The sequence below is a fragment of the Gossypium arboreum genome, chromosome 13 (genome assembly GCF_025698485.1).
Source record: "Gossypium arboreum isolate Shixiya-1 chromosome 13, ASM2569848v2, whole genome shotgun sequence".
Lineage (NCBI taxonomy): Eukaryota > Viridiplantae > Streptophyta > Magnoliopsida > Malvales > Malvaceae > Gossypium > Gossypium arboreum.
The window spans coordinates 6,470,001-6,523,750 of record NC_069082.1 but is presented as its reverse complement, the minus strand read 5'-3'; the positions used below and the strand labels follow the sequence as shown (position 1 = coordinate 6,523,750).

The 53,750-nt window shown below is 31.5% G+C and overlaps 6 protein-coding genes across 6 annotated transcripts; 3 read left to right on the top strand and 3 right to left on the bottom strand.

Moving 5' to 3' along the window:
• Positions 1-6,262: 6,262 nt before the first annotated feature.
• LOC128286785 (uncharacterized) lies at positions 6,263-7,626 on the bottom strand. The gene is made up of 4 exons (XM_053024488.1): positions 7,591-7,626; positions 6,574-6,875; positions 6,376-6,475; positions 6,263-6,283 (listed from the first exon to the last, which is right to left on the bottom strand). The coding sequence occupies exons 1-4, from the start codon at positions 7,624-7,626 to the stop codon at positions 6,263-6,265; spliced, it is 459 nt and encodes a 152-aa protein (XP_052880448.1).
• Positions 7,627-11,870: 4,244 nt separating this feature from the next.
• Positions 11,871-15,124, bottom strand: LOC108461987 (uncharacterized). Its single transcript, XM_017761992.2, has 3 exons — positions 14,721-15,124; positions 12,293-14,013; positions 11,871-12,187 (listed from the first exon to the last, which is right to left on the bottom strand). Exons 1-3 carry the CDS (start codon positions 14,899-14,901, stop codon positions 12,110-12,112), a joined length of 1,980 nt encoding a protein of 659 aa, XP_017617481.1. The 5' UTR covers positions 14,902-15,124; the 3' UTR covers positions 11,871-12,109.
• A 2,261-nt stretch (positions 15,125-17,385) lies between these two features.
• On the top strand, positions 17,386-21,578 carry LOC108464005 (4-hydroxy-3-methylbut-2-enyl diphosphate reductase, chloroplastic-like). The gene is made up of 10 exons (XM_017764053.2): positions 17,386-17,778; positions 17,915-18,111; positions 19,234-19,413; positions 19,518-19,649; positions 19,740-19,814; positions 19,890-19,995; positions 20,088-20,182; positions 20,313-20,498; positions 20,587-20,673; positions 21,233-21,578. The coding sequence occupies exons 1-10, from the start codon at positions 17,523-17,525 to the stop codon at positions 21,296-21,298; spliced, it is 1,380 nt and encodes a 459-aa protein (XP_017619542.1). The 5' UTR covers positions 17,386-17,522; the 3' UTR covers positions 21,299-21,578.
• Positions 21,579-23,547: 1,969 nt separating this feature from the next.
• LOC108464007 (probable 1-acyl-sn-glycerol-3-phosphate acyltransferase 5) lies at positions 23,548-26,921 on the top strand. Its single transcript, XM_017764055.2, has 4 exons — positions 23,548-23,673; positions 24,380-25,080; positions 25,348-25,478; positions 26,105-26,921. Exons 2-4 carry the CDS (start codon positions 24,518-24,520, stop codon positions 26,527-26,529), a joined length of 1,119 nt encoding a protein of 372 aa, XP_017619544.1. The 5' UTR covers positions 23,548-23,673; positions 24,380-24,517; the 3' UTR covers positions 26,530-26,921.
• A 1,086-nt stretch (positions 26,922-28,007) lies between these two features.
• Positions 28,008-29,929, bottom strand: LOC108464006 (UPF0496 protein At4g34320-like). The gene has a single exon (XM_017764054.2). It carries the CDS (start codon positions 29,397-29,399, stop codon positions 28,236-28,238), a length of 1,164 nt encoding a protein of 387 aa, XP_017619543.1. The 5' UTR covers positions 29,400-29,929; the 3' UTR covers positions 28,008-28,235.
• A 22,791-nt stretch (positions 29,930-52,720) lies between these two features.
• Positions 52,721-53,296, top strand: LOC108462338 (putative lipid-transfer protein DIR1). Its single transcript, XM_017762301.2, has one exon. The coding sequence runs from the start codon at positions 52,791-52,793 to the stop codon at positions 53,109-53,111; it is 321 nt and encodes a 106-aa protein (XP_017617790.1). The 5' UTR covers positions 52,721-52,790; the 3' UTR covers positions 53,112-53,296.
• Positions 53,297-53,750: the final 454 nt, after the last annotated feature.

The following is a 53,750-nucleotide window of genomic DNA, read 5'->3' as shown; positions in this document are numbered from 1 at the left end:
GATCTTCAGTAGGTACCAACATTTTGTTCCTTTATGTTCCTAAAGCTCCTGCCATTTTCTTTTAATGGCTGAAAAAAAAAAGGAAAAATAGTGCATAGAAACGGCGAAGCTCCAAAAGAAAGGCTTCTAAAGTATAACAAACCCTTCACTATATGTGTATAGCAATCAATCATTAATGGATAAGCTATGAACAGGCATTGAGATCTATACATCATACATACATACTTACATGCATTACATACATTTGAATTTTAAATGCGATTATAATCTGTCAAACTATTTATCAATTCTAAGACTATTACAGAGATGTCCAAATTCAGGCCTTGCATCCATCCAAGTTGTGAATTTCATCTTAATTGGAGATGCACTGTATAGGTAAGATCGGAAGGTGATGAGGAAGAAATAACGCCTGCAAAATAAACAAATACAAAAGTTCAAGGATCATGAAATACAAACCCTGGTATGTTTTGATCTGTAGTAGCAACAACCTAACCCCAATCAGGCACACTAGATTATCAAACCATGAAAGGAGGAAAAAAAAGAGAGAAAATTGAGTTTCATTAGCAATGAAAACCGACTAAATGCAGGAGCATGGCTTTGAAGTTCAAGTTGAACCCATCAATCAATACACAAACACTAATTGACATGCTACTTGATTGAGGCAGTAAAATTGTAGTTTGCTTTAGATGCAACTATGTAATAACTAACCTCATAGCCTTAACGCCCATATCCATGATGTATGCTCGGTTCTCATCATCGTCACTTGGGATCTTCTCCAGTTTCTTACTATAATGGAGGATATCATCTCGTAAATGCCCTGCACCAGCACACCTTCACAAAGCCGATAATTGGAATGTTAAATGGCAAAGGGCAAGGATAAAAAACTGGTTGTCTAAAATATGAAACAAAATAAAAGCCTTGAAATGAAAAAAATTAAAGAAGCAAAAGGTGGGCACGTTTAACTGAGTCCAGAAAGAAAAGAAAATGAAGAAATAAACTCAGTACAATTATCCATCATTTTGTTCTCTGGACCACCTGAATCACGAATCTGATTATACATATTTCTAGTATAGTAAAAGAGTGGGAAGATAAACTTCATTCTGATTCTTTAATATCTAAATAAAGGGGGAAAAGAGAAAAAAAAGAAATGAGACATACCTTTCAATAATAGTATCAACATTTGCTTTGCTTTTGGGACCATGCATGAGAACTCTTGTAAGGCTTAGAATGTCACGGTAATCACCCATCCTTCGTGCTTCTTCTTCAGAAGTCCAGGATGGCAAGTTTTCTTCAGGTGTAGAATGTAGATGTACATCACCCAATGATTGTGCATTGGATGTTCCAAAGTTCACCTCTGCATCAAGTCTGCAGCAAATGATTGCCATTGCGTATGCAACTCCTCCAAATCTAGTGTGTGATACATAAAGGTAACACCCTGAGGAGCTGTAGAAAACATAATTGCAGCTTCAAAACAATGATTTAATTTCAAGGAACCATTTAAATCTACAATCACAGTTCCTTTTTGGGTCAAAACTTAAGTATATATTTACCTCAAAGTCCCCCTGAGCAATCACAAGAGAAAATACTTCTTCAAATTCTTAGTATCAGAATGACTAAAGTGGTCCTCATATCACTAAATTCAGTTTTGGAAAAAGAACAATCCTTAATAGATGCTGTTGCCTTTTCCAAAACTACAAATGATGAGGGCTTTTCCAATTGTGGCAGTTCAGTTTTAATTGCCGTTCTCCCCCAACAGGAAAAGAACATAAAGAATATCTATTCATATTGACAAATTTTAATCTGTGCTGCAAATTTTCGAAAATAACCATAAAGCCAGCCACAACACATTATTCACCTAAGAAGCCATTAATACATAATATCCTGAGCTAAAACTATGTTACTTGTGCAAGCAGGTGTGAATAAATGCAGGTGGAATCAGATGCATCAAAAACTTTGTAGGAATAACTTCAATAGACTGATGAACAAAGCACTAGCTAGGCATACAGATACTCACTCATCTTGACAGTTCTGGATTTCATCCACATCAGAAGCTAATGTAATAGCCTGAATTTCAAAATAGTGGTTCGAGACCATCAAATCCGATAAATAAACTCATAGATTATATTATTTAATATTTACGAGCCAAATGTAGTTTTTAAAAGATTTTTGGAATAGTAAATTGTGTTTTATAAAGATTTATTTGGTCAAGAAATTGAGAAAAAGTATCTCATGTTATAAACCGAGCCATAAATATTTTTATAAATATTTAAGGAATGTCAAGAAGGTAGTATGAAAATTTCGTTAGAAAATTTTGACGTTTGGGTGGTCAATTAAATAAAAAGGATTAAATTGGAAAATGTGTAAAAGTTGCTAAAAGGATTAAATAGCTCAATTGTCAAATGACGAAGGACCTAAAGTGAAAATAAGCCCAAAGGAGATATTTTGGGCGGCAATAGCTGAGAAAAATCAGGAAATGGGTGAAATAAGGGCAAAATTGGAAAATTGCCAAAATTAGCTAAATAAAAATGGGACTAAATTGGAATATCTAGAATTCTCTTCATTTCTCTTCATATTCATCAGCTGAAAAATAGCCATGGAAGGGGGTTCAAGCTGGTTTTCATGCTCTAGCTTCATGTAAGTTTAATTCTTGCTTTCTCCTTGAAATTTCTATGTTTTTGGAATTTTACAATTGGGTCCAACTTACTATTTCATTAGTTTTTGATTCCATGGATAATTTTTAAAGTTTTTATGGATGAGTGCTGAAATAATATGATGAATAATCATAGAATTGAAGCTTTACTTTTGGTATATGATGATTTTATCAAGTAAAATTGATGAAAATTCATTTTAGGACCTAATTAAGAAAGAGTTTGGAATTAATGTCTAATGCTAAAGTTCTGATTTTTAGGGGTTATGAAGAAGTTTAAAATGATATAATAAATTATTAATTGAGAAAAATTAGCTCAATTGAGGGGTTAATTGATCAAGGACTGAATTGTATAAACTGTGAAATTTGGGGTAAAATGGAAATCAACATTTTTCACTAAAACTGTTTTGGACAGCAGCAGTAGTGTAACTTTGAAAAATCACCACAAATTGTATAAATCTAATTAGAGGATGAATAAAATATGAAATTAAAGCTTATTGAGTCTAGTTTCTTATAAAAAAACGATATAAGTAATGGAGTTGTGAATCATGAGATATAATAAATTTTATGAGACAAGGTCAGAATGATTTCGGGTTCCCCTGTTTTGACTTTGGAAAATCATAAAAAATTGGATAAAAATAATTAGAGGCTTAAATTTATATGTTTAGAATCCTTAATGAGCCTATTTTCCATAGAAACAAACAAAAACATCATTTGAATCTTGTACGAGGATATAATTAATTTTTAGTGAAGAAGAGTCGGAACTGTTAGACAGCAGAATAGGGGTAACTTTAAAGAATAAACTGTACTTATTGGCTAAACCAAAAATTATGAAAATTTTATGGTAATAAGATATATGAGTCTAGTTTCAGGGAAAATTAGCGGATCATAATTTGGAGTTATATAGCTCCAGATATAAATAATTTAGTGACTATGACATAGATGGACAGTTTGAATATTCATAAAAGTAAATAATAAAGATTATAGATAATGTTACTTACAAGTGTGTTATATACATTAAGGATGTGGAATGGAGAGGAGGAGGAGGAAAATATATATGAATATCCAGCTAGCATGGCTAATTTGCATGTTTTAGGCTTAAGGACTAAATTGAATAAAAGTAAAACTTCAGGGGGTAATTTTGTAAAAATGTCAAAAATGACCAAATTGAAGGGAATGAATTTTTTTATTATCTAAATTAATAAATTGAATGAAATTTTCAATTTAAGATCGGGTGAAAATTGGGAAAATGGTAAATTACCAAAATGCCCCTTAATCTTGATATTTCTGCAATTTCGTCAAGTAAGTTCATGTAACTTGAATTATATTCTGAAATGCTTGAAATGCATGTTTTTGATATGAATATGATTTGAATGTTCATTATATGAAAATTGATGAAACATTGATAAATTTGATAAAAAGGGGAAGAAATCCCGGTTGAATGGAAGGAAAATTCGATGGATCTCTGAAAAGGAATTGAAGGTAAAAAGGATCTAGCCCGGACGGGTGATCCTATCTGATATAGCCCTCCGAAGAATATGTGGAAAATGGATTTAGCCCGACGGGTAATCCGAATTAGGGTCTCAATTTAGCTTTGGTGGTAATTGGATCCAAGCTCATTAGAGTAATTGTCGTTGTAGGGATTTAACTCGACCGGTAATCCCAACAATACTCTATGAGTTTATATTACAGAGGATTTAGCCTGGACTGGTAATCCCACTGTAAGGATGAGGTTCGCGGGAGTGTGCTCTCTGATATGGAATGTGTAAGACCATGGTTGAAAGATACCATGGCAACCTGATATGAAATGTGTAAGACCATGGTTGAAATATACCATGACAACGTGATATGAAATGAATAAGACCATGGTTGAAAGATACCATGGAAACCTGACATGAAATGAGTAAAACCATGGTTGAAAGATACCATGGCAACATGACGGGAAAATGAATAAGACCATGGTTGAAAGATACCATGGCAACATGACAGAAAACGAGTAAAACCATAGTTGAAAGATATTATGACATCATGTCGAAGATAAATAAGATCGAGAAAGAGAAATGCCAAGATATCTATTGAACAATCGATATTCAGGTAATATGTATCAGATGGAATGGTTATATGAAATGGTTGTGTGAAATGTTTACAGGAATTGGTCATATGGAAATATATGTACAAAATAGTTGTATGAAATAATTAAGAAGATAGATAAATGAAATAAGTATAGGTACATGGAATTTAATTTATGTTAAGTTTAATACGAACTATTATCGAAATAAATATATACAAGATATAAGGAAATGATGGTGCATGAAATATTGATATAACGAAATGAATGATATATGCTTATGAAGAAACAGTAAGAGAATAATATATTTTGTGACATGTACATATATAATTATCTTTGATATGTTGATACAAGGAAATTATGTAAGTTAAGACTATTATTAAATTCAAGTGTGATATGTTGAGAAAATAGGTATATCAATGTTGAATTTATATGAAATATGTGCAAGTATACTAACAATGTTGTTGTTTAACGCATTGATTGAATGGTAACATGTTTAATTATAAGGAGCATTGAAATGGTAAGTACTTAGATGAAAATATAATTTAAGATTTTGCGAAATCGTTTTTTTATGATCTCGATTTTATTCCAGTTGGTTTCTAATATATGTTTTGGGCTTCGAGGGCCCAATAGAGAGACGTTATGATTATTTCAAAATATGAATAATAAATGACTCAAAATTATCTGAAAATGTTCAGTAAACTACGGTAATGCCTCGTACCCTATTCCGATAATGAATACGGGTAGGGGGTGTTACAGCTAAAGCCTCCCTCTCTCTAGTTAATGGAATCCTCCTATATTCCATATTATACCCCTCATCTTTTAGGGCAGCATATAGTTCAGCAGTTGTCTTCACATCATCAGTAAAAATGTTTTCCCAGTATCCCACTAAAAGTGTGCATGGGTTGGGTGGGTAGGGCCTGAACAAAATTTTAGGCCGATTTTCTATGCTGGCCCAAAATATGGGCCTAAAATTTGTCCAAGCCCACTGAAATAAAATTGTTAAGCTTAGAGCTCGGCTCTACCGCCCATATTAAATTTTTTAGCTTATTTCATTAAATAAAAAATTTAAAATATAATAAATCAAATACATTTAAAATAAATATTAAAACAAGTATTAAAATAAGAAACAAAAAAATGATATTAAAACAATTCTTAAAACAATACACAAATTGAAAATATAATAAAAAGTGATTATATTAAAATTGAAAATAAAATGTAAATATGATTAAAAATAAAAAATATATATATTTAGTATATAATTCTGGCCGTGTCGGGCCGGGCCAGGGCAAAAAAAGTTTTGCCCGAGCCCAGCCTATTTTCTAAACGGGCCTCAATTTTTTGCCCAAACCCATATTTCGGGCCTATATTTTTATCCGAACCCTCCCATTTTTTGGGTGGGCCTTCGGGCCGGGCCGGGTAGCCTGGCCCATGCACACCTCTATATCCCACAACACTGGACTAATTTGATGATGGACTAAATCTTCACGATGAAAAACCCTTCGACCAACGGACTGTCTAACCTCTGACAATATATCTTCCTTTAGTCATGCCTCCATGTGTTCCACCTACATAATTTTTCACAATGCAAGAAGTTGGTTGAAGTAATGGTGCTAAATAACTTGCCACAAAAAGTAAAATAGGTGTTAAGATAACATACCACAGGTCCAGTAATTCCGACATGCTTTAGGGTATCAACAGGCTTATTTAACTCCCTCAGTACAAAAAAGGTGCCATTAATGTACACAACTGCTTCTTCTCTAAGATCAGTTACCACCACAAAAATAATACGTTTCAGTAATTCTCAATTATTTACTCCATTTCAAAGAAATCAAATACGGGAAAATCGAATCTGAACCTGTAAATATAAAAAATGAGCTCTCTATAGAAGGTGTCCAGGAACTCCTCTCTCAAGGTCCAAATAGCGTAACCTATATTCACGTAATAATCCTGCTTCTCCTCTTCCACTTTGCCGGGCTTCGATCCTCGCTTCACCGAAGTTGAAAATTGCACGTACAAACTCAAGTTTTGGCTCAAACCCAAAACCATATTGCCGGCATCTTTAACACCGACCCTAGCATTGGTCCTTGACCAAACTTTCTCATCATCGTTCTTCGAAATCGCGCGGCTCTTTAGGAATTTAAGGTGGGGGTAGGGTACCTGGAAAATTTGCTAAGAGATTGAAAAAAAAAAAGATAGATAGATAACAAAAATCAGAATGATCGAAGAGATAAAAATGGGTAGGGTACCTGGAAATGGCACTGATTTGCAAGGGGAAGGGGAAGGGGAGAAGGCGTTTTCCCGTGTTTTGGAAAATGTCTTACCGAAAAAAATTGTAAGACATTTTCCCAAAAGAAGACATGATTTTCCGTGTTTTGGAAAAGCATTTACAGTGGGAGTTTATTTTCCACCAAACAAACAGTAGAAAATGAGGAAAATATTTTCCAGAAAAGTTTTTACCCCCAAACAAACAGAGCCTAAGTGTAATTGAAGCATCCAAATTATGTTTTCCAATTTTTAGGTGGAGGGTGAGAATTGAAGTAATTACACAGGTAATTACACTCATATCCAATTTAAAAAAAAAATTGTTTTCGTAACACCCCATCACCCGACCCGATCGTCAAGTCCTAGTTACAAGGTGTTACATTCATTGTCAGAGCAACTACAATAAAACTAAATTCTATTTATACTAGTAAATGATTAATTTCAACCAATACATGCATACAATACGATATACAATCGTTTTCGTGTCTTAAACAAGTTTATGAAAGCTCTAAAGCTAACTCGAGGTCGAATTAGGACCAAATTGTAAAAATTTCAAAACACCAGGTTGACGTCGCAATGTCAAGGGGTTCCTCGTCGCACCGCAACATACTAAGTAGGCCTCATCGCAGTGATTAATACTCGGCATTGCGTCATGGCATGGCAACTTGGTCTTGTCGCGACAACAAACATTCAACATCGTGATGTGACATACTGTTTCTAAATGTTACCATTTTGACAAGCTCCACCTAGAAACAAGTCCAATTCAAATACATACCATTTCAACTCAATTTTACCATTATCAACTCTACATTTCTAACATATCTTACTATTCATGTATTAGGATTCAAAAACACATGCCAAAACTTTACACTTTTTGACAATTCTTAACATCTACCACATTTACTTATTCATTCATTTATATAGATTACTAATAGAGCAACATTTTGAGCAATTTCATTAGGTACCAATCTCTAGTACAAGAATTCAAGCCAATTGACAATCTCAAGTTACCATTCAAAACATCAAACACTCACAAATTCACATTTTATACCAAAACCGACTCCACCTACGTACATTCCGTATAATGAACAAAAAGAGACTTTACGAACATTGATGAGTTGGAGATCTCTGGCTGGATGCTGGAGTCACTGCTCGGGACCTCAAGATGTACCTAAACCTATGCACGAAAAACAAATCGTACGTTGAGCAATAAAGCTCGGTGATATTTCTATGATTCAAATCAATATAATATAGATCATAATCAACTACATAAAATTTATATGATTTCTAATGTCAACTAATACAAGCTCATCATATACCACAATTATACCAAATGTTTCATATGAATCACCTATACATTAATTGAATTAGTCAAGCTAAATGATTATATTATAACAATATTTCAATGCCAACGAAATTCACACAACTATTCAATTTGCAACATTTAATCATACCAGATTTCCTTACCAAATCGAATAAAATCATTTTTAATCTTACCATATCGGCCCTGAAGCTCGTTAACTAGTTCGCATGGTCTTTCACGTGCAATTGATAATCAAATATCGTATATAAGTACCTATAGTACAACTTCATAACATTTAATTCTTTTCAAATATCATTCAATCAATTCAAAATTTATATCCCTTATTAACATAACTCAAACTCAAATGGATATATGGATCCCAACCAACACACCAATTTGGCACCCAATGCCTCATTGGAACATCCGAAGTAAATAGATTGCACCCAATGCTCATCAAAATAATCGATGTAAAAGTTATGTCCTGCACTCATAAAAACGTCCAAATAAAAATGCACTCAACGTTCATCGATATATAGCCGAATTAACCTGTACTCAATCTATCTTATGGCATGCCAACTATTTCACTTTGCTTAAATAATTCATATGGTAACCAATTTTCCGAATTCATTATATAGCTTAATTACAATATTTCAATATTTCAATTCATTCCACGTCTCAATTTATTGTCAATTCATCATTTCATCAATTCATACAACATATCTCAACTCAATTTTATACTGAACATCATAAATCATTAAGTTGATCTGAATCATAAAAATACAAACCGAAAACTCGAGTTACTCGTCATCGGCTCTCGCCTTTCTTTTCCCTCTCGACAATCCTGCATTGTCTTTAGCTAAAAATAATAATAATTTAATAATAAACAGTATCAAATTCCATATCGAATCACATTCAATTCAAAGGCATACATATTTTGCAATTTATTCAATTTAGTCCTTAAACTTAGGACAAGCATAACTTTCAATCTGGACCTTGGGATTAAAATTCGATTTCACATATATTCATTAGGGACCTTCTACTTTCTATTCCTACCAAAATTTCATGACAATTTTTCATTTTATTTAATTTGGTCCTTAATATACAAAATCGATAATTAAGCTTTACAAATTAGTCATTTTCTTAAACTAAACTTAATTTCTATCAAGTTCACACCTAAATCTTCAAGAAATCAACAATGACAACTTTCTAGAACTTTAATAGTTTCACAACTTAATACATGAGTTAGCTAAATCAAACTTTCATGACCTTAAATTTATAAATAAATAAAAATGAAAAATGACTAGAAACTTACTTGAATCTTTGGTCGAAAGTTAAGAAATATTGAAGCTTTCTTTGTTTCCTTAGCTATGGAGGATGACAAGGAAGAAGATGAAAAGCTTTCGTCTTTCCTTCCACTTTCTTTAGTTTATATGTTAGGATTATAACTTAATTAATTATGTTTTTTATCTTAATAAATAAAAATATAATATTAGATCCACTATCTCTTATTCATAAAGGGTTTAAATACCATTTTAGACCTTTGTATAATTGCAATTTAAGCCTCCAAACCATTTCCTAATTAAAAATCTATTGCCATTGGACTTTTACAATTTAGTCTTGGGGCATTAATTAACTATAATTTTAGCTAAATTACTTATCCAAATTTCAATTCATTTATACGCCAACTCCATAAATATTCTTATTTAATATTTATAGAATCGATTTACAAAAATAAAGTCCCAAAACTGCATTTTTAACACCACTGAAACAGTCGTTACAATTTTTATACAAGTTATAAAAATTATATTATAAGCATGAACATATATCGGTGTTTGGATTGGTTACGACAAAAAATTATATTATAAATTTTAAAAAATTATATTATAAAAGTATTTTGTGTATTTTATAAAGTTATAAATAAATCATATTATTTAAATCCTAAAACTTTCTAAAGTTATGCCCCAAATATTTATTATGAAAAATAATTCACGTATCATAAAAGCGTTATAATATATTTATTTATAAAAGTTATGGTTAATAAGTATGGACATAATTTGTTTATGTGTCCATGCTATATATTATAAAAATAATATATTTATCCATAAAATGTTATTATTTTATTTACAATTTATTTATAAAAATAACTTTCTAAAGTTACGACAAAAATATATATTATTTATAAAAGTGTTACAAAAGTTTTGTACAATTCATAAAAGTTATATGTTATAAATTTTATAATTTTTTACTTAATTTACGTATTATAAAAATGATATAATCTAGCATAATTCTTCCTCCAAATTAAATTTATACAAGTCTTTTTATTAAAACTATAGATTATTTGGACTATGAGCTCAAATATTATAAGGTTGATGCTAATTATACAAATAGAAAAAATTTCTTGAACTATATCGTGGGGTATGATACCATTGGATAGAATAGTACCAAACACAAGCACCATAGACAATTCGTGCATGAACTCTTTAATTTGAGACATTCAAGGCTTTAAAGTGTGATTGAGAAGACATTTATTGTTCTAAAAAAATATTTCTCATATTAACAACATCACCTTAATATTAAAAAAAATAGTTGGATTATATTATCATGTTGCATATTTTATAATTTCAATTATAGGATTGAGATGATTCATATTTCAAGAGTATATGGAAGAAGAAAATGTTAGTAATATTAATTATTCAAATTCAAATTCAGATGATGACAAATGGATCAATGACTAACGATGATGATATGTTAAACATTAAAGAGAGAATAACCCAATAAATATGCACTAAAACAATTAGATAAAATTACATATTATGCTTATTTTTCTTGATATTTTTATTAATAATCGTATTATCAACTACTTTTTAAACTAAAATAATACATATAATAATTTTATTTTAATTTTATTAAATATTTAAAATTATTTTTATCATACTAATAATCTTTATGGTAATTGATATTTTTATCTCCATTGTGCAGCTTTCTTATCCAATATAGATTTTCTATTATTTTATTATTCTTATTTCATATTGCAAATATGTCTATTATTATATTACAAATCATAAATGATTATTTTATAAATAAATACTTAAGTCAATTAAGTCTTAGCTCGATTGGCATCGATATTGTTGTTAATATAGGAGTACTTGAGTTGAGTGCGCTGATTATTGCCAGTCTAACAGGTTCATCCGATTCGATTAAATAAATTATTAAAAAATTCATAAAAAATAATTTAAAATACATGATTCAATTGGTTCATACCAATTTTCAAGTCAATCAATTTAACATCACTCTCCAAACCAATACCTTAATCGATTCTTAGTTCGATTGATTGGTCGGGTTCAAACAATGATGACCGTAATATAAAAGTATAGGATAATGTATATTAAGTTCCTCTATCATAATTTGATCTATTACTAAAATTTGATCTTGCCCTTATAATAGGACCTGTTAAGCAATTTCACCTAAAAATAAAACAAAATATTGTAGTCTATAACCATCTATATTTTAAGCCAATTTGGCAAGGAAATATGGTGTAGAAACCTGTAATCTCAGACCAACCAATTTTGTTATCCTTCAAATTGCACTCACTAAAAAACTGTAGAAGATTATATATATATAAAAGAAAAATCATATTAAGAAAGAAAAGAAAAAAAAAAGGAGATTAGATTAGATTGGTAAGAATTAGAGTTGATGAAGCAATGGGAGAGTGGAGACCATCCAATAACAATAAGCTCTACCCTATGTCAACATCCTTCCCAAGAACAATGGTTCATTGCGCAGCAGTGCAAATTGTAACAACTAACTACACAAGCTCTTTCCATCATCATGGAGAAGTCATGACTTGGTTTCGGATTCGGCTCGAACGCCTAACCGGGGTCACTATCCCTTCTTCTCTTCCTCTCTTCAATTCAAAACAAACAAACACAAGCACACAGTGTTAGTAAACAAGTTCTCTGTCTGGTTTGTCGATGACAAGTATATATATAATGAGTATGTTGTTACTTACATGCTTGCTAGGTATCTTATCGTACGTGGTAAAACTACCATAGGACAACGAACCCATGGAGTTATCGGATGAAGCTGTAGATTCTCTCCTGTAAGTAGTCTTCCTCCTTTCTTGGCTCTGATGATTTTCATTTGGCTCTGATGATGAGCTGCTCATGTCTGAAGGGCATGGTTCATGGATTGTATCCTTTAAACCTGCTGCCACTGAGGGCTTTCCTCTCTTTGTGTAGACTAAAGCTGAAGCTGCTAATAGACACAACACAAGCAAAGCAAAACCCGTCATATTCTTCACGGGAAACTGGTCCTCAGGTCCGTTGATTGTGGAATCATCTACCGAAATTTGAGAGCTGTAAGTGGAATCTTCCTCAGGGAACATTGTTTCAGCAATGTTGCTCGATTCATCACCCTCAGGGTCCCAAGTTTTGGATATATCATGTTGAATTTCAGTAGCTTTAAGGTCCACATTGCACCCTGCATCTAACTGATCATCAAGTTCAATCATCTCAGCTCTGATCTCTTGCTCCGTTGCATCAGTTTCAGCTTCTGGAACCAGCTCCGAGCTTTTAAAATCTTCTTGTTCTTCATCTTCTCCTGCATCAGTTTCTTCTTCTATCTCTTCTTCATCTTCATCTACTGCCTCATTGGCTTCAACCTCTCCATGATACTTATCATTTGCTATTACACTGTGATCAAACATGAGACCGTGGTGCTCCTCATCAACCACATGATCCTCATCCTCTAGCAAATGACTCAAGTTAGCATATTCAAAGAGATTGAATTTGTCCCCTTCTCTCGAACTGGAAACATAAGATACAAAGCTATCCGACCATTGCCAAAGATTTTCACTGAAAACATCAAATTTAGCTTTTGCAAAAGCGGTGACTTGAGGCGGCACATGGAAGTTTAATAGGCTTAATTCTTCCAATCCACTAGAAGTAAAAGCTGGAGAATTAGCTGCTAGAACTGAAAAGTAAGAAAAGGCCAAAACCATAAGCAAAACAATGAATTTTGATTTGATGCAAAAATGTTGCCTGGACCTTCTTTTGGTCTCAAAACTCTCTTCAACCGTGGCAGCAGCATCCTCAGATTCTCTCTGGGAACCTTCGGACTCTGTTTCTCCAGTGTCGTAATAGCTTTCGGTTGCTAAGCACTCCTCGAGTTGCTTGTCATCTCTTTCCCGATAAAGCTCGATTCGAGGATTTGGCCTGTAGTGAAGAAACTGAGGCCTTGGAGAAAGGTAATTGGTTTGGGGGTCATGAGGAAGCATCAATGGATCTGCATCAAGTGGTGCTAAAATCGAAACTTTAGGACAAATCTCTAAGCTGGGAATCACTTGAACCGAATTGGCATTGCCTTCCAAAGGCTCCTTACATTCATTATCTTCCATGATCATGCTTTTAACATCAGAAAATGAAACCTTCTTCGGCTTCAAAGCAACCTCCGGGGTTGATTCATTATCTTGCATGATTAGACTTTTGACATCAGAGAATGAAACAGAAGATCGAGCCAGCTCGTTTCTCTCTACCAAGATTTTCTTTCTAGGTGACGCATTGATCTTCGAAGCAGCCGAGATTGTTGGTGCCATGAAATTCTTTGTACCCTTTGAAACAGCTGGTGATCTGAGTCTTGTTGGTTTCGGATTCTGGTCTATATAATTCTCCTTGTTGGGATCACGCAAAGAAGCTACACTTTCTCTGCCAGTTGAATACCTTCGAACAAAATCTAGAAAACGAAAATGATAAAAAGTACATATACAAATATCAGAACCATAATTCTTACTGTTTGGTTGCTAGGAAAATCTCTCACCATTGCAAATAAATAAAAGCAACATTCAGTACTTGAAAAGTTGCAAGTTTGGAACTTTTATCAACTTGGTCTCTAGACCTTTTTTAGTCTGTCTTTGAAATTGAATTTTTACAAACAATTTAATTTTTTTAACACATTTAATGTCATGTTATCACCTGAATTTTTAAAAATATATATAATTTTTAAAGATTATTTTATATATCTTAAAACCTTCAGATCATGACATAATATAATCTTAAAATGTGATATTATCACCTCTTAACGAGGTTAAAAAAATTAAATTAATTTACGAAATTCAAGTTAGGAAACTAAATTCCACTAACCAATAATGATTTAAACTTACAATGACTCAACCTGGAAAATTGAAAATTCTAAAACAATTCAAACTCAAGGGTGAATGTTCATTTTCTACCCAAAAAAGCAGATCAATATTTTCTAACAAAACTAACATAAAACGAAACAAAAACACGAACCCAAATTTCCTTTTCGATATTCCCTTTAGAACCCAGATTAATGTCTCAAATTTTCTTTACATTTGTTTCATACCCTTAATTCCTATTGCCAGAAACAGATAATAAAAACTCTAAAAAAAAAAAGAATAGTAGAGTGAAAGAAAATGGAACCTGAAGGGCTTTTAGCCGGAGTGTTGAGGTTAAATGCTTTGGGATTTGTGATAACAGCCGGCTTTGTAAAAGGGTTTCCATTGAAACTTCTCCTTGTGGGGTCGCAGAGTTCGGATTTTCTCGTATTAGCGTTCGTTCTACATGGGATCGACGATGAAGAAGTTTTGGAAACTGATGTCATTATTGAAAATTTTTGTTTACTTTGTTTCGTTTACTGTTAGCTTGATTGAATGTGATGGGGGTTTAGGGTTTTAGAATGGAAAACAACAAAATCTTGGATGGTAATGATAAAAGATTGTGACTGGGGAAATGTGAAAGAAAATTTGATGAGGGGGGATGGGTGGGTAATGTAAAAATGGAACACAACGGCTAGTTTGTTTCAAAAGCAGAGAAGCAGAGATTCTGATTCCGGGCTTTTGAGTTTTGACCGTTGGAATTTGAAAAGGTCTTGGAACGAAAGTGAACCGTTTGATTCATTGTTTCTGCTGCCGTTTGATACCACTGATTCTACATTCCATCTTTGTCATTAGGGTAAATTATACATTTAATCACTCAACTATAAAAATTTTATTTTAAGCACTTAAAATAAAAAATTTATAATTTAAACAATCATTTTTTTTCCTGACTAAGTCTTAACTCAATTGATATCAATATTGTTACCAGTACAAGAGATATGAATTTGAGTGTATTGAAGTACATTATTCTCTTATTTAATAATTGAAGAAGAATATAAATAATTTTAAATATTATATCGAAAAATAAACATTAGGAAGTAAATAAAAAATAATAATCACGTTTTTCCCATTTTAAGTTAACTTGTCACTAACCTTTTTGAACGGTTTGAACGGCACGAACTTGTTTTATTTAGTTAATATTTTATCTATTTAATTTAAGGTGTCCCATAAATGCAGTTGTACCAGTACCACATAATTTTCAATTTTTAAGTTTTATATTGATATTTTTATTAATAAAAGTCATATAAACTTTTCTTTTCATATTTTTCTTTCTTGAATTGTTCAAAATTCTCCGTATTTAGTTCTTGCTTTGGTCGATTAAATTTTAACTCAATTGATATGAGTATTGTTGTCAATGTAGGAGGATATGGGTTCGAGTGTGCTAAAGTGCATTATCCTCCTATTAATGGGTTGGAGAGGGCTTATAGGTAATTCTAGGCATTGTGTCAAAAATAGTAGATATTATCATAATTTATAATGAGACTATTAAAAAAAAATTCATGTTTGTGTTTAGTTTTCTTTTCCTAAGTTTTTTAATTTACTAATGGTGATACTGACAAGCTAAGAAAACAAGAACCACCTATGAATCAGGCATCGGTTATAGGCTCTCCCATTTTTTTTTTCTATTTCAACGATTTGTTTTCATTTTCTTTTTTATTTCACCTATTTTGTTTTTAAAAATTACCACCGCTATCGCTTCATATATGGCAACACCCATTAAAAAATTATTTTTTTCCAATTGATTTCAACTGGCATAATTTTTTTAAAAAAATTGACCAATATTGTCTAACACACATACGACACCTGTTAAAAAAATACTCACATTTTTATGAGTATTTTAAAAAATATATATGAGTGTCGCCTGACACAATGATGACATCAAAATTATTTTTTTTGAAATCATGGTAATTAAGAAGACAAGAGGTGATACTACTGGTATGTAAACACCTACGAATACTATTAAAAACAAACCGTTTTTGTAAATAAAATTTCCACTTTTTAACTCATTTTTATAAATAATTAATATTTTTATATTATTTAAAAAAAAACTAATATAAATCCATAGGATTGTGTAAAAGGCTAAAACATGCTTTTGGCACAAAATTTGAGTGGATGCATAAATCACATGTAGATGTGACTTCTCTGAAATTTCTACATGGAAGGTGGATCCATTCACTCATTCTAACACGTTAAACATGCCTGCCTAACTTTACATATCACAATCTTTAAATTTTGGATCAATTATTAAACATAAAATCCATTTAGTTATTAAAAAATTTAAAAGTATTAATTAATAATAATTTAAAATTGAAAGAGTCTTAAACATATTTAAGTGTTTATTATCATATATTTTTATTTATATATTCTTGAAAATAAATCAATTTCCATTCCTTAAAAAATCCAAAAAGAGTCTAGTTTTTATATTATTGTTTTATTTTGGGTTTTTGAAAAAAATATTAAATTGATTTTTTTATTTTATGCTAAACATACATTGTTATAATATTGGATCGATTTAATTACTAATTAAATTTTAGTTTGATTGGCATGAACATTGTTATTAATATAAGAAAATATGGGTTTAAGTGCTTGAAGTGTATTATGATTTGAATCTATATATTTTATATTTTATATAAATCAATAAAAATAATAATAAAATTTAAACATTTAACTTTACTATCTTAATTAAAATCTCGTTTAATTTTATATAATTTTTAACAAATATATTTATTTCATAAACTTTTCACCATATTCATTTTATGCATTCTTCTTCTTAAAAATATGTTATTTATATGGTGTTAATAATATGTGCCTTATTAGTGATCCAAGTGGACATCGGTAGAGTACTAAAACGAACCATCCTCACAAATAACGACACAAATAATAACAAACAAATAAAAATCGTGAAATTAAATAAAAACCAGTAACCACGACATACACGTGGAGCTACTAAACTTTGTCCGGAAATTAATAAAACGCGCACTGCACACTCCCAGTATAAACCTTACAGGAAATTTTCCTACTATATTCGCTAACGTGCGCTGCTGTTCCCTCCTTATTCTCTCCCAAAATGGCGATTTCTCTGCAACTGTGTCGTTTCTCCATCCGCATCGGTTCCGATAACTTTGGCGGAAGATCCGTAGCTCTCCCTTGTCGGAAACCTATCTCCGTCAGATGCTCCACCGATTCCACTTCTGTTGTGGTGGATCCCGATAACTTCGACGCCAAGTCTTTCCGACGTAACTTGACGAGGAGCAAGAATTATAATCGGAAAGGATTTGGACGCAAAGAGGAAACTCTCGAGCTCATGAATCGAGAGTATACTAGTAAGAAAAATTCCGCTTCTTCTTCTTCCTTTTCTTTTTTTTTTAAAAAAAATCTAATTCATTTTTTTAGTACGATGTACAGTAGGATTTAATTTGAATTGTGTCAAAAAAATTATTGTTTGGAAATTTCTTTCAGGTGATATCTTAAAGAAATTGAAGGAAAATGGAAACGAGTATACATGGGGAAATGTTACTGTAAAATTGGCAGAAGCGTACGGATTTTGCTGGGGAGTTGAGAGAGCTGTTCAAATTGCTTATGAAGCGAGAAAGCAGTTTCCAGATGAGAAAATTTGGATTACCAATGAAATTATCCACAATCCTACTGTTAATAAGGTACTCTATGCTTACTCTTTTCCATACTTTTTTTCTTAATATACTCTTTTCCATACTTAGTACAGGCTGCAGACCACCGGATATATGTAATTTTTATAAAATTTGAATTTGACTCCGAATCTGCTTTAAATCCGAATTTACTTATTATTTGCATTAAATATGGATATTGTTATCCGAATTTAAATTATCTGTTAATATCTACATCCGCTTCAAATTTGCCCTCAAGAGTAATTAGAATAAGCAAATCCAAATATTATCTAAATGTGTAATACCTTAATCTACGACAAACAAATCGGGTTTCAGTAAATATTTGAATCCGCATTATTGCCGTTGTTGAGGAATGCTTTTTGTTTCAAGTAAGCTCTTATATATATTTTTAATTAAATATACCTTTATTCTTTAAATTTTATTGAGTTTAAGTAAAACTAGAAATACTTTTATCTGTTAAATTAACTGATCTTTGAAATTAAAATACTAATGTGGATGATATAGTAAAATTTTATGATTTGGACAAACATATGAGAGAACTTTTATCTGTTTTTGCTTTAATTTGACAGAATCTCTAATAGGTGATTAAAACTATTTTAAATTTATTAAATTAGTAAGAATACTAAAATTGAATATTTACATGTTCATATATCAAGTATTATTTGTAGCATGGCTTGGTGGATTTCTCAGAAGTATTTTTATCATAAATAAAAATCAAACAACAAGGACTTATGTAATTAAAAAGGACATAATATCTTACATGAATAAGTGCATTAGTTAAGGTTATTTCTAATATATTAACATTCTTTTTACTATTTTATACTTTCTATAATGATTATAATAAATTCATGGGCTGAGCACCATCGGCACTAGCTGGCCTTGGTGCTTGAGCACCATGTGGATTTGGCTTTACTCCATTATTATTTTTTACATTTTATCTCATGCATGTTTAATTACCGCTTACAAATTGACTTTCACATGTAATGAATGAGTCTTACACATTTGAATTGTGATGATCTTTTTATTAGATATTAGTGGATGAAAAAGTAATGGAGTGTATGAAACCCTGTCAGACACTACTGGGACTGGACCTTGTTAGTTTCTTTACGTAGTTCTTTTCTTTTTCAAATGCAGCGGTTAGAGGAGATGGAAGTTAAAACCATCCCTGTTGAGGGAGGGAAGAAACAGTTTGATGTTGTGAATAAGGATGACGTAGTAGTTTTGCCTGCTTTTGGTGCTGCAGTTGATGAGATGTTGGTTTTGAATGACAAAAATGTCCAAATTGTTGACACTACTTGTCCTTGGGTAACCAAGGTATCATCTTCCACAACTTGTTTTTTCCAATTCGTTAGATCTTTGTAGCTTTTTGACATTCAGAACAACGGGTTTTCGATACTGAAACCTTCTTTCATATGTAGGTATGGAACTCTGTAGAGAAGCATCAGAAAGGTGATTACACTTCCATCATTCACGGTAAATACTCTCACGAGGAGACAATCGCGACCGCATCTTTTGCTGCTACATACATTATTGTGAAGGATATGACTGAGGTATGTCCTAGAGTGGCTAGTATTCTTTTTTCCTTCTGATATCTTGTAATCAATAAGTTGTTGATTTGTATGATGTATGATTTGTGATAGGCAATGTATGTTTGTGATTACATTCTTGGAGGTGAACTTAATGGAGCTAGCTCCACCAAAGAGGCGTTTATGGAGGTATAGTCTTCATCTCGTTTCTTCTTTTCTTCATATGTCAAATATATGTTCGCATGATTGTTGGTTCTTTTGCAGAAATTTAAACTTGCTACCTCAGAGGGCTTCGATCCAGATCATGACCTGGTAAAACTTGGCATTGCAAATCAAACTACAATGCTGAAGGGAGAGACTGAGGAAATTGGTTAGTGGCACTTTATGCACTTGCTATACATCATCATTCTTCTTTGCCAAGTAATTACTGCTTCATACACACGTTACATTTCGGTTTAACAGGGAAATTAGTTGAGAGGACAATGATGCAGAAATATGGAGTCGAAAACATCAATTATCACTTCTTAAGCTTTAACACAATTTGTGATGCAACGCAAGTAAGTTGAATATTTGCGACCGATGCAATGATGTGCAGTCCTTGTTGTTTTCATCCCCTTAACTGATTGGATATTGAAATCATTGTTGTGTTGGTCATTGAATTTAAGCCATTTTATCATCATTTTTCAGGAGCGACAAGATGCTATGTATAAGTTAGTGGAGGAAGATTTGGATCTTATGTTAGTAGTCGGCGGGTGGAACTCGAGCAACACTTCACACCTTCAAGAAATTCCCGAGGATAGCGGGATCCCCTCATATTGGATTGACAGTGAACGGAGAATTGGTCCGGGAAACAGGATAGCTCACAAATTGAAAGTAAGCATGAACTGCCTAGAGAAAAAAAAAGGGGTATTCTAGTTGCAGTTCTTAATATTCTAATTTATGCAAAATTGTGTTGTACCAGCATGGGGAGCTTGTTGAAACGGAAAACTGGCTACCGGAGGGCCACATTACAATTGGTGTCACTTCTGGTGCCTCCACCCCAGATAAGGTAATTCTAGTGTTATATGTGTATATACACACACGTACACACAAGGGCTAAGGTAAGAAAAAGTTTTAGGGCCTAAATTGAATAATAAATTTTGGGGGGCAAAGTGTAATTTCATGATTATGTTAATTTATAATTTTCGAAAAAAGACTTAAAAGTAATTTTGACATTTAAGGGCGCCAAGGCCAATGTCTACTTTCTAGATTCACTATGCACAACTATATACACATTCACCATGTGTGTGGAAAAAGAAATATTAAAAATTTATGTAACAAGTAATTGAAGTTTTAGTTGAAACGGTAAAGTTGAAAATCTAAATATCATAATCTTTTAAGTTAAAGTTTTACTATATGTATATTTATGTTTATATGATTTATATAAAACTATAAAAGATAACACACTCTGTAATAATATAATTTATTTTGTATATAAAAAAGATATTTTAATTATTTTTAACTAAGTTGATGTTTAGTTGACTTGTAATATGAATGTAAGTATAATATATATATATATATATATAAACACAAATAATACTATTGTTTTGTGAAATTGGATTAATCAGGCTGTGGAAGATGCCCTCGTCAAGGTGTTTGACATAAAACGGGAGGAGGCCTTGCAAGTAGCATAAAAGTATGTATGTATATATGTATGTAGGTTTACACAGGTGGGTCAGCCATTGGTGCTCGTTCGGTACTGATAGTATAATGTTGTCAGTGTATAGTTGAAGTGAAGGACTTTAATCTTTAGGATCTGCGCGTACTTGAAATCAGATAATGTTGAGTAATTATGTATCATGAAATGGTTTTTCTTTTTGCCTTTTCTTTCTTTTGGCATGAGATTCACCACTAAATGTGACTCTCGGACCCAGTTACCGTATTCGAATATAAGACATTTATTATGATACTAAAGCAACTCTGACTAATTTGATGTAGTATCACAAAGTTCAACGTGTAAATATCATGTAATTCAAATTAATCGTCATTCACAATCATTCAAGTATATTATTTAACAAGTCTATGATTTGTTCAAGGTCAAAAATGGAGTTAGAACTTAAATTTCATATTTTATTAGTGTCTCGAGACAAGACATTCATGTGTCAAAACCTATTGATTTTTATTGTTGTTCCAATGTTGGAATGTCTCGAAACTAATGTACCTTGACTAAATCAGAAATTGAGCTCGATAGGATTTTATTCAAAAGGTAAAACTTTTCTAATATTGTTTTCACTATTTTCAAAACTCAAATTCGAAACCTCTTTTTTGTCGAAATCAAGGTGTTTATTGTTTATAGTAACTAATCATCCCTTCGTTGTGAGTGTTCTAAAAGAGGTAAACGACTAACCATGAAACGTGCTCTATTCTAATGGGCGAGGATCGAATGTCTAACCTCATGGTTAAGGGATATGATAAACAACAACTAACCTCATGATTAAGGGATAAGATAAACAACCATTCACACCACATGATTCAAATTCGTAACCTTACTTTAATTCAATTTCGAAACCTTGGTCAATAAACATTAAGCGCTTTATCATATGATACAACAAATATTGAAGAAATGTTTGATATTTATAGATGGTTTTATAATTTTTTAGTACTCATCAAATTTCAACCAACCGTAAAAAGAATTACAATTGATAATATTCGAATGTTATATTTGATCAATTTTACTTTTTATTTTTAAATAAATTAGTTAAACTAAGTTTGGGATTCATCAGCCATCCTCTATAGAGAATTAGAGATCGAAAATGGTTCAGTTTTTGAATTTTGTGAAAGCCATGTTTAACTGCCAAGCTGTCTACATAAGAAACCTTATAGTTCTTATTCAGGTACAAGAAAAAACACAAGGACTTTACATAAAAAAAATAGAAAATTCAGGGGCTCATTTTGAATTTAGCCAAAAAAATCAACAACCAAGCGTTGCTTGCTTGATATTTCGAGTTATGCGGTCAATTTAGTTAAAAATTAAGAAATCTTGAAATAAAAATGAAGAATGAAGATATTCAATTCTTTTCATTTTATTCATTCTTTCATTTTAAATATAAATATTAAAAATAAAAATCTAGAAAAATGTTTTTACTCTTTTATTTATTTCTTTTTAACACATATTGTTTACCGAATTACTCTTCTATTACGAAATAATTACACCTCTATTCGTATATATATTTAAAAATAAATAACATTTTCTAAAATACAATTGAATAATAAATTGGTATAATTATCGTTTTAGTTCATATCAATGTTGAAAATGAACAACTTAGTCTCTCTAAAAAATTCAAAATAAATTTTAAAATTCAAAATATTTATAAAATTTCAAAATTTATATTTAAAAAAGAATTTTTTAAAAATTCTAAAAATATATAAAAAGTAAAAATTTTAAAATTTTCTAAAATAATAATTTTAGGATCTAAATAAATTAATTAATGATTCAAGTTTGTCATACTAAAGTATCTTATTTTTCTTTAAATTTTTTCAAATATATATGGTTTTAAATTTACGTGATGTAACATGAAAATAGTTATATTGTAACAAGATTTTAATTTGACATGTTTAATTTTTTAATTTAACTCCGATAATTTTACCTGATTTGATTAGTATATAGTTTTATTTTACTAGATTCAATTCAAAAAATTTCAAATCTAATTAAGATGTTAAAATAAAACTCGTGAACATTAATTCGGAAATTTTTCAGGTATAACTGCTATCAGAGATAAGTCAGGTATCAAGTTAGATGCATATATTTATCATCATTTATTATGTATTTAATATTTTATTTAAAATTATTAATTTTAAATTGAAATTTTGGCTCTATTTTTAAAAAGCCATAAATAGTGGCAGGATCTGTAATTTAGACTCAATTCTGTGTCCATTTCATTAAACCCTCCACCTCCTAAGCTCAACTCTTCATAAATAGACCAAAATCCCAAATTCTCCGATTTTTCCGGCAGATTCTTTTTTTTTCTTTTTATTTACCGTTAAAAACCTGAACCCTAACTATTTAAAGGTAAACACTCACTTTCCCCATTTTTTTATAAAAATTTTCAGATAATTTTAATCTTCTTTTAAGTGTATATATATGTATAAGTGTGTGTGTGTATATGGTTGATGCTGATAAAATGCCGCCATGGAATTTGCTTTATTTTCCTTTTAAGATTCCCGTTCTTAAAATTTTCCGAGCAACCAAACAGGATCTTTAAGGATATTTGCTTTATTTGCGTGGATTTTGACCAACATCTTATCCAGCATTCAGATCCGTTTCTTTATTTGCAAGATTTGTAACTAATTATTCTACTTATTATTTATTCAGTGATTAGGTAGACGACGAGCTTTTGTCTTTTTTGTATCTGTTTATTTATTTATTTATTTGAACATGCTTTGGAGAGTTTATTTAACTGAATCTTAGTTAGCATTATCTGAATGTAGAATTTTTTTTTAATTTTATAAAAAAGGAATGCTTCGATGGTATCTTCATGACTTTAAGAGTGAAGTAATAATGGCTTGCTATTTTTGTTAAGAAATTAGAGGTTTATGCTTAGGAAGCAAGCATGCTTTTCGAGGAAGATCATTTGATACTAAGTTGCCCTTTGGTCTTCATCCTTTTAAATGCTGGTTGAACTTAAGTATTTGATTAATCTTTGCTCTACGTATGTTGTAGCTCGCTTTTCAGTGCTTTTGAATTATTGCACTAAACTTAACTTTGTTTTCTGCAGTGTCTTGATTTTCAGTGTTTTCTGCATGTTCGCTTGGGGCTAGACATCCTGTCGGTTAGTTTCTAAGTAGATAAGTTCATATTATAGAGTCTGTGCAGTTTATTTTGTTTGAAAGGTACGGATTAGGAGTTGTAAGGTATGGAAGTTCCAAGTGCGAAACATGAAACAAGGCATCGTAGGTTGACCCCGCTTAGGGTGTTAAGGGGTGTGATATGTTTGCTAGTGTTGCTTTTAACAGCTTTTATGATGATAGTGTATTGTGGCTTTTTTAGTACTGTTGTATTGAGGCTTTTCAGCGTACATTACAGCCGAAAAGTTACAGCTTTCTTCTTTAGTTCTTGGTTAGCATTATGGCCTTTTCTATTTGAGAAAATAAACAAAACCAAGGTCATTTTTTCTGGAGATGATGTTCCTGCAAGGGAACGAGTTTTACTTATTTGCAACCACAGAACTGAGGTTGACTGGATGTACCTGTGGGATCTTGCATTGCGGAAAGATTCCCTGGGATACGTAAAGTACATCCTTAAGAGCAGCTTAATGAAATTACCTGTATTTGGTTGGTCATTCCAAATTTTGGAGTTCATCCCTGTGGAAAGGAAGTGGGAGGTTGATGAGGCAAAAATGCGCCAGATGCTTTCAAAATTCAAAGATCCTCGAGATCCCCTTTGGCTTGTTCTCTTTCCAGAAGGAACAGATTTCACGTATGTTCCTTTTATTTTATTTTATTTTATTTTGGAATCATCGCAATTTATGCGAACATCACGACACTGGAAATTTATCACTAGTTTGCCTTGAGTTCTTTGCTGATGCACTTGCAGTGCACTATTGTCTTTTTATTTTATTTTATTTTGGAATCATCGCAATTTATGCGAACATCACGACACTGGAAATTTATCACTAGTTTGCCTTGAGTTCTTTGCTATTGCACTTGCAGTGCGCTAAGCCTTTAATTATTCTTTTCCTTGCAGTGAGCAGAAGTGCTTAAGAAATAAAAAATATGCAGCTGAAAATGGCTTGCCTATCCTAAAGAATTTGCTGCTTCCAAAATCAAAGGGTTTTAATGCCTGCTTGGAAGATTTGAGGAGCACTTTGGATGCAGGTTTTTTTTCTTCTATATGCTCTTCTGTTGTTTTAAGCAATTGGTTGTCTGTGGAGGCTCTTCTAGCGCATTGATAGGTAGTTGTAGAGCAATAGGTTTTCTCATCATGAGATGGAGTCAATAGCATAAGAGACCGGTTTCTCATGTAACTACAACTTTACAAAGATGATCGGTTTCTTTTTCCCCCTTTCCTTCCTAGCACACTACCTAAACTAAGGTCACTAGCTGCTAGAACTTAGCCAAATGTGGCACAGGTTGGAGAAGAGTGATAACCTTTCACAATGTAGAAAGATTTGAACTTTCCCTATTTACGATAACCCTTGGTTTCTTGTCTGGTCTAGAGCTGATCAAGAATTTTAATTCAGACCTATCCTGTTTCCTTTTTTTAGATTCAAGAAATGGAAGGATAGGTAGAGAGTTCTTAACTTTTGCGTAATGAAAAATAATTTTTTTCCCAAGGTTTCAAATAGGCTCCAGTAAGACTGAAATTTAGGCATAGGATAAACTCGATTATTCTACTTTCTAATCTGTTTGATTGCTAGGAGAATGCTTACTTTTAGTTTTCATCTGATAAACCCAGTTTAGGCACTTCGACAAATTTCCATGACCTATTGGTTTGTTTTCAGTTTACGATGTGACCATTGGATATAAGCATCGCTGTCCATCATTCTTGGATAACGTCTTTGGGGTTGACCCTTCTGAAGTTCATATTCACATCAGGCGTGTTACCCTGGATGACATCCCGTTGTCCGAAAGGGAAGTAACTTCTTGGTTAATGGATACATTCCAACGTAAGGATCAATTGCTTTCTAATTTCAATTCCGAAGGTTATTTCCCTCTGTATGGAGCAGAATTGAACCTCTCTACAGTCAAGTGCCTCATAAACGTCATGCTGGTGCTTGTCTTGACTGGTGCATTCACATTTTTAACCTTTTTCTCTTCCATTTGGTTTAAGATTTTTGTATCGTTATCTTGTTCCTATCTGGTTTCGGCTACTTATTTAAACATCCGTCCAGAACCTATCTTCAACTTTGTCAAAACTAGTCTTTAAACCTAATTTCTTCCAAGTTATTATTATGCAACTTCGATAGGTATTCATTCACAAGCAGCATCAAGAAGTGCTTGCCGGAAAAACTTCATTTGACATGACTTCCAGCATCATCCAAATGGGAAGGTTCATGTCGGGAGCTTAAATAGCTTGTGGCCTAACGGAGAATCTTCGGGGCGTCAAAATTGCCTGTATGTGCTATTTTCAGATATCAACTTTGTTGTAAAAGTAGAATTTTAGGTTCCAATTCTCAGAAACTGTATGAAATCTCTAAATAAGGTTTGCCATTTCGCACATTTTATAGAAGCATCAATCAACGCCCATTTGTTTCTATTTATCTTCAGAGAATTTTCTCTGGTTTAATGATATCCAAAGTGAATCTCGTTTTGTGTAAATCTTGTGTGGATTTTTTTTTTAAAAATTTTAGTGTTATTTAAGTCCGGTTATCATTTTAATCGTGCTTTGATAGTGATTGATTTTATTTATAATTATTCGAATGTGTTATTTGTACTGATTCTATTTTTAACTTGAAAACTTGGATTTCTACCAATAATTGATTAAAAAAAATATGGTGGTCCAAATCTTGTGGCAACTGGAAATGTAATTAAAGATTATAACATGGAATTGCATCCCAAGTGGTCCAAATTTCGTGGCTACTGGAAATGTCATTTATCCCTCATTTGATGATACGATAGCGCTAGTGGATCATATGTTTAACGAGTCCGACTGTCACATTGTTGTATTCTCTATGTTGTACATGGGGATATGTTGCATAAAGCAACGGAGTTGAAAAGGAAACTCAAAAAGTTCGAACCATCATAAAATATGGTGTGGTGGTGGCTTATTTTATTTTTTTGAATGATATTGTTAGGGGTTATTACCGAATGTGAATACTTTGATTTTTTTTAACAAGAAAACTGTCAATTCCGATTCAAGATGGTAATTGAATTGGGATAAATTCGAACATGACGAGAATTCTTTAACATCTAAAATTATTCAATCGAACGGTTTAGGGTTTAATTTTTAATCTTTAATGTTGAGTTTGATTTTTATATCATTTAGCATTGATTCAATTGTCAATTTTAAGGCTCTATTTGGTAGAGTAAAAAAGAAACTTGAAATGATAGAAGATTGAAGGGTAGAAAATTAGAAGGATGAAAATCATAAATTTTCTTTCTATTCATTACTTGGTAGAGTTGAAAATTAGAAGGAAAGAAAATAAATCATTTGAAAAATGTATAATTCTGAACTAATATATACATTTTCTCTCGTCTCATCTTTTCAATTTGAAATAATTGATTTTTATGCATTCAGACGGGAAATAACATCTCTTTTATTTTTTTCTTCTCATTATTTTTTTTCATTTTTCATTTTTTCACTCGCTTTTATCCCTCTACTTTACCCAACCACCACAGCGTTAGTACTCCTTCCAATTGACCACGAGAAAATGAAATCAAATAGTGAATAAAAAATTGAGCAAATTTAGAAAATAATAAAAATAGTATTCAATAATTACATAAGAATCAAAGAAACATTTCCCAAATGGAAAATATCAACAATCTGTGAGACCTGAAAAAACATACATAACCAGGATGTGGCAAATCAATCAAATATTTCATCAAATTTTTCAACATTTTTGTCAATATTGTCAGCATCAAACATGAAAAGAGGTCAAATTTCCCAGGATTTAAAATGATCTCAATAGAACATCAATTGTTAGGATGTTTTATGATCCTTTGAAGAACAACAGTCCTTGCCCTCCTTATGTCACGGCTACAATTATCAGCTTGTTGCCCTAAATCCTCCACATTCTTCATGAACACCCCTAGCTTCTTCTTGATCTCATCGATCCCGATCCTCACGGCTTCTTCTTGTTCTATCGCGAAACCCGCGTTCTGCAACAGAGCTTCGATCTCGATCTCCAACCGCTCCACAAGTACCCGAATGTTATCCAAGTCTTTAATGGCAACATAAGTGCCTGCTTGCATTGAGGTGATCACTTCCTTTTGCCCTTTCAACACGTTTTCGTAGTTCCTCCACAGGGAATCGATCCATTTCCCCATCGAACCCAATGGGATGGACGTTGCAGCGGCGAGTGCAGCAGCCACCGGAGGAGCAGCCATGGCGGCTGCTACAACCGAACAAATCAACACTGTGGCGAACGTGGCAACGAATATCATGCTCGATACCTTACGCCACGTGTGGATACACTTGAGCTTCTTGTCAAGCTTGTTCTTCCTCAGATGCAGCTTCTCAAGCATTGCTATTTGTTGCCTATAAACAGATTGAAATATTTGAAAGAATTCAACAGTGAAAGGGTCCCCAGCTGCCTTGAAATTCCTCAGTTCTTCCAATGTCTTCAGATATTTGCTGCCGTTAACCTCGCTTTCGTCCTCGAATTGTTGCAGCGCCATTAGGATCAACAACTGGCTATCCCGAGCTCGTTTTAGGCACTTCTCCAACGCGGAGCAAAAATCGAGTGTTTGCAGGCTGTTCTCAAAGTACTCTTCAACTAGCTCAAACAATTCTTGGCTCTTCCATATATCTTTCTTGCATTCCAGGATAACTTTAACCACCTCTTGGTTCATCTCTAAGAGACAACCTGTTACCTCTTTGAGCGAATCGAACGAAAGGGCTCGAACCTCGACACCCATGGCTAGCGTGTTGATGACTCGATTGGTTCGAGCTTGGACATTGGTGTCGAATGTTTGCAGCTCTTTGTCTTGCTTACAAGCTGCTTCATAGGAGCTTAATTCAGTTGTGTACTGCAAATTGCTGCTAAGACTGATAGATGATGTCGATGCGGATGAGGATGATAATGATGATGATGATGACGATGGTTCTGATGTTTTCTTGCTACCATGATTTCCCATAGCTCTGTTTAGATCAGATCTAAGCAAAGAAAACAAAAGATTATGAAAACCCAAACCCAAATTCAACACCTTTCACAAAACCCAGAGCTTTAAATCTGTTCGAACACACTTTATATCAAACAGGTTATGAACATATGCACTGAAATAACCAAAATCATTGAGATTTTGAACACTGTCAATGCTTAAAAAAAAAAAACCCAGATAGAAAAAAAGAAGAAGATGATTGATGGAATCTTATCCAAACAATGGCATTAACAGGGAAAGAAAAAAAATGAGGGAGAAAAGGTTTTATCTTCAAAACAAAGAAAGGCAAAGGCATACAACAAGACGCAATTATTAAGGTGAAGTTGAAAGCTTGAAAAACAAACTTAGAACAGTAGAAGAATCAAGCAAGAAAAAAAAAGAGAAATTGGGAGGTGGGAATGTTGTTTTGGTTTAGAATTTAAAGGGATTAGAGCATAGCTTGCACGCATGAGGAAATGAGAATTGGGGGTGGCATGGAAAACGCGGGAAGCAATGTATGTTCTTCTATTTTCTCTTTCTATCTCTAAAAACTCCATTTTTATTTTTACAGTTTTAATGCGCAAATCAACTGCTAACTTCAGAAAATCATCCAATTTCGATAGTTTAATATAATTTCATATTGAATTTTTAAGTTTTTTTTTTGCGATAAAAATTGTAAAGTGATATTAAATTATTAGAAATAGGTAATATCATATTTCCTACAATCCTTTTCACTAAATTAATATAATTGTTACTGTAATAAATTTCGTAATAATAAATAGATATAATTAAACGTCAGTTCAATAATTTAGATGCACAAAACCAACAAAAGATTATAAGTTTGTTAATTTATATTCAATGGAGTAGAAATTAGCAATATTTTATATTCATAAAATATGATGAGTAAATTTTGATAAATTAAAATAATAATAAAAGACTTGGCTTTTCAATTTTTTAAAATTAAACCAACAAAATAAACAAAAACTTTGATCTAGAGAAAATGAGGGAATGTTGGGGGATAGTATGCTTAAGCTCCAAGATTATTGGTGGTGACGTTTAATATGAACAATTTTTTTTATTAAAGTATTAAAAAAGTCCCTCAAAAATAATTCGAAAATTAATTAGTTCTTGATTAAAAACTGTAGTCAATTGGATACTTTATTTAAAAATAATAATCAATTGAGCCTTTCGAATTGTCATTTCTATTAAGGCTCTTAACGGATGGTTAAGTATTGATGTGACGAGTAATGTAGCGGATGCCATGAAAATTTTGATGACATGACAATTGATGTGAAAAAATGTTAAAGTGAAGGGTTTAATTGATTTTTAGGAATCATATAAAAATTCTTAAGAAATTGTACAAAATGTTAAAATATTTTAGAAATAACTAAAATGAAAAATGAAAATATTAAATATATTATAAAAATTTTAGCTAAAAGTTATTAAAATATTATTAAAAATGAAAATTATGGAAAATCTATCAAAGTTATCAAATAACATAAAATTTTTAAAAATATAAAACTATTAAATATTATAAAATATTATTAATATGTTATGAGAAAATGAAATATTAATAAAATATTATAAAGAAATTAGAAATGATAGAAAATTATATCAAAAATTAAAATGATAAAAGAATATATAAAAATTAATAAAAAGTTATAAAAATTTATTATACGTATAAAAGTTGTAGACTTTAATGAGATGTTGAATAAAGGACCCGAGAAATAATTGATTTAGTATTTGGTGGTTTAAGGTGAGTGATGAGTAATGGTTTTGAGTGAGGAGAGATGATCAATACACGTTAATAAGAATGATTTAAGTACGATGCAGGGTAACATGTGTTGGAAAACAAAGAATCAGCAGTAATTTTTATTAAGAAGTTTTAAATATTATTAAAAGTTACTAAAATATTATAATTTTTTTTTGAAAATTTGTAAAAAATATATAACTTATTAAGGCTTAATTTGGATGGGCGGTGTGTTTATCTTCGGTGAGGTTAAAAACAGCGGTGGCGATGAGATTAGATACTGTAGTGGTGGGGTGAAAATAAAAATGAATATTAAGGACATCGATTAGAATTGATATATAATAGAAGTTTTTAAATTATTTTATTTTTATAAAATTATTAAAATGTGTGAATTTATAAATTCATTTAATACAATATTAAAATGTATCTTCCAATATTTTATTATAAATATTTTAATGAATTATATAATCAATTGAAATTATTTATTAGATAAAATGATAATTATTTTTAATTTTATTGTTAAATATTCTTTTATAATAAGGATAAACTACAAAATAGTCACTTTTGTTTGTAAAAAGAGAGAAAGAACTTTACAAATAAAACAATTTTCATTCAAAATCATAATTTAACCAGGATGAAGTATGTATTAACAAATATATTTAAAATCTAGTTGGCACTTAAAATCTAGTTTTAGTTCTCAAAGATGAAAAATAAAATACTAAGACTTTAATTATTTCAAGTAAATAACTAAAATTAATGTCTACTAATAATTTAACTAAAAAATAATTAAAATTTGAGAAAGAAATCAAATATTTATTATTTTATTTAATATTTCGAAGCTAATTATATATTTAGCTATAATTGTTCAATTTAGTATTACTTTATTTATATAGTTAGATATTTTATTTTAGGTTTATATTTAAAATTATTTACTTTTATATTATAAATTTTATTATGATTTCTTTGTTTTATTTTAAGTTGTTTTATGGAATTTATTAGAAAGGACAAAAAGGACAAAATGCTACAAACACAATTTTAAAATTTTAACTAGGTAAAAATAGACCAGTGAGATTTTTAGGGTGTGGTGTGATTACACCTCTTTCACTGCAATGCAGGCTTGTCATCCAAATGTAATATTGGGTTGCGATTGAGTAATTTTTCATATAAATCTCACTGCATAGAGACTGAACGTGGATCAAAAGGAAGCCTAAATGTTATAAAAACTTAAAAATATTGCTTCTTTCATAAATACTTATTATTTTTATAATTTTTAAAGATTTTATATAATCCCTAATAATCAATATATCAAATTTAATGTTTGTAAAACCATTGAAAAAAAATACAATTTCACCTTTTATATGGATTTAAACCGGACGTGATTCATTTAAAGTTAAACACCCTCATTTTCATCATTTTAAATTTACAATTTATTTTTAATAAAAGTAATATTTTATTATTTTCTAATTTTCATATAAATATTCATTTTATTTTTTAAATTTGAACCAAATATATTTTTTTAGTAATTTTCATTTTCCAAAATAAGGAAAACAACAATACGTTTGGTTTTCTAAAACCAAAAGGAGTTTTAGCTTCTTCTCTTTTCTATTGACATATCATGTTTGTCGGGGAAGGGTCATTATATATTATATCCTACGTATCACTACTAGTTAAAAGGTTTGTGCTATGCATTAAAAATACATTGATACTTACAGTGAATTTTATGTTACAAGAAGTGTTTTTTTTAATTAATTTTATTATAAATTTTGATCATATAATGTCTAAAATTATATATAACCCTCATTAACTCATAAATAAGAAAATAATATGTTTTACACTCTCCTGCATTAATAACAATACTCATACCAATCGAATTAAGATTTAATCTACAAATTTATTATTATTATTAAGAACCAAACAATTACCTTATTTGTTGGGTTTCTTTTCGTAGTTGATACCACCAAATGAACAAATTTTGCCAATCAAAGCAGCTTTTTAAGACTTTGCTTCATTAGCCTCAAAACTTGAATCAAACTTGCTCTTTTTCACGCTTTTATACCCTTTTTTTTAGTATAATATATTTTTTCATATTTATCTTTATCTCCAGTTTGCAACGCAAACTTTCTTTCCAAGAAAATCATTACGTTTTTTCTTTCTTTTCTTTTTTCTTTTTTTAAAATTGCCACCTATATCATTTTTTTAGTTATTAGTGTTCAAGGCTTAGAAAACATATTTAATCATGGGCTAAGTTTGGGCTAGGTCAATATAAAATTTTAGGCCTATTTTCTAAACTCGGACTTAATCTAGTTTAAAAATGAGTTAATGCTAGTTCAACTCTAATATGAGGAATAAATGGTAAATATGTATATATCTACATATAAATAATTTAGATTAAACGCGTTAAACAAACAGACAATTAATTAAAATTTACAAGAAATATTTTTAGCATATTAAATTTAAGACCAAATTATTTATGCGATAAGTACCGTGATTTTTATAATGTAACTTATATGTTTCAGATATTTTTAATACAATATTTTATATTCGAATCGAGATTTAATATTTTTAAACTAATAATCGCGTTAATGTAATATGTCAAATAATTATTTCGACAGGACTAATGCCTATTAATGAATACTTGGTATAAAAATTTATTGAACACAATAATTTGCAAATTTTGGTTAATTTCATCTCTAAATATGAAATAAAATAAAGAAATGGCAATGTTGTGAATTTTAAGAAGAAAAGGGGGCATTTTTAGAAGAGAGAGACTCGTCGTAGAACCTGGAACAGCCGAGCGAGACAGCGAGTAGGAAAATATCGTTACAGAAGCGCGTGATGTTTTCGGCTGAATTTTTTTTTGTTGCAAGCCAGTTTTGGAGTGCCACGTCATTGAAATGACACGTGGCAGAAACATAGTGGTTTCGGCCATTTGGGAGAGTTCAAAATTGTTTCCACGCCACGTCAAAGACGAGAGATATAAAGTTGTCGTCACGTGCTCTATAACGCCCTTTGCTTTGCTTTGCTTTTCTTCTCAAGACACGTGACTCATATAAAACGTATTTTTGGGACCTATATATACATAAGTTTCGTGTTTATATAAATACGTAATTATAAACAAAATCTGAAGTTTGCGATTTATTTATTTATTCTACTCAATAATTTTATAAAATATATATTAATGGGATATATACATAATTTTCGTGTTTATATAAATACATAATTATAAATAAAACATCAAGTCTGCGATTTATTTATTTATTTTACTCAATAATTTTATAATAAAAATATATAATAATGAGATCATTAATAGGGTGAAGTCAAAAAAAATTTAGGGAGTCTAAATTAAATTGTAATTTTTACGATAATAAAATGTAAATTTTAAAAGATTAAATCAAAATTTTATCATTTTAAGAGGTAAATTATAATTTTATCTTTATTAATTTAAAATTTTAAAATTTTAAAATACAAAAATAAAAAATTAGGTCTTTAATCTTACTAAATTTGATTGTTGCTTTTCTCCTATGAACCAATTCAAAAATTGGTGGGGAGACAGGGATTTTTGGCAAAACTTAGTAGACAAAAAACAATTTTATTGTAGTAGATTTATTCATGGGTCAAGTTATTTGTCCAGAAGGTATGCTTGAAATTTGAAAGAATTTGGACAAAAATACTAGGCTTGAAAAATGTATTTAGGCAAAAAAATAGGCCCGTTTAAAATATGGGTTGGGCTCAAACTTGAACATTCAAGGCCTGAGCCTAGCTCCACTCGGCCTGTTTTAAGTTTATAATACTTTATATTATGTTATTTTTATATATTATGTAATTTAAAACACATTAAAAAAAGAAACATATACTAAATATATAATACTACTCTAATATAAACATTAATATAATGTTAAGATGACTGTCGAAACCATTTTTATTTTGAAAAACAGAGGTCGACTTTAAAACGAAAATGGAGTCGCCACCAATCCTTTTTTTTTAGGTGTGATTAGGTCACCTTGTGATTGATCATTTTAATAAAGTATTTCGGTTTATTAAAACAACATTTTTGGTCTACGAAAAACTAGAAAAACAGATTCGGGAGTCAGTTACGTGCGAGGAGGGATTAGCACCCTCGCAACGCCTAAAATTGGTACCGTATTGATCAATTAACGTCCTAATGTTGAAAATTTAAAAAAGATTTTAAAATACAACTCCTTTAAAATGTTTAGATAATTTGAATTGGACGTCGAGAGTCTCCCGTTCTGAAGGAATAAAATATCGTGTCCAGTACGATTGGATACAATATTTCAAGCCCTCAATACAAGATCGTTTCGTGATTTCCAAAACTTATGCATTTGAAATTTCAAGAAGATATTTGGTTATTTGACCAAACGATAAATCGCAACCCAGCACGATTGAGCACGATTTATCGAATTTCTCAAATACGAAATATGTCTTATTTTAATTTTTTAAAAAAACATGGATAAAATTTTCGAGGGATATTCCGTATTTAGGTCGAACAAAGGATCGAAACCCAGCACGATTGGACACGATCCCTCAAACTTCCAAACACAAAATATTGCCTCGTTTAAAATTTTAAAAGCATGGATGAAATTTCAGAAAGATATTCCGTATTTTAGTGGAACGAAAAATCGAAACCCAGCACGATTGAGCATGATCCCTCGGACTCCCAAATACGCAATATTTCCTTATATTGGAAGGATTTTAAAATGTAGATGGTTATAAAAGTAGTGGGGATACATTTATTCAATTTATTCGAAATACAAAAATGAAATGATCAATTCACAGCAAACGAGTTAATGAATGAAAATAGATATTACTAATGCATAAAACATAAGGTCCATCATATAAATGAATGTCAAAATAAATATTATAAGATGAAGCTTTAAAATTAATGTCGTATAGAACAACTTAAATCTAAAATAAATTCAAAAAAAAATATATTAGTTACGTACATAAAAATAATGGTCTAAGGCCATGCAAAATTTTAAAACAAATAATGTGTATGGAAAAAAAATCAATAAAAAATAATATATATATAATGATAATGGACGAGGTGTTTTAAAAACAAAATATACATGTAGTACAGTAGGATCTTTAAGGAAATAAATTATATATAACCTAATTTAAAAGAAAATATGAAACTGTCATGAAATTGAGAATGTGAGTGGAGTCAAACTAATTTAACATAAACTATATATGTTAGTATATAAGGATAATTTAATTCTAAAACCCCATTATATGGCAATAGTTTTTAAAACAATGACTATATAATTTAAATGAATAAAAGAACAAATATGAGGGAAAATTACTAATAAAAGCCCCGTTTTTTTAAATTTACCGAAATGGGTCAGGTCAGAAATTATTAACCGGAATGGGCCAGTTTTTACAAAACGCGTCCACGTCAGCACGTTGTCAGGGGAAAAAGCAGGAAAACGCTTCCTCAAGGAAGCTTTACCTCGTGAATGAAAACGCTTCCTTGAGGGCGTTTTTCATCACGTAAAAGCGCTTCCTTGAGGAAGCGTTTTCCCCGTGTTTGAACAATAGCAACGACTACTTTTTTGACCGTTGGTAACCCCCCAACGGTCCAAAAAAAAAAACTATAAAACCCCCCCACCCCTTTAATTTTTTTCACACTTAAATCCTTTCAATCTTCAATCTTTCAATATTCTCCCAAATTCCTCTCAAATTTCTCTTAAATTTCTCTCAAAACTCTCGTTAATTTTTTTCAAAAAAGCTCTAATTTTATTTTTTTTAGATTTATTTTTTAAAATAAAAAAAATTTGATCGTGTTAGCAATGGCCGGAGAATTAATTCGTTTCGATGATAAACATATATCCATTGAACAAATGCAAATGGTAAGTGTTAAATTTAATATTTAAATATTATTTAAGATTTCTGTCATTTATGCAAATTTAAATAATTTTTATTTTATTATTTCTTATAAAAGTCTGTAGATCGAATATTGCAATGCTATATTCGTAACATGACTGGTCCTCCATCACCGTTGATAGAGGATTACCTACGGGAAGCGGGTTTTTGGCACGTGGCGATGATAGGCTGGGGGTGAAAGTTGGACCCGAAACTTATTAGTGCGTTGATAGAAAGGTGGAGACCCGAGACGCACACATTTCATCTTCTATGTGGAGAGTGCACTATCACTTTGGAAGACGTGCATTTGCAATTAGGATTGCCGGTGGACGGGGACGCAGTCACTGGGTCCGTTCATTCTGCTGATTGGGGAGCGGTATGCTACGAGCTTTTGGGTGCTATTTCAGACAATATTAATGGAGGTCGGATCGAGATGGGCTGGTTACGAGACACATTTCCGAAGCTGGATGATGATTCTACCGAACTAGAAAAAATTCGATATGCTCTAGCATACATTCTTCAAATAATTGGAGGTTATCTGATGCCGGACTTGTCACGAAACCTTGTACATCTGAGATGGCTGCTGAAACTTGTTGATTTTAGAGCAGCTGGTGAATTTAGTTGGGGGTCTGCCGTGTTGGCAACACTGTACCGGGAGATGTGCGGGGCTACACAACCGAATAAAGCGAAAATCGGAGGTTGCCTATCACTACTGCAATCATGGGCACGGTTTCGCTTTCCATTTTTACGTCATCGAGTGGACCACCCATATACATTCCCACTCATAACGAGGTAAATTTTATATTAGATTTTACAATTATTACGTAGATTTAAAATATAATCATATGCTAAAAAATTATTTAATTAGGTGGAAACATTCGGCAAGTTATGCTCGATTACCTACCTGTCTTGAAGATATACGACTTCTATTAGATCAACGATCGGAAGCACAAGTAAGTATTGAATATATATATATACATACATAATAAAGTAGTGGATTCGTATTTAGTATTTAGTATTTTTTATTTAACTAATATTTCCATCATTTTTATATAGTTTCAATGGACACCATACGAGGATCTGGCAATTCGGGCAGTAATTCCGGATGAATACTTGCAAAATCCGAACGCTTGACACGTGAAGGTCCCATTGGTCAACTTTGCTATTATGGAGATGCACCAATCAGACAGAGTATTACGGCAATTTGGATTCCGACAACCGATTCCTGTGGCACCTGAGGTGTTGGATGATCATCACAAAATCGACTTACGGCAATTGCATACAGATTGGCCGAGATTCTGGTTACACTATATTCAAATGTGGGAAGATCGGTATGATTATATACCTACCCAGGAACCGATCATCGTTCTAGAGTTGGCGTGCATGCCGGAATACATGCCATGGTTTAGGATCCATGACAAGCCATATTTACTGTCAGAAGAGGAGAGGCAGCAGCAATTGCGTGTCCAAAGGGAACGACGTGGCCCTTTAAATACTAGAAGAAGGGACGACGACGCAGGCCCATCAACAGCGCCCACATAATCAGCCCGCCCAGCAACAGGACCTACACAGTCACCGAGCCCAACAGTTCAACCGCCGACACCCACAACACAGCCTCTTCAGATGATGCCAGGTACGTATCCTAGCCCTTTTATGTATCCTAGCCCTTATATGTTTCCTTTTTCTAGTCCTATGGCAGGTTGGAATGCATGGCCCGATTCATCTCTATTTCCGATTACTCCGAGTGAACAGCTGATCTATAGGCAGCCGTCGCACGAGGGATCGCAGGAGGGGCCGTCGGGGAGCTCTTCTTTTTACCAATCCCCATCACCTTATGGGTTTCAAACACCTTCGCCATTAATGATGCAAACACCTCTACAGTCACTATTCTATCAAGGCGGGTCATCCTCCCAACACCCACAACCAGAATCCTCGTCAGAGCAAGCACAACCCCCGCCAGAAGCTGGACAAAGGAGGAATCCAACGCGTAACCGTCGACGACCTCCATGTGGCACTGAATCCGACCGGCACGAACATTGATTTTTATTTTAATATATTTGTACAAACATTTTGAATCTTTTTATATTATTTCATGTAATTAGATAAAAGGTTGTTTTAAATATAGTAATTGTAATTTACTTTTATATTTTTAATAAAATGAAAATTATTTTAAATAAGGCAACATTTTGAATATTTTATATTATTTCATGTAATTAGATAAAAGGTTATTTTAAATAAAGTAATTATAATTTACTTTTATATTTTTAATAAAATGGAAATTATTTTAAATAAGGCAACATTTTGAATATTTTTATATTATTTCATGTGATAATATAAAAGGTTGTTTTAAATAAAGTAATTATAATTTACTTTTATATTTTTAATAAAATAAAAATTATTTTAAATAAAGCAATATTTTGAATATTTTTATATTATTTAATGTAATAAAATATAAATAATACAACATATTGACAATTACAACAACTATCAACTATTGCGATTTGGACATGATCTACTTGTATGGCCTGGGTTCCTACACCATCCACATAACTTCTGTTGATTGGTTGTTTCTCGGATATCCATATTGTTGCGTATTCTAGTCGAACAAGGTCGACCCTTTGGTTTACTCCACAACTCTCTATCCAGTAACAGCTTAAACGGAGCAAGCGATACAGAGGGCAACTTACGCTCATCTGCGACCAGTGGGAATATGTGTCTCCACACGTTGTACATGTATTCCAATTTGTACACGTCGTCGACATAGCTCATGGGATCCAGACGAAGATTTTGACAAGCTACAATTACATGAGCGCATGGATAACGAAGTGCGTCAAACCTCCCACAATCGCAAGTCCTATTTCTTAAGTGTACACGATATTGCCCGCCAGTAATACCCTGGTGCGGTTTGTCAAACTCTGTCACACGAAACCATAAGTTGTCTCGATTGTGACACACTGTGTGCATAGTATTCACCCGTGCCTTCGCCTTGTTAATTTCTTGCAATACCTTTGCGCACCATACATGGCCTCCCTGCATTTGGCCTGGATAACTCGCTGCTCGTTTCGAAAATAGTGCCGCTAAACGAAAATATGTCTCTCGCACAACTGATGTTATCGGTAAATGACGTGTTCCTTTCAGAACAGAATTTATACATTCGGCCAGGTTTAAGGTCATGTGACCATATCGTAAGCCGCCGTCGTATGCTTGTGTCCACTATTCGAAAGGTATATTACATAGGTAGTCATGGCCCTCTTTGTTAACTGAATGGAAAACTGCCAACATCTCATGAAAACGGTCCTTACTTATCTCATAGCCTGCCAATATAAGTTGATAGCGAAAATTACATACCACTTTTCCATTTAAAATAAATTCAATATTCCAAACGAAATTATATTAATAGAGATAAAGTTAAATACCCATGTTGGCCACTTGTCGTCGTTCACCTTTAGATGGATATTGCTTGTAGTAGTTGGAAGCAATGTGCCTTAGGCAGTACCGATGGTGTGTGCGATGCCATAGGCTTCCCTGTTGCTCAATTGCAGCTAGTATTCCGCTGCCTCGATCCGATATAATGCATATATCAGGTTGGGGGCAAACATGCATCTTTAACCTAGAAAGAAAGAAATCCCAGTCATCAGCTGACTCCCCCGGTGTTATTGCAAACGCAATTGGAAGGATTCTTCCACTACCATCCTGTGCCACTGCTAGCAATAGCCGATGGGTATATCTACCGTACATAAAGGTACTGTCAATTTGTACCAATGGCTTACAATATGCAAATGCGTCTTGGTATTGCTTAAAGCTCCAGAAGAGACGCTTAAATACTTGGCATCCACGTAGCAATCGGTCGTTGTAGTATGCAGGTTCTGTTTGAAGTTCTATTATGCAACCTGAGATGTATCTCTCTAGCACTTGACACTACTGCCATATTTCATTATATGAAGCGTCCCACCCACTATGCATCTTCTCCAAAGCCTTCTGCTTAGATATCCAAGCCTTGCGGTAAGAGGGCGTGTACCCCATTTGGTTACGAATATTGGCAATTAAGACTGGCACTGAAGTCCTAGGATTTGCCTTCACCGTGGGTAGTATTAAGCTAGCTAACATAGCTGAATCCATCTTGGGATGATCTTGTGAAATACCTGTCAACGAAGTACGTTAAATAATGTAACATTACATAATAACAGTATTATTCAAAAACCTTAAATACTGTACCTGCAGCACATGTATGTGAACCTTTATACTTTTTTATCTCCTATAACCCTGTCCTTTGCCTTAACGAGGCGTAGATTTTCTATGAACAACTTTCGTCTTGCACTGCACACTTCGCCTCAAGCTTATCGGATTTAGATTTAACCACGTGGTATTTAACACCGTTATTGATGCTATGTTGTTTCAATGCACCAAGAAAACTATCCTTATTGGAAAACTCCTTACCAACTTCAAATTCACTCGAATCCAATAGCGAACTTGTATGATCATGTGTTCTGTATGGTAGATCTGGAAACTCTAATGTATCATTTGCAGATAGATCAACATTATGCATGTGAGCTGGAGGCGAGTATACCTTGAATCGTGGATCTTCTTCTTCATCTGAACCCCCTTCAACATCTTCAGGTTCAGTTAGAATAGGCTCCGGTTCAGAAAATAATCCAACTTCTGTACTATCGCGGCCGGGCTCTCGAGGTGGATCCACATCGGACTCATCATCTAACCCACCATCATTTGTGACGTATGAGGTCCCCTCACCAGTGGACGTCATGAGGAGTACATCATCCCTTCTTCTGGGCGTTTCATAACGTCCCCAATTGGATGTAGATTGCCAAGCACTATAAGTTGATGTCGTTCCCAGTATGTATTTCCAGCATCAAACATCGACCCACCTAGGTGCATGTACCATCCACTAACAGAGTGTCGTGCAGGGGTTGTGTATTCCATACCGCTACTAAAAACTGGCGGTTCCGTGTTATGTAACCCACTAACGGAGTGTCGGGCAGGGGTTGTGTATTCCTCTCGAACAGCAGCAGCAAATGTATCATTTGGCGATGCAAATTGTACATATAACTCAATATATGGTGCTCCACTAGCAAGATGAGTCTGCACCATTGCCTCCAAGCTACGAGCACCTTTGATGTCGAGCAGTCATATGTTCTTGGATCAATAGAAGCACAAAATCGATACCTAATAGACAACACTTTCATTGGCGTCGTTCTGAATATTTTACGCCTAATCCTTTTACGAAGTTCTATCAAATCTATGTTCTGGTTAAAAACCAGTTGTATTGTATTCTCCGAAAAAAAAAACACCGTTCTTGGTGTGATGAACCTCACCATCATAGTAAATAACAACACTAATGCGTTCACTCATCTTTAATTTTTATCCTTCTTAGCCTCTCTATTTTTTTTTTTGCTGTAAGTTATGCAACCTGAGAACAAAATTTGGCTCATTTATAGCCCAAGTTATTTCAGAAACCACTGTAGCAAAAAAGCGTCCACATGGGAGCTTCTTTCAGTACTTTTGCTGAAAATGCATCCTACTTGAAGCATTTTTTACACTATTTATGCAGACACGTCTTCTCAAAATTATTTTTTCAGAGACCACTGTAGCAAAAGAGCATCCACGTGGGAGCTTCTTCCAGTAATTTTGCTGAAAATACATCCTACTTGAAGCGTTTTTACCACTATTTGAGCAGACACGTCTTCTCAAAATTATTTTTTTAGAGACTACTGTAGCAAAAGAGCGTCCACGTGGAAGTTTCTTTCAGTACTTTTGCTAACAATGCATCCTGCTTGAAGCGTTTTTTACACTATTTGCACAGACACGTCTTCTCAAAATTATTTTTTCAGATACTACTGTAGCAAAAGAGCGTCCACGTGGGAGCTTCTTTCAGTACTTTTGCTGACAATGCATCCTGCTTGAAGCGTTTTTGACACTATTTGCGCAGACATGTCTTCTCAAATTTATTTTTCAGAGACTACTGCAGCAAAAGAGCGTCCACGTAGAAGCTTTTTTAGATTAACAAATAATTTAATTAAGTTACTCTAAACTCCAAACCCTTATTTATTTGATTTTTTTTCTTAAATACCCTAAAACCCTAAACCCTAAAATCCTAATCTAATTTTTTTAAAATTTATAATTAATTTACTCAAGTAACCCTAAACCCTAATTTATTTAATTTTTTCCTTAAAACCATAAACACTAAACCATAATCTAATTTTTAAAATTAGTAATTAATTTAATTAACAAACACTAAACCTTAATTTATTTAATTTTTTTCCTTAAAACCCTAAAATTTAAAAACCTAAAATTCTCAAAACCCTAACCCTAATTGCAGAAAACCCTAATAAAAACACAGGCAAAGCGTTTCCTTGAGGAAGCGTTTTCCCCTGACAACGTGCTGACGTGGACGCGTTTTGTAAAAACTGGCCCATTCCGGTTAACAATTTCTGACCTGGCCCATTTCGGTAAATTTTAAAAAAAACGGGGCTTTTATTGGTAATTTGCCCCAAATATGAATTAAACTCCAAATTAAAATGAGGTAAAAAAAATTAAAGTAATTCACCATATATATTTAAATAATTTTTAAAGAAAATGAATGTTAAGTAAATAAAAATGAGAAATTTAACCATGAAATATAAAACAAACTAAATTGAAATAAAATTAAACTAAAGAGGGTAGAATAGAACATGAAAACAAAATTAAGGGAAAACAAAATTAAGGGCTAAATTGATATGCGTGCAAATATGCAGGGATTTGAAAACAAAAATTCCCTAGGTATGAAACAGTGTCGTTCCAGGTGCTATATAAAACCAATTTTTTTGGCCAAAATCCATTTGTTCTGCCATTTTTTCAAGAAAGACTAACAGCCCCTTCCCCCCTAAATCTCTGCTAGGGTTTCAACCCTATCTTGGTGCGTCGCAAATGGAGGGTCATCGGCATTTCTATGCCTCCGTCTCCGACGCCGATCACGGCGTGAACCAGGGTGAGTCTCCTTTTCTCTTCTTTTAAAAAAAAAACATTTTATAAAATCAATAGAGAGGAAAAAACAAACATTAACCGAAAATCCAAAGAAAAGAAACAAAAAAACACCTCTTAAGACTGTAAACGGACTTTTGTTGATGTTCTATTGCTTGTGTATTCTGCCGTGAAGGAAAAAAAACGTCCATTTTACAATTGCTTTGTTTCGGTTTTATAGCCGACTCTTTTACAATCTGTTCTACATGTTTGTAGGTTCTTAGGTGGGTACGCCTCTGACATGGCTTGGTGAAGGGGCGTACGACTCGGAGGAGGCGCGCGACGTGCGGCGGAGGCACGAGCAGCAGATTGCCTGGGGTTTTCACTTTGCTGGAAAAAAGTTTAAGTTATTGGGCTAAAAGCTTGCGCTAGGGTTTAGTCTATTTTTTGTATTTTGGGCTCAAAACTGGACTGTTTGGTTTTTTGGTTTGGGAGTTGTGTTTAATGAATTGTATTTTGGGCCGGGTAAAAATTGAGTCCAACAATGACTATATAAAAACTTTTAATAAATAAAAAAATATATAAAATTTTATTAAATATTAAAATAATATAATATAAATTTTTAAAAAATAATAAAAAATAATACGAGTGGGCCTAAAATAGGCTTAGGTTAGTCTTTTGCAAATATGGGTAGGTGTAGAGGTGTTCATAGGTTGGGCTACCCGGCCCGAAAGCCCGCCCAAAATGTTGGAGGGTTTGGACAAAAATATAGGCCTGAAAAATGGGATTGGACAAAAAATAAGGCCCGTTTAAAAAATGGGGCGGGCCTCGAGTAAGGTATTTTTAGCCCCGGCTCAGCCTGAATTCACTAAAGGACAAAAAAGATCTGCGATTTTTTTATATTTTTTAATGTTATTTTTTTTATTGTTTTCTCCCTGTTTTGCTACAATTTTACTATTATGTTGCTATTATTTTGTTGTTATTGTTTGGATATTGTATAAAACTTATTTTATCGTTAATTTTCTTATTATTTTAAAGGCATTTGTTAATTTTATTATTATTTTAGAGGCATTTGCTTGTTAAGTTGCATTTATCTTAGTGTTATTTAAGTCTACATATTTTTAAAATTTATTTTCAGTTTGTTGGAAAATATTTATTTTGATGTTTTTAGTATTTTGATGTATTATATATATTTAAAAATAATATAAAAAATTAACACAAAGTGGCTTTGGGATTGGGTTTTAGTATTTTTATTCTGGTCAACCTTGGAAAAAATTTCAGGCCCGGCTAGGCCCGAGCCCAATAAATGGGCATGATTTTTTAGTTGAGCTTACCCGAACCCGGCCCAGCCCGACCCATGAACACCTCTAGGTAGGTGTAGGCAAAATTTTAGGCCTATATTTCATGACGGGCCGAGCTTAGGCAAACTAAAGCATGTTAATATCATGCTTAGGGTCGACTCGGCTCATGAGCACCTCTACATTGCAGGGACTTATTTAAATAAAATAACAAAGTCTAGGGTTTTTTTATTTATATATCTAAAAAAAGAGATATTGGGTTAAAAAATAAATTTGAACAAAATAATAGTACAATTTAGTTTTTTAAATAATTTATTATTTTTATGCTTTGATCTAGAGGTGTTTATAGATTGGTGGTCCGTTAGTTGATCTGGCTCGCTTTACGTTTTTCAACCTCGGATTGGTTCGATTTATTGTTTATAAATAATAAATATATAATAATTTAATTTTTATATTTTTTATATTTAAATTTTTAAAAATATTTTTAATTAAGTTTTAGATGATAAAATGGACATTCTTGGCAGGCCGAGCTCAGACCTGGAAGTTTTTAGAATCAAGTTTTAACCCGAATCATGAAAATCTTTACATTTTGATCCTTTTGTATATAGGGATTGATCCTTCTTAACAAAAGGTTTGATCTTTCCTTTATAGTAAAAGAGATACATGATGTTTTTAAATGAATTTGGTCAAATTTGAAACGTGTTATATTGGTGTACTAATAAGATAAAATTAAATCAAATCATTGGATCGAATAATTTGACACGATTTTTGCACATGTTTTAATTTAATCCCTAATGATAAGTACCGAATTTCTTATTTTCTTTCTTCAAGTTAAATGCCAGGTTTAAAAAAAAAAGGTTTAATTTTGCCACCGACCCCTGTGCTTTTTAGACTTTTGAAATTTAATCATTATACTTTTACTTCCTCAAATTTAATCCTTCTACTTGTTTGATTTAAAACTTAAACGTCAATTGATAACACATTTTCAAATTTTAACAAAAATAAATTAATAATGTAATAATCAATTGAATTTTAATTTTAAATAGTATAAATAAATAAATAAAACTTAAATTAAAAAATAGACCTAAAATTTATATTTTAAAAAACTAAATTTAGGTGGGTTTTAGGTTTTCCCCCATTTGGTTTGTCCCTTTTGCTGGTTGGCCAAGTCATTTAATTAGTTGGATTCAATGTCGTGGCGTCACAAAGTATCTATGCTTTTCATGAGTTTTCACTTTCTCATGCAAAAATTGAATTTTTAGAAACAATTAAATGCATAATATTAAAGACAAATCCCAATCTACTTATTATTTTTGCAGTTTATTGATTCATTGTTTTTATTTTCTTTCTCTGCTTCATATATTGTATGTTAAATTAGATTTTTGGTTAAAATATTTTAAATTCCATATATTCTTTGTACATTTAGAATTTAGTCCTTCTACTTATATTTTTGGGAGTTTAGTTTTTCTTTTTTACTTTTCATATTTAAAATCTAAATTCAATTGTCAACACCGATAAAATTCTTTTGTTAAATTTAGGTTTATTATAACATTATTCTTTTTGTTTCATGGCTAACAAGTAAGTATTGTCTTATTTTAAAATATCACATCATCGAATTTAACTAAGAATTTTAACGGTGTTAATAATTGGACTTGAATTTTTAAAATTGAAAAGTAGAGACACTAAATTCTAAATACATGAACAGTATAGGGGCATGAAGTAGCATATTTTAACCTAGATTTTTTTAGTAAATAAAAATATTTTTACTATTTGGGAACATTAGCTTAATTTTTTTTTTGAAAGGTTAATTCATTAATTCATTTAATAAATGGAACCATACAATTTAGAGAAAAAAATAGCAAACACTCGTCATAAATGGTGAAGGATAAGCTCCATCAACACCACAAAGGCTTTAGCCTCAGCGTCAATAGAACATTATGACATGTTGACAATTGACTTTATCACAACTCAAGCACGACAAATCTGGAGTGCTTGTAAGCACTTAATACGATAAGGAAATTAGCCCTAGATGGTCCAAAGCGGCGAGCAAAAATCGACAAAAGAATCAAGCGTTCACCAAACTAGAGAGTATAACAACAAAATCATCCCTAAAATTAGTTGTAAAACTAATATTACATGCATAAGCAAGACTAAAAAACATGCTACAAAAAGCAGACAAAAACTTCTAAAACTGAAAACTTATTGAACAGTAGAAAAACAAACAAAAAATATATAAAACTTAAGACAACACGGTTCCAAATTGACACGTGAAATCATTTATTATTTTGAAATACTCTCAAACTAGAAACAAATTAAGAAGTTGACGAAGAGCCACCCACTTTCCAAGAAAAACTACTGGTGACCGATAGAGTTTTAGCGAACGATAAGCACCGTCATCTATCCATCCCAACTTGTATAAAATATAATATCGATAATTTAGTTGAAATATAATAAGGTTCAATATATTTAAAAGGCAATAATCATGTGAATTTTAGATTCACTATTAAATGAAGATAACATTATTGGAAGGATAGTCACAAACTCTGAAAAATTTAATTTTCATAAATCATAAAATAAAAATGAATGATACTTTAATTATAAAAACAAATTTATGGATTTTCTATAATAATAAAAACTAATTGGATAAATAATCATGAATGTTGTAATTATAACTTATACAACTAACACTATTTTAGGGATCCAAAAATCCAATTTCATAGGTTGCCTTGTAGAACTTTTATATGCTTTACTTGCAAGCTAAATTGGCATAGGTGCATGGGATTGGTTCCTTTGATATGGTGTGTCTGTTTTATCATGTAATAATGACAATTGGGGTTTATTGTGGAAGATGTTATTTGTAGCAAGTGATTCACCTCTATATATCCACGTCATACATATAAGAAGAATAATTATATATTATTTATTATCATAAAAATATTGGTCTGAATTGAAAGTGATCTAATATGATTAAAATTTTTTGAGTTTTAGTTATTAGATAAAATATGAGACAAATATGTGTAGATACTCTACTAATTTAATTTATAATTGATGTTGAACTAACTAAAATTAAGGTTAATGTGCAAAAATCATATATTAGAATTATAGTTCCCAAATTAAACATACGTGATTTTTCTAAACATGCCACTTTCTTCAAAACAGTGAGTTATTTTCTCTAAAATTATGACTAATTTAAAAATAAAAATTGCAAGACTTGAATATTTCAACATATCAATAGTTTTAGGTACGCTTTTTAACTCACATTTATTTTTCATTTCTGACATTACAACTCTTAATTTATTAAATTTTATATATTAAAATTTTACTGTTTTAATAAGGGACATCCGGACGACTTGCTATGGAAATATATATAAAGATATTTATTGATTTCTGCTATTAAATTTTAAATTTATATATAGATATATATTTTAAAAATAATTTAATCGATATATATATATCTGTTATCATGGAAATTATTTTGTTTTAAAGTATAAAAGATTGTGTGAATGAAGTTTAAGTTGTGTTAATATTGATTGATCCAAAGGAATGTTAATATTTATCAAAATTATATGTACAATTGTGGTAATAAACAGTGATGATTGCTCGGTTTTACATGTAACCAAGAAATTGACCCAAAGGAAAATTTATTGTTTAACGTGTTTTTATTGTCAATGTTTGATTACTACATCAAAATATCACTTATAAGTTAATAATTTGTTCAAATATGAAATATTAATGAAGTGTCTGACATCTTAAGGTGAGCTTTACCTTTTATTGAATTTATTATTTTGGCTTATATTTGAAGTTTTATTTGAGTTTGTTTTATTTGATTTAGCTATTATTATGCACAGCAACATCACCGCATGCATAGATTATATTCTCATGTTAAATGGTACAAACTTTAAACCACGATATAAAAGAATCTTATGATAGCTTCTGAAGTCATGAATCTCGACTTTGCGTTAAGGGTTATACTCTTCCATTGCTTATGTATGAGAGTAACTTTGACCAAAAGAGGGAGATGGAAAGTTGGGAGAGATCAAATTGCATCTATATAATGATCATGTAGAAAACTTCTAGAAACATTCAATGGAGCTATATCAAGTAAGATTACCATAGTTAAAGAATTTATCGCTGACATTGTAAAAAATGTTTTTCAAAAATTAAAAAAAGGTTGAAACTAATACATTCTTGACAAATTAATTGAAATTAATACATTCTTGACAAATTTAACTTCAATGTGGTATACAAAGAAAAATAAGGATGTTGTGGATAGGTCATAAAATGAAACCAAGTAAGGATGTTTGTTTCTCTTGTGATGCGATAGGTCATAAAAAGAAGAATTGTACCAATTGTCACGTTTGTATTGGAAAAATTGTTTATGATCAACATTTTGTTTCACAGTGAAATTTTAAAAAAATTCATAAAATTGAATCCTTGTTGTGTTATTTATGAAAATATTTTTTTAAAAATTTAGTACATGTGTTTCTGAACTTGCCAAATCTTAGTTTTTAATCAAATGGTATTTTCTGCTATTCTCGAACCTTCGATTACTAAAAAAATAGACTTTTATTTAAAACCGAACACAGGATGAAAACCATAACTTTCCAGAGTGAACAATTCACTTTCTTTATGAGGAATCAAAACCAAAATCTTTCTCATGAGTATTCATAAAAATATAATTTATTTGAGGCTAAAAACATTTTCCCTAAATTTTGACAGAATATCCACGTATAACTGATGTGTATTTTCGGCTACCCCATAATCTCTCTGTATAGGAAAGAAATCAAGAGTCTAGTAGAACATGGGGGAAATAATATTTAATAGAGAACCCAGAGTCCCCTTGCAACTCTATTTGGTGGGCACAGCGTGTTGTCTACCCCCAGTAAAACATAGGCTCATTGTGCCATTCATATATTGGATACAATTATATGCATAATTTAATTTTAATTTTAATTAAAATAAGTTCATACAATTATTCAACCTAATAACTTGTTTGTATTCCCCAAATATTATTTTATTTAATTAAATTATTTTATTTACCCAATTCTAATTCTTGCAAAATCATGACAATTTTACCATATTAGAATCAATGAATTAATAAATTTAACAATCCTATTCATTAAAACTGCAATGACTTAATTAATTTAATTTTTCTTCCAACTCAATTATTCAATTACAATCTATTAAAGAAATTAAATTAAATTTTAAGTCATCTATTGTTCCTTCCAAGAAAATGTATTTAACGTGGATAATAATTCATACAATCTACTTCTCTTTTATTGTTTTAATTCAATTATCGTATCAATTCAAATTTAGGTATGGATCATTGGGAAGCAACCAAACGAGTCATGCAATATCTTAAAAAAAACATTACATGCTCAAATATCGAATATATGATAAGTTAAAGATCGTCCTTGTTGGATGCCAAGATTGTATGAAATCTAAGACAAGCTATATCAATATGCTTGCTGTAGGAGTTGTCTCTTGGAAGAGTGTTAAGCAACTAGCCGCAGCTCTTTTGATCATGGCAGCCGAGATTATAGCATATTACGGGACACCTAACCATAGAATGTGGATGCAAAATTTTATTATTGGGCTACGAATTGTGGATGGAATAGAAAAACTAAGTTGTTTAGTGACAATAAATCTGCAACCCTTTATTCCAATAAGAATAGGAGCGCATCAAAGTCGAAGCATATGGACTTCAAGTTCCTAATTGTTAAAGAAAGAGTTCAAAGTGGTCATAAGTCTATTGAGCATATCGATATAGACTCCATGGTTGTAGGGCTACTTACTAAGGAACTATCACTCAAGGTTTTTCACGAGCACACTGTTGATATTAGTGTAATGACATTCAAGGGTATTCGGTTTTAGTGAGACTTCGTAATTTTAAATGCTTTTCTATTATAGATGCATTTTTTGTTATTTCAATTCACAGATATCTCAAGGTTATTTTCTTCAAAAATAAACTTTATTTGGTTTATTAACACTCTAATTTTGATAAGGTTTGATCTTACTAAGGTATAAGGATGATCAATTGGAAATAGACATGTTTAGATCACATTGCATATAATTTCCATGTCATACATCCATACTTGATCTATACCATTTGGTTGTGTCAGTATAAGTTATTAGGGATGGATTTAGTTAGAATATATGTAATGAAAGTCATATTGGTTTTATGTTAACATAATTAATTGACGAGATTATTCGAATTCTTTTTGAACATGATAATAATATTTTGAACTTATAAGATTATAAAATGACATGTAATTATAAGGTAATTAGTATATATATGTAGCCCAAGTGGGAGATTGTTGGATTATATGGATGTCACATATATAATAAAAATAATTACATGTTATTATTTATTATCATAAAATGTTAGCCAAATTAAAAGTGATCTAATATGATTAAGACTTATTGGGCTTCAATTATTAAATAAAGTACATGCTAAATATGTTTAGATACTCTAGCAACTAATTTCTACTTGATTATGGACTAATTAGAAATTAAAGTTAATGTACAAAAATTATATATTAAGGTTATGGTCTACAACACATACATAACTTTTTAATATCTCATCTTCAGAATCATAAGATTCAAAAATTTCACTATATCAATAAATTTAAATATACATATCAATAAATTTAAATATACTTTTGCATCTAATTTTTATTGAAGTGATGGAGTCACCTACACCCATATATCCATCGAGAAAGAGCCAAAATTTGACATTGTTACCCTTTTTTTTTTTTTTTTTTATAATATTTGCAATCACATGCTAGCTAGCTTCTTCCTATTATTTAAACTATACAAAGCTTGATTAATTTTGGATCGAATTTCCCACACCAAACCGACCCTTTGCACCTCCAATGTTTGCCCGTGATCCACATATAAATATACGTACATATTAATTAATTATGTATAGTAATGCCAATTTGCCAACTCTTATATGTCACGAGAGCCTTATAGCATCTTCTACTAATTCATCAATCCCATATATACTATATGTGTGCTATTGAATTCATCACCAAATACCAAGCTGTCCTTTTGGAAAATGGTGTAGTGGTTTGATTCCAAGTTAACTTGAGTTTAGTAAATGCGGATTTAGATATTTGTTGAGAATTTTAATTATTATTTATTATAGATTCAAGTAAATGAATAATATAGTTCTGTATCTTATTATTAAATATTCATGATTTAAATCTATGTTATCTTTGCAAATAACATATATTTAAATTCATTTTTCTCTTTAATTTTTTTAAAATTTATTGTACCTACTAAAATATTCAAAAATTATTTAATTAATTCAAATTTAAATAATGATACTTAAATTTAATATAAATAATAAATATATTGAAGTTTTAAAATAAACATGCGAACTGGAATTACAAATATCCAACCCACTTTCATTCAAGTCCTAGTTTTCTATATAAAGGCCTAACTCTCTTTCTCTATCAAAGCCATTCCAAGCAAATTACAAGTGTTGTTTAAGCTCAAAAAGAAATGGGGGGATACGCTAAGCTTATGATCGTGACAATGGTGGTAGCTGGTTTAGCCCTTGGGTCCGGACCCATGGTGGCAAATGGTCAGAATGTTTGTGGCATGAACAAAGAAGGTTTCAAGGCATGCCAGCCGAGCGTGACTGCCGGGAACCCCAGCCCTCCGCCGCCGTCGGCTTCATGTTGCATGGCTTTAGACGAAGCCGACCTCACATGCCTTTGTTTCTTCAAGAATTCCAAGTGGATGAACGATTATGGAATCGATTTCAATCGAGCTAAGAACCTGCCCGTGCAATGCAATTTGGCCAAATCTTTCAATTGCTAGATGTGGGATTAAAATGAAAAAACCCACTAATTTCCTTGCGTTGAATGATTAACTAATTATTTCTTTTGTTTTATTGTTGTTATTGTTTGTGTTATGCAATTTGTTTTTGTGTGTGTTGGTGTTTTGTATTTTGTTGGTTGTTTTTATTCAAATTCTACAATAATCATACGTAAGTTTTTGTATAATTTGAATAATTTTAATTTCAGTCCTTCTCTAATTGGCTGATTTTAGTTTTTTCGAATTTTTAAATTCCACTCTTAAACCAAATTTTAGTAGTCAAATTCATTTGGAAAAATTTTATTATTAGTATCATAAGTTGTGGGTTTAGTCCATGTTCTTTAATTTGATCATGTTTTCTCCCCGTTCTAAAGAATAATCCTTAAATCAATTAATTAAATTACATTGATTTTAGTCCTTATATTTTCAAAATTTTAAATTCAATCCTCAACCAAATAGTAGCAATTAAATCCATTAAGAAAAATATTGTTATTGATCTCGTATGTTGTGGATTTTCTCATATTTGATTGTTTTAGTTCACATACTTTTAAAATTTTGAAATTTTATCTTAACTCAAATGATAATCGTTAAATCCATTAATTAAAATAATGTCGATTTTATATGAGTATTATGTGAAATATC

What these genes read in the sequence shown, in the direction of transcription:
- LOC128286785 (XM_053024488.1), bottom strand. Translation starts at nt 7,626, where the DNA reads ATGCCGAGTATTAATCACTGCGATGAGGCCTACTTA. An exon ending in ACTGCGATGAGGCCTACTTA is followed by an intron (nt 6,876 to 7,590) that starts GTATGTTGCGGT and finishes CAAATTTTCCAG; the next exon opens with GTACCCTACCCCCACCTTAA. An exon ending in CTCATTTTTTATATTTACAG is followed by an intron (nt 6,476 to 6,573) that starts GTTCAGATTCGA and finishes AACTGATCTTAG; the next exon opens with AGAAGAAGCAGTTGTGTACA.
- LOC108461987 (XM_017761992.2), bottom strand. Translation starts at nt 14,901, where the DNA reads ATGACATCAGTTTCCAAAACTTCTTCATCGTCGATCCCATGTAGAACG. An exon ending in TCCGGCTAAAAGCCCTTCAG is followed by an intron (nt 14,014 to 14,720) that starts GTTCCATTTTCT and finishes TTCGTTTTCTAG; the next exon opens with ATTTTGTTCGAAGGTATTCA. An exon ending in ATAAGATACCTAGCAAGCAT is followed by an intron (nt 12,188 to 12,292) that starts GTAAGTAACAAC and finishes TTTGAATTGAAG; the next exon opens with AGAGGAAGAGAAGAAGGGAT.
- LOC108464005 (XM_017764053.2), top strand. Translation starts at nt 17,523, where the DNA reads ATGGCGATTTCTCTGCAACTGTGTCGTTTCTCCATCCGCATCGGTTCC. An exon ending in CATGAATCGAGAGTATACTA is followed by an intron (nt 17,779 to 17,914) that starts GTAAGAAAAATT and finishes AATTTCTTTCAG; the next exon opens with GTGATATCTTAAAGAAATTG. An exon ending in CAATTTGTGATGCAACGCAA is followed by an intron (nt 20,183 to 20,312) that starts GTAAGTTGAATA and finishes ATCATTTTTCAG; the next exon opens with GAGCGACAAGATGCTATGTA.
- LOC108464007 (XM_017764055.2), top strand. Translation starts at nt 24,518, where the DNA reads ATGGAAGTTCCAAGTGCGAAACATGAAACAAGGCATCGTAGGTTGACC. An exon ending in CCAGAAGGAACAGATTTCAC is followed by an intron (nt 25,081 to 25,347) that starts GTATGTTCCTTT and finishes TTTTCCTTGCAG; the next exon opens with TGAGCAGAAGTGCTTAAGAA. An exon ending in GAGGAGCACTTTGGATGCAG is followed by an intron (nt 25,479 to 26,104) that starts GTTTTTTTTCTT and finishes GTTTGTTTTCAG; the next exon opens with TTTACGATGTGACCATTGGA.
- LOC108464006 (XM_017764054.2), bottom strand. Translation starts at nt 29,399, where the DNA reads ATGGGAAATCATGGTAGCAAGAAAACATCAGAACCATCGTCATCATCA.
- LOC108462338 (XM_017762301.2), top strand. Translation starts at nt 52,791, where the DNA reads ATGGGGGGATACGCTAAGCTTATGATCGTGACAATGGTGGTAGCTGGT.